Below are 64,841 nucleotides of genomic sequence, written 5' to 3'. Positions count from 1 at the left end.
GCCAACTTGTGCAGATTATAATTACAATTCTTTTTTCTTCTTCCAGTAATTCAGGGGAGCCAATACTAGCCCAGCAGGAAAAAGTACAAGTCTTAGTGATGTTCTGCTACTAGTTGTGTAAGCACTTGCAGAAAAACCAGCCCAGCTAGTGTAAACAAACCTAATACAACAAAGTCAAGAATGCATTGCACAAATTCCGTATATAATGGTTTATGCAACAGATTATGTGACTGGGATCAAAGTATTAGATAGGATACCTGCACATGGTAAAAAGTTTCCACTAAGTATTAGATAGGATACCTGCACATGGTAAAAAGTTTCCACTAAGAAAATATTTGATTACACAGTCTCATCTATATATATAAAAGAGTGATGGCATCACGGCAATTCACAAAACAACAAAAGTACAGGCCCCCCAACCTCAAAATTTGACAACACAACCCATCATCCACGCCTCAAGGTTGATACAACAAAAAGAAAAGAAAAATAAAGTCCTAATTAGAGGGAGAGCAATAAATTTTTTTTATCCAATTGCTGCCAGTTTAGAGGGCTAATCTCTGCCCACTTGGTTGCCTAGCAACCAAGGGACAGCCAGGTTTCAGTTAGGGGACAGGCAGATTTAGGCCTCACTTAGACTTCTTCCACAGATTATCTGATTTGCACTGGATTATATGGCAGTGTAGACTCAAGGCCCTTCAACACAGCTATATAACCCATTTATAATCTTATATTATCTGCTTTGCACTGGATTATCTTGACTCCACACTACCATATAATCCACTTCAGTGTGCATTTTATACAGCTGTGAAGAAGGGGCCTCATATAATCCAGTTCTGAGCAGATAATTTAAGATTATCAATATACAGTAGAGTCTCACTTATCCAACGTAAACAGGCCGGCAGGATAAGTGAATATGTTGGATAATAAGAAGGGATTCAGGAAAAGCCAATTAAACATCAAATTAGGTAATCGTTATATAAATTAAGCACCAAAACATCATATTATACAACAAATTTGACAGAAAAAGTAGTTCCATGCGCAGTAATGCTATGTAGTATTTACAGTAGAGTCTCACTTATCCAACACTCGCTTATCCAACGTTCTGGATTATCCAACGCATTTTTGTAGTCAATGCTTTCAATATATCGTGATATTTTGGTGCTAAATTCATAAATACAGTAATTACTATATAGCATTACTGTGTACTGAACTACTTTTTCTGACAAATTTGTTGTCTAACATGATGTTTTGGTGCTTAATTTGTAAAATCATAACTTAATTTGATGTTTAATAGGGTTATCCTTAATTCCTCATTATCCAACATATTCGCTTATCCAACGTTCTGCCGGCCCGTTTATGTTGGATAAGTGAGACTCTACTGTACTGTATTTACAAATTTACCACTAAAATATCACAATGAATTTAAAACACTGACTACAAAAATATTGATTATGAAAAGGCAAACTGCGTTGGATAATCCAGAACATTGTATAAGCGAATGTTGGATAAGTGAGATTCTTCTTTAATATGAAATAATTACTGGGATAGAATAATGCAGAACAATATAATCCCTAAAACCAGGACAGTAAATAAACAGGGGAATTCCACACAGGAAACAATCAGGGCCAGCTAACACCTCCCAACAAAGTATTCCCATCATCAAAGTCTGGCAAATCCTGTTTTTTCAGGGCCACAGACAGTAGAAGCACATAAAATATCACAAACAACACCACTCTGAAAACAAGGGAATTCCAGACAGGAAACAATCAGGGCCAGCTAACACCTACCAACAAAAAAATCACTCAGAGGAAACAGCCAGGCTTTAAAGCTGCAAGGCCATTACATCCTAATCATTTTTCCTAATTGCAGCATTCATACTTGCCTCCAACAAACAAAAAAAACCAATCAGAAATATTGTATATTCACAACCTTTAGGAAATAATATCCCCTGATGGCGCAGCGTGTTAAAGCGCTGAGCTGCTGAACTTCTGGACCGAAAGGCCACAGGTTTGAATTGGGGGAGCGGAGAGAGCCCCCACTGTTAGCCCCAGCTTCTGCCAACCCAGAAGTTCGCAAACATGCAAATGTGAGTGCATCAATAGGTACTGCTCCGGCGGGAAGGTAACGCCGCTCCATGTAGTCATCCCGCATGACCTTGGAGGAGTCTATGGACAACGCCGGCTCTTCGGCTTAGAAATGGAGATGAGCACCAACCTCCAGAGTCAGACACGACTGGACTTAATGTCTGGGGAAAACCTTTACCCTTGACCTTAACTACCACCAATTCCTCAATACTTTATTTCCCATACCACCATACTTCGCCACAGCAACGCGTGGCCGGGCACAGCTAGTATATTATAAGTGGTAGCCTACCTGTGTCATGTACATCAAAGGGGGAGGGGGTTAGTAAAATAGAAAATAAGAATTGACAGTTAAATTACCATCATAATATACTTATCCATGCAAATCAAAACTTCCAAAGTTGAGAAAAAATAGTCTCTTTTTGGCTGCTAAATGTCTAGATTCTTACCGGGCTGTGGTGCAGGCTGTGGACCGGGCTGTGGCGCAGGCTGGAAAGCAAGCCAACTGCAACATATCAACAAATCACTCTGACCAAGAGGTCATGAGTTCGAGGCCAGCCCGATGCCTGCGTCTTGTCTCTGTCTCTGTTCTGTGTCATGGCATTGAATGTTTGCCTTTATGTGTGCAATGTGATCCGCCCTGAGTCCCCTTTGGGGTGAGAAGAGCGGAATATAAATGCTGTAAATAAATAAATAAATAGATTCGATTTTCAAAATATTTAATCTATAGGAAGGAAATCTGCAAGGGAATACAATTTCTGTCTTCCCTCTGAAAATAGTGTCAAATGAAATGAGCCAATAGGAAGATGCAAGGTATAGAATAGGAAGTGTCAAGGCAACAGTAACAGTTTCTTCATAATATAGTGGGGTGGACAGATTCATAGCCACCAATTGGAGGATGGACTGTGGACCTAATGTGTGTCATGACAGATCTGAACCAAACTTGATATACAGACCCCCTACCCCAATGACATACTACCTTCTGGTGAGGTCTGGGAGAATGGACTACGGATTATGGATTTTGCAGTACCTTCACCCACATCCAAAGACTACTGCTAATCCTACAACCATGGATCTTTCTGCAGTAATTTCTAATGGGTCCATTCATAATGTCCAAAAAACAATGCCTTTTTCAAATAACCAGGGCATCGCTGGATAATAATAATAATAATAATAATAATAATAATAATAATAATAATAACTTTATTCTTATACCCCGCCCCATCTCTCCGAAGGGACTCGGGGCGGCTTACATTGGGCCAAGCCCGGAACAACAATATAAAAGCAAACACAAACAATAAAACAGATCAATCAGCAATAAAACATCAAACAATGATAAAAACAGTCATAAAAAGTCACATACAAAAATAAAATCTTAAAATCCCAAGGATCTGGGTCAAGGTGCAAAATATGTCGAAATCATCAGGGAGGGGAGATTACCCAGCTGTCGTAGTCAAGTAAAGTGCTATTATAATACCTGAGGGTCTAATACTGAGTAGGCAAACAGGTCAATCCTACAAGGATCAATCATCAAAGGCCTTCTGGAAGAGCCAGGTTTTCAGGCTCCTCCGAAAGGAGAGGAGGGTAGGGACCTGCCTGATCTCCCTGGGGAGCGAGTTCCAAGCTAGTATATAATATATATACATTTCTTGGGGCTCCATGATAAACTTTTGCTTCAAAAAAGGGCTCCGCTGTAAGAGCTGTTCAACAGTGGAACTCTGCGCACTGAAGTGTGGTGGAAGTTCCTTCCTTGGAAGCTTTTAAACAGATGCTGGATGGTCATCTGTCAGGGATACTTTGATTGTACTTTTTCTGCATGGCAGGAGCCCATGTGGTCTCTTCCAACTCTATTATTCCAAGATCTGCAGATGAAAAATTTGAGAACCCCTGCTCCAGAGCTTAAAATCAGGTATAATGGTTTTAAGTTACAGGAAGATAGATTTTGATTAAACTTTAGGAATTTATTGACAGTTAAAAGTGATTTGGCAATGCTTAGTGGTGGTGGGGTCTCTTTCTCTGGACAGCTTCAAAAAGACGATGGTCAGCTACCTGCTGATGCTGCTTTAGATGGAGATCTTGCATTGGAGATTTAAGCTGGATATTGGACTTAATAGAATATGGGGCCCCTTCCAACTTTATCAGTGTTGTTTGCACCTAAAGCTAAAAGCTATTCCTTTCTGTGTGACTGTAGGTCTTACCGACTGCAAGGTAACTCCAGGAATATCCTTGGTTATCTTGATAACTGAAATAAGTTTCCCAGCTTTTCCACTTGGAGCACAATCGTTACCAACATACTTTTAGCAGCACATGTTTGCAATATTGGGCAAGATCTGGCTATCTGACACCAAGATCACATTCAGGCATGAAATTGAGAGCACATGGATCCCTATGTGTTTACAAACTCTTTTTACTGAAATTTGTATTACATTCTTTCCGACTGCACTCAGGAATTTTAGTCTTTTATTTCTAAACCCATGCTGTATTAAAATGTGGGGCACTGGCCTAGTGTTACTTCAAGACTAGTGCCAGGCTTCAAGCCATTGGCTGCTGGTCCATGATGATTTTTCCAGTAAATTGTACTTTTTCCAGTAAAAGTATTTTCCAGTCACTGGGATACTGGGAAAAAATGATTGGTATGCCACATCAGACAGCTTGAGAACTATATATGAGGCTAGGGCCCATAGAGGTCTCACATACAGCAGTGCTTCTTGTGTGCTATCTGATGTGGCAGACCAGCAATTTTGCTGCTAAATGAGAAATAGAATCAAGATTAAGGTGATAAATAGTGTGACACACCCATTCATGGGTGTGCCAACAGAGGGGAAAATATTGTTCTTCATTAAAAAATATGGCCCTCAGTGAAATTCTCCATTCCTCCAATTTCTAACACAGGCAGAAACACACTGAAAGTCACTCTCACACATAAGTTTTCTATGTGCTGTACCCTCATTGCCCTGGTAACTTTGCCTGCCGCTTTTCTTGGGTAACCAAACAAGAGTAGGTTGCTGTGAGTTTTCCAGGCTGTAATAAAGTACAACACTCAGAAGACAGAGGAATTCCAGACAAGAAACCATCAGGGGAAAGAGTTCTTTCTCCCACCCTGAACATTCCACAGATATATAAACCTCCCTTGCTTAGTTTCTAACAGACTTCCCAATCTCTGAGGATGCCCGCCATAAATGTGAGCGAAACATCAGGAGAGTATGCTTCTGGACCATGGCCATACAGCCCGGAAAACTCACAGCAACCCAGTGATTCCACCATGAAAGCCTTCGACAACACAGTAGCGTTATTATAATTATCATCAAAGTAGCAGTGTCTCAAGTGTCACTCCTTCCCCAGCGAGGAGTGGGAGCACCTGTACCGTGAGAGTATCTCTACGCCTTCCAGATCCACTCACTCAGTCCCAGCGATTCCCGTCTCCCGCCCTTCAATCCCTCCTCTCCCAGCTCTGAACTACGATTCCCATTATGCCCCGCGGCACGTCACGGACCCAAGCTTCCGGCGCCGCTCCGGCTTCCGGCTGGGATCGGAACCTGGAGCCCGGAATTCGATCCGGGCGCGAGCAAATTTTCCCCCACACAAGCAGGTAACACGCCGACACCCCTCGCCGCCCCGCCCCCTCCCGTCCCTCCGTCCCGCCGCGCGCGCCGCTCCCTCGCGGGCCTGGGAAAAATACCCCCCCCCCCCGTTCGCCTCGCGGCTCCCGCAGTCCTCCTCGCGCGCCTGCTCCGCCCTCCCTCCCCTCCGTCCCGCGCGCCTCCTCCACGCCGCCTGTTCTTTGTCACAGGCGCCGCGCGCGGCGGAGCGAGGGAGGGAAGGAGGGAGGGGGCCGGGCGGCGCGGGTCCGAGGGAAAACCCGGCGGAGCCGCTCCCGGATCGCCCCAACCGAGCGGACCTTCTTCTCCCTCGGACCGCGCCAAGACTGGGAGGGGGAGTGACAGGCCCCGGAGAGAGAGGGAGGGGGAGGGGGCCCACGCGGGGATCGGCCTCTGAGGGCGCAGGGCCTCGGCCTCGTCTGGGATTTGCCCCGTTTCTCGTCTCAGCCCTGCCCCCAAATAACCAAGAGAGGAAAAGCAGGTGCTCTCCTTGGAAAGTGGCGTGGCTTTTTCGGGCTAATGGCAGCCCCAGGGATACAGTCACCTTACCCAGCAGGGAGATCCAGTTCTCTCAGGGCCCTTCCACACAGCCCTATATCCCAGAATATCACGGCGGAAAATCCCACAATATCTTCTTTGAAGTGGGATGTTTGAGTCCACACAGTCATATATACCAGTTCAAAGCAGATACTGTGGGATTTTATTCAGCTGTGTGGAAGGCATCTTCTTTTCATAATAATAATGAAAGGCAGGTGCTTCTCTTGAAAAGTGGCAAGTGGCTTTTCTGGACTCATGGTAGCCCAAAGAATATGGTCACCTTCCCCAGGAAAGACGAGGCAGTTCTCTCAGGAACCTTCTTTTCATAATAATGATAACAAACATTAACAACAATAATTGGAAAGCAGGTGCTTCTCTTTGAAGATGGTATGGCTTTACTGGGCTAGTGGTAGTCAAGGGATTTGGGCACCTTCCCCAGGAAAGAGGATCTGGTTCCCTTCGCACCTTCCTTTTCATTACATTTGTGTCATAATAATAATAATAATAATAATAATAATAATAATAATAATAAATGGGCAGAGGTGCCCCTTAAATAGGGTGCTGAAAGTGGAAAGTGGATCCACTTCCCTTGGGTGCCATCGTTCCTATTTTATCAGTGCCCCCAAGTATGAATTTCAAAAAAGGAAGGGCATGTGGAAAGTGGTGTGACTTTTCTGGGCCAATGGCAGCCCCAGGGATACAGTCACCTGTCCCAGCAGAGAGATCCAGTTCTCTCAGGCAGCTTTTCATGATGATGATGATGATGATAGAAAGGCAAGTGCTCTTCTTGGGAAGTGGTGTGGCTTTTCTGGACTAATGGTGGCCCAAGGAATATGGTCACCTACTCCAGGAAAAAGGAGCCAGTTCTCTCAGGCACCATTTTTTCATGATGACGATAAAATCATAAAGTTGGTAGAGACCTCATGGGCCATCCAGTCCAACCTCCTGCCAAGAAGCAGGGAAATCGCATTCAAAGCCCCCCCCCCCCATAGATCTCTATCCAGCCTCTGCTTAAAAGCCTCCAAGGAAGGAGTCTCCATCACACTCCGCAGCAGAGAGTTCCACTTCTGAACAACTCTCACAGTTAAGTTCTTCCTAATGTTCAGCTGGAATATCAAATCCTGTAGTTTGGAGCCATTGTTCCACATCCTAGTCGCCAGGGCAGCAGAAAACAAGCTTGCTCCCTCCTCTCTATTAATTCCCCTCACATATTTATACATGGCTCTCATCATGTCTCCTCTCAGCCTTCTCTTCTGCAGGCTAAACATGCCCAGCTCTTTAAGCCACACCTCATAGGGCTTGTTCTCCAGACCCTTGATCATTTTAGTCGCCTTCCTCTGGGCACATTCCAACTTGTCAACATCTCCCTTCAAACTGCATCACGCTCATGTTTAACATATTGACCACGAGGACTCCCAAGATCTTTTTCACATGTACTGCTGTCGAGCCAGGCATCCCCTATTCTGTATCTTTGATTTCATTTTTTCTGCCTAAGCAGAGTATCTTGCATTTGTCCTAATGGTAGCCCAAGGGATATAGTCAAGCTTCCCTAGGAATGAGATCCAGTTCTTTCAGGTACATTATTTTCAAAATAATAATGATAATAGTAATAGAAAGGCAGGTGCTTCTCTTTGAAAGTGGTGTGGCTTTTCTGGGCTATTGGTAGCCAAGGGTTTGTCAGGAAAGTTTCCTTGGGTGCCTTCTCATCTCACCCATAGCTCATAACAACAGTAATACTGGGTTGCTGTGAGTTTTCCAGGCTGTAAAGTCATGTTCCAGAAGCATTCTCTCCTGACGTTTCATCTGCATCTATGGCAAGTATCCTCAGAGCTTGTGAGGATACCTGCCATAGATGCAGGCAAAGCGTCAGGAGAGAATGCTTCTGGAACATGGCCATCTTTAAGCCACATGGAGGAGCACAAGGTCAGGCTCTTGGACTTTCATGGCATAATGTGACATAAGTCACACATCTTTTCTTTAAACACAAAATATTCCAATGTGCATTAGAATTGTGACATCACAATTAAGCAAAATATATTAAATTACTTTTTTTAAAAAAATCTGAAACTAAACTTGCCTTTTTACCATTCTGCATGATACTAAAGATGATAAGTGGTGGGATGGTAGCCAGATTCTGGCCTGCCTATGACACTTAAGACATCATATGTTTAGATCGCTGTTTCTTAAACTGTGGGTCATGATCCCAATCGGGGTCTCCTGAGTTCACTGTTGGGGTCATGAAAAATTTGGCAACAGTAAAAGGTTTCTGAATGCCACTCATTTACACAAATATATTAGCAACAACGTGCAGTGTTTACAGCAGACTCTGCAGAAAATGCTTCAGCTGTACATAAGAAAAAGGAAAATCAGCCTGTTCAGCAAAGCTTGAAAATACCGATTTATTATCATTATTTGATTTTTATATTTGTTTTATATAACCATAAAGCTGGGGTTACTTAAATATCTAATGAGTGGAAAGGGGTTGTGAGTGGAAAAAGTTTAAGAAGGTCTGGTTTATATCAGTTTCATTTCTCACCCATCTGTCTATTTACAATTTTTTAGGCTAAAAGCTGTTGGTAATGACTCGTTGGCTAGGCAGATCTATATGACAAAATAAATTTATGTCATATAGATAAAGCTTTACACAATAACCCCTGTGACTGTTTACCAGGAAGTGAATTTCTCTGGATTCAATGGGAATTATTTATAACTAAAAGATTGCAATATTGTGGGTAGTAGTCATGTCTATGAATAAATGCAAGAAGTAACATGAAAGCTATATTTCATAACTGGTTTTGAATAGGCATCCTTCCAAAGTTATGTCTGTATTATCTTTAATCTCAGTCATGTTTCAGTGATTTTGGTGGGAAAAGTAATGATACCTTGACTAATAGATCTAGAATCAAGAGCTTGATCGCTGAAAGTCTGATTTCCATTGTATAAGTATTACCAGTCATGTTTACGTTTACTCAGAAATGGATCCCATTGAGTTCAATAGGTTTTACTACCAAGTAAGTGTTTATAAGGTTGCAGCCATCACACACACACTCCATTGCAATCTGATGAGAATGACAATTTGGCACATTCCACCTGCTCTTGATGTTAGAGATTAAAGTAGCAAGGTCTTTTTCAGATGTCTTTTATTATTATAAGGGCAATAAAAACACTTGCTTCTTGATGCTTTCCACTGGAAGATACATTAATAATATTGCAATTATTACCATCTACAACTATGATGTTGTGCCACCACAGTCATAGAATCATAGAATCATAGAATAGTAGAGTTGGAAGAGACCTCAAGGGCCATCTAGTCCAACCCCCCGCTAAGAAGCAGGAAATCGCATTCAAAGCACCCCCGACAGATGGCCATCCAGCCTCTGCTTAAAAGCCTCCAAAGAAGGAGCCTCCACCACGGCCCGGGGGAGAGAGTTCCACTGCCGAACAGCCCTCACAGTGAGGAAGTTCTTCCTACTTAAGAATACTCCCTTGTGGAATTAAAATTAAGATAACAATGTAAAATGTGAGCAAAACTAATACCTTTATTTTGTTTGGAACAAACTGAAGTCCCACAGGCTCATTTCTTGATTTATACTTTTGGATTAGTCAACCTCTCCCATTACTAATGTAAATAAATCAAATTCACCAGTACTATAAATGTGAATTGCTATCAGTTTCTACTGTTCTACTTGCCCAGTTTTGGAAATGGTGCAGAACTATTTGTTCTGTGTCACATATGCAAGTTTTCTCGGCTATGAATAGATAATGGCCTTCTAACACTCCTTTCTTTGTTTTGTTAGATCCTTTTCCTTTCATAAGAACAATACACTACAGTAATTGGCAAAGTAATACAAGTTACAACCTGTTTTCATTTTACGGGTGACAGTTCTGTTCTCCTGTAGCCTTAATGTCAGTGAAATTATTGAGGTATATTCTTCTAAAGTGTGGACATTGATTGCTATTACTATTGCCAAATTGTATTTTTTGGCCTTGTGTTTCTGGAAAAAACACTACATTGCTAAAAATATAAACAGAAAAGCAAAAACCATATTGATAGCAGTAAAAGTGGAAATGGTAAAAGTGTAGAAGTAGAGGCACTACCTGTATACAGGCAGTCCCCAAGTTATGAACAAGATAGGTTCTGTAGGTTTGTTCTTAAGTTGAATTTGTATGCATGGGAGACCAGGTACATTTTTAAGTGTATGTATAGCCACACACAGATATACACATACATATGTGCATTTCGGATAGCATAGAGAAAGGTTAACACCCCTGTGGTGTTTGTTTTGCTCTCCGTGCCCCTTTTCAGAAGATTTCACCTCATTTTCTGCCCCTGTGATCATTGGATTTTGAAAAATATGGCTTGTTGTATAAACAAGGATTGGTGAGAAAGCTTCAGTGGAGACACCCTTTCCCCATAACAACTTCCAGAAGTGAATTTCCCTTCCAAGGGGTAGATTTCTCTCACTTCCTGTTGTCCCACCCCTGTTCTTAACTGTGAATTGTTTGTAAGTTGGATGTTTTTAACTTGGGGACCGCCTGTAATATATTAGTACTCCCAATTTTGTCATGTCTGCACAAATTATGGATTGGTTGAGTGACACCAGACCAAAACAGGTTGAGGAAAAAAACAAAACGTCCAGAATGTATTGCTTTCCTTCCGTGGCCATGTTTTGTTTCTCCCAGATCTGCTCACAGATTTAGAACTAAGGATCTGGATCAGACCAAGGTGTTGTCTAGTCTAAGTCCCCTTTTCAGATGCATGAGCAGACAGACTCATGCTCTGAGAAGCTTAAAATAAAGCTGTAAAAGGCAGGACTATATCTCCATTGTTGTCAAGGTTCCCTTTTTGCTGTGCTATCTAGTTGCCATTGAAAAATCTATTCCCTCTTAATTTGTATAATCTAGAATTTGAAAAGTTACGTTTTTGGACTCTAGTATAACACAGAGGTCTTCATTCAATGTGGCCTGGGCAAACTAAAAAATAGGAGTTTCAACTGGGTCTCTACTTCACAGTTTGATGGTGATACTTAAAACTGTCTCTTTTAGAAATGAGAAAAATTAATCAGTTGTTATTCAGGAGTTCCTTTATTCCTTTTTTCTTTGTTTTTTTATTAAAAGAGATCCGCAACATTCACAAATGAAGATTAGTGTGATAATGACAGAAGCAGTGTGTGTTTGGAAAAAAATGATTGCGCATCAAACCTTTACAAGATGGTCATGTAATATATAATTATTATGTCAGTAATACCTGGATCTAATGTGTATTATCCTTCGCAGGTAATATTCTGACAGAGAACAAATATATCTTGTTGAAGCAAAAGCAAAAGTGGCATTTTGACATGCGTTTGACAACTAAATGAGAGTTATTTCAGACAGCTTCCCAGAACAATTAAAATTGTGTGCATATGAAATTGTTGGGTAAATCTATTTTTCTTTTTGGTTTATTTTTTTAAATAGTGAATGTTCAACATTGGGAGTAAAATTCACACATCCCCATCGCACTCAGAGGGCAAGGAAACAGAACTCATGCTTTTGAGGTTGGAAGAAAGTAGAGTGGAGAAATTTGGAAAGTAATTGTTTCTATCATAGCAAATTTCCATCTCCTCTCAGGCTTTGGTTCATCCCACTATCAGTCATTCCTGAGTTCATGCTTACATAGCTTTCTTCTTTTATTGATTGCCATTTCAAAGATGGGAATTTCTTATAGCAGTTTTTTCTAATCTTCTTCCTCCATGCTCGGCAACATCTTCTCTCTTGGGTTTCCATCTTCCACACTTCTACGTTTCTGTATTTCTTACTATGGAGGAAGTCTACAATATTATTTCTCCTGTAATCCTGCTTTATATGGTATTTATATAGTACTAGAAGATTCCATCTTCAGCAATTTAAATATGGCTATCTTATCATTCCTCATTATTCTCCAAGCCTCCCAAGGAAGGACTTTCCAAGGGCGAGTGAGCAGCCACTGAGAAGGCTCCCACTCGTCATCACCAAGCAAACCTCTGATGGTGATGGGATTAATAGAAAAACTTCTCCTAAAGGTCTTATTTCAGAATATGAACCTATCAGGATAAAACAGTCTTATATGGCTAATGCTGACAATTCAGCACTCATGTAAAAGGACCATAACCTCCCTTATGAGTAAAGTGTTATTAAGGTTTTGGGAACTTCAGTTTCTCCATTTGTGATATAACTTTGGTTTTTATCCCATTCTGTGCTTCCTGGAAGCTCACAAAGAATGTCTATTGGAGCAAACACTGTCAAATCTGAGGAGAACTGTCTCAATAGAGCAATCAGGTATCAGCAGATTTTTTTTTCATGTCAGTAGCTACTTGAGAAACTGCAAGTCATTTCTGGTGTGAGAGAATTGTCTGTCTGCAAGGACATTGCTCAGAGAACTTCCGGTTGTTTGATGTTTTACCATCCTGTGGGAGGCTTCTCTCATGTTCCCACATGGGGAGCTAGAGCTGAAAGATAAGAACTCACTCCGCTCTGGATTTGAACCACTGACTTTTCGGTCAGCAGTTCAGCTGGCGCAAGGGTTTAACCCATAAAATTATGTCAACTATGTTGACTATAGTGAATGGGAATACATCAAATTAAGTCAGTGATTCTCAACCTGTGGGTCCCCAGATGTTTTAGCCTTCAACTCCCAGAAACCCTAACAGCTGGTAAACTGTCTGGGAGTTGTAGGCCAAAACGCCTGGGGACCCTCAGGTTGAGAACCACTGAATTAAGTGAAGGCAGAGAGTCCCTCTTGTGGACTCTGTAGCTAAAGCAGTACCATGGATAGCTCAAAGTGAACTTTGTTGACCAGCACTCCTTTCTATTAGTCACAGAAATATAGTATCTCATTATCAAACTAAATTATTTAAGCAGTTGCAGTAGAGGAGCTGGCTGGACTACTGAAGGTCCTTGCCTTATTTTGTAGTCTCTGGCTTTTGTGAGGCTGTGGAAATGGATGTTTTCTCATGGGTACATCTGCTGACATACAGAAAAAAAATCTGATTTTCTGCTCAAGAGAAGCCTTGAATCCAGGACTGATGTTCCCTTTCTTGGATAAGCATTTGTGCAAATTTGAGACATCACCAAATGTTATTTATTTCCATCTAGGACAAGGAGGGGTAATTTACAAATGTAAGCAAGTGAACCTATAATTTCAATTTCTATAGACAAGTTTTAAAAAGCTTTGTTTTATTCATATTTTACCACAATCTTCATTTTAATCCAGCAAGAGAAGTATGGGAATCTTTATCAATGGAGATGTAGTTTCCAGTTATGAGCATTTATAAGCATTATTATTTTAGCTGGGGATATGAAACCCCTGGATAGTTTGTTCAAACAGAATGCAAGAAGAAACTTTCTGGTGGTGGCTAGGAATCCGAGTAAATTAATTAGTCCCTCATCTCTTTCTATCGCATCTCACACCAGACAATTTCATTTGGGAAATTGAGCCAAACGAAATTGTCTGGGGTGTATAAATGAAGGCAGTACAACCATATATTTTTAAGTCTGTGCTCCAGAGAAATTGTACCCTCTGGATACATTCAAACATAGAGTACAAAGTGATGAAGTGGAGCGGTATAGCAGCCTCTCTGAAACCTGCATCATAACAGATCTATATGAAGAGGCGATGATCTGCCACTTCTACTCATGCAGGAGGACCAGTCATAACTTATAACTGCCTGAAAATCTGGTGACACTTGGTAAGTCTAGATCAGCTCCATGTAGTTGCTTCTTTTGTTTTTGTAGCCATAAGAAAACGTAAAAGTCTCAGTATCCATTGGAGTGACATTCAATTAAGTCATAACTGCTAGTAAACTTCCTATATTTCAAATAAAGTGAATCCAGTATCCTTGCAGTTTGTCCTAGTCACAGTACTAGGAACATTTCCCACATTTTTCTCCAACTTGAAAGGAAAGTACTTAGCTTCTATATTTATTTTTCAAGTTGGATCCAAAATATTTTTTATTTTTAATAGTTCATGTTTTTACCTGATTTTAATTTTATGATAGTTTAGTGATTTTCTTTCATGTGAATTTTAACCATGTTTTTTACACTTGTAAGCTGCATTGAGTCTCATACTGGGGAAAAGGAGGGGTATAAATAAATATAATAATCAGCTTTATGCACATACGTGGCCTGCTACCACATATGTAAAAGTCAAAATGTACACATGTTCATACAAATATACATGCTTTTTCCTTTGCAGAAATGGGGTTTGTTTTAGAAAACTTACGTTTATTTCAACTATAGTCAAGATAGTCACCTTGAGTCCCCATGAGGAGAAAGACGGGGTATAAATGAAGATAATAATCATAATAATAGCAGTTGATATATTTTTAAAAACCCCATAGAAGATTCCAAATTGGTGTGAAAACTCAGTATGGCCATGCAAGATTTATTGTTATCTCTGTTATATATTCTAGATGTTATGCACAGTAAGGCAAGAACGATAGTGGATAATAAGACTTAGATTTTTTTATGCGCCACATTTTCTGTATAACTTTAACTGTAATCTTTGTATTTTGAAATCTATAGCAACATTCCTTTTGAATGTAACATTCAAAAAAGCGATTGTGCATAATGTCTGCTATTATAGCATTGTCACAAATGTGTAGGACTCCCTATAACTCTTTGAGTAAACATTTTGTTAGGAGGAATGTAACTGCTCAGTGTCTGTATTGTTTATTTTTTGACAGATTTCAGAAATGGCAGAAGATGGCAATGAAGAGACTATGTTCATATGTAAGTATTCAGAAAGAAACAGTTAAATAGTTTATATGACCTATTATTATATGAAAACTGAATCACTTGTTAGTTAATAAATGTCTATGATTTTCTTTAAGTATAGGGAGAACACTATTTTATTATTGATTGGGAATTTCTTTTTCATATACAACTTTAAAGTACATCTCTGTCAAGCTTAAAAGGGGTTACCTCTTTTCAGTTTTTCTTTAGTAATTACAGTCTAGAAAGATTAAAAACTTTATAATAACAGCATAGATCAGTGATTCTCAACCTGTGGGTCTCCAGGTTGACCTACAACTCCCAGAAATCCCTGCCAGTTTACCAGCTGTCAGGATTTCTGGGAGTTGAAGGCCAAAAATATCTGGGGACTGCAGGTTGATAACCACTGGCATAGATTTTATTTATTTATTTATTTCCAACATTTATATCCCGCCCTTCTCACCCGAAGGGACTCAGGGCAGCTTACAATAAACGGCAACAAATTCAATGCCTACACATAGTTAAAAATCGTAACACTACATAGAATCAATTAAAAACTATTAAATACAATATAAAAATGTAAAACATATGGTTAGATCAATTCGTCCAAGAAACATCATGCTGTAGCCATACATGGGTCCATATCGTCTTTGTCATTTATTCATTAAAAGCCTAAGCACATAACCATGTTTTTAGGGCTCTTCTGAAGCCCAGTAGAGTTGGGGCTTGTCGTATATCTGTGAGGCGGGTGTTCCACAGCCGGGGAGCCCCCACCGAGAAGGCCCTGTCCCTTGTTCCCACCAGCCGCGCTTGCGAGGCTGGTGGGATCAAGAGCAGGGCCTCACCAGATGATCTTAGGGATCTTACTGGCTCATAGGAGAAGATATGTTTGGGCAAGTAGATTGAGCCAGAACCGTTTAGGGCTTTATAGGTCAAAACCAGCACTTTGAATTGGGCTCGGTAGCGTATCGGCAGCCAGTAGAGCTGGCTTAGCAGGGGGTGGTACGCTCCCTGTATGCTGCCCCAGTTATTAATCTGGCTGCCGCCCGTTGTACTAATTGGAGCTTCCGGGCCATCTTCAAAGGCAACCCCACATAGATAGTGTTGCAGTAATCCAAATGGGATGTAACCAGAGCATGGACCACCATGGCCAAGTCAGACTTCCCAAGGTACGGGCGCAACTGACGCACAAGTCTGAGTTGTGCAAATGCTTCCCTGGCCACCGCTGAGACCTGGGGCTCCAGGCTCAGTGATGAGTCCAGGATCACACCCAGACTGCGAACCTGTGTCTTCAGGGGGAGTGCGACCCCGTCCAACACAGGCTGTAACCCTATACCCTATTCGGCCGTACGACTGGCCAGGAGGACCTCTGGATTGTCTGGATTCAATTTCAATTTGTTCGCCCTCATCCAGTTCGACACAGCGGCCAAGCACTGGTTCAGTACCTGAACAGCCTCCTTAGTGACAGGTGGGAAGGAGTGACAGAGCTGGACATAATCTGCGTACAGATGACACTGCACTCTGAAATTCCAGGTCATCTCTCTCAGCGGCTTCATGAATATGTTGAACAACATGGGGGACAATACCGACCCCTACGGGACCCCACAAGTCAATGGTTGTGGGGCCGAGCATGTGTCCCCCAGTGACACCATCTGGGAATGACCCTCCAGGAAGGACCGGGGCCACTGCAAAACAGTACCTCCGAGACCCATCCCGGCAAGGCGTCCCAGAAGGATACTGTGATTGACGGTATAGAAGGCCGCTGAGAGGTCCAGCAGAACCAGCAGGGACACACTCCCCCTGTCCAGTTCCTGGCGTAGATCATCGACTAAGGCGACCAAGGCTGTTTCGGTACCATGCCTTGGCTTGAAGCCAAACTGCGCTGGATCTAGAAAATCAGTGGCTACCAAGAATGCCTGGAGTTGTGTGGCCACCACACTTTCCACAACCTTGCCCAAAAAGGGGAGGTTGGAAATAGGTCAATAGCTATCCAATTCAGTGGGATCCAGTGATGGCTTTTTCAACAGCGGTTAGATCACAGCCAATTTAAGGCTCGCTGGAAGTATGCCTTTCCGAAGGGAGGCATTCACCACCACCTTCACCCACTCGGCCAATCCCCCTCTGGCGTGTCTCACCAGCCAGGATGGGCAGGGGTCTAGGATGCATGTGGTAGCCCTCACCTCTCCAAGCACCTTGTTCACGTCTTCAGGCTGAATCAATTGAAAATAATCCATCAAAATGGGACAAGCAGGTGCTCGTGCTACATCTTTGGAGACTGCCGTTAATATGGTGTCAAAGCCAGAACGGATCAAAGTGACTTTGTCTGCAAAGAACCGAGCAAATGCTTCACAGCAGGCTGCCGAGTTGTCAGGGATCCCATCATGAGGGACGGGATATAACAAACCTCTGACAACTCTACTGTGTTAGCAGTTTCTTCAGACATGAGGCTCAACTTTTTTTTTGTTACTTGGAAATTGTAGCATTTTTATTGTTGTTAATTATAATGTTCACATAAAGTTTTACATCTTAAGCAAAATAGATAGGCTCAAAAAGGCTTACATTGTTTAACAGTATGGATATAGGCAAAGGAAGGAAATGAAGAGATAAGGGAGAAATTTACTTAAGGCTTCTTGTTGCTCAGGTATGAAATCTTGGACTTAAGGGAAAGTATTTACAGAAAATGTAGTCTTGGAAGAGCAGCTTGAAGGAAGAGAAAACTCTTGCACTAAAATGCTTTGACATGTCTAAAAGACATACATGTTTAACATGCAGTGTAGACAGGCTCACATTGCATGGTGGATTGGTTCATTTATCTCTAATGGGAACTGCAGTAAATGCAGACATGTACATGTTTACCCCTTTGGACATTACTGATTGATATCTGGTAGTGTCATGGCTTAAATACCATATGGGCTTAAATACCATAAAGACATCTTGGACACTAGGCAGTGTTGTCAGAAGCAAATGTAGAAGGGGAAGGTCTCAACCCCAAAGACCATCATAAAAACATAGATACAACTGGTGTAACAAAGAACATAAATACAACGTAAACAAACTTTTAACAATATATAAATGCACTAGCTTTATATATCTACTAGCTGTGCCCAGCCACGCATTGCTGCGGCGAAGTATGGTGTTATGGGAAATAAAATATTGAGGAATTGGTGGTAGTTAAGGTAAAGGGTAAAGGTTTTCCCCTGACATTAAGTCCAGTCGTGTCTGACTCTGCGGGGTTGGTGCTCATCTTGAGTCTACACTGCCATATAATCCAGTTGAAATCAGATAATCTGTATTTTATAGGCAGTGTGGAAGAGGCCTGATTGAAGTGGCCCTGGGCTGATTGGGTTGCTAGGAGACCAAGTGGGTGGAGCTTAGCCTTCTAACTGACAGCAGACCAAGTGGGTGGAGCGTAGCCTTCTAACTGGCAGCAATTATTCCTCTCCCTCTAATTAGGACTTTATATTTCTTTTCTTTTTGTTGTATGAGCGTAGAGGCATGGATGAGGGGTTGTGCTGCCAAGTTTAGTATTTCTGGGATGTGTAGTTTTGTTGTTTTGTCCTAGGCCGAAATTTCATTACCCTTTTATATATATAGATAGAGCCATACTAGAATCTACTCCTTATGAAATTTATGTTTAGAACTTTATGTTTATAAACAACTTAATTAACTTTGTTTATTTTAACACACCAATTTATAATGTATCTTAAAGTAATTATGTGAATTACTCTAAGATACATTACACTATGTAACAAATTTTGAAAAATGTCCCGTTCCTTGTTTGAAAGTGTTACTTCCTGTTTAATTGTGCAGTACCATATATACTCAAAGATAAGCCGAGTTTTTCAGCCCTTGTTTATGAGCTGAAAAAGCCTCCCCCGGCTTATAATCATGTCAAGGTCAAGGCCAGCAACAGAGCCTGTAGGCTGTTGCTTGCAATATGTGATCTAGTTCTCTCTTCTCCTCCCTTATCAGTGTGTTTTCCTTTTCAAAGCCTCCCTCGTTCTTAATCAAGGGAATGTTTTGAAAAGACACCCTTGCAAGTCAGAAAAAGAAATATATATATTCATTAATCTTATGAAAGCATTTCCCCCTGAAATATTTTTTATATAGGCATTAACCCCTTGCAAGCTTTTGCAATCTCTATGTACCTTTATATATGTATCTATCTATATACATTAATTTTATATATGAATTTTCCCCTCATATGTTTGCAGGTCTTTGCAAATCCTTTATACATATAAATCCATATACCTGTGTATCTGTAGCCATACATATACATTATTTTTATATATGAATTTACCCTCATATGTTTGCAAGTCTCTGCAAATATCTATATAAAGAGAGATGTCTGGATAGATATGAATATATTCTTAACTACCTATCTATAGGGCTTGCAAATATTACAGGGGGGAAATGAACACACAAATATATATAGACATGTCTCCCCCCCCCTCTCTCTCTCTATATATATATATGGCTTGCAGATATTGTAGGGGAAATGTGCACGCACACACACACACACACACACAGAGGGGATTTGCAAACGTTTCAGGGGGAAATGCATATGTGAAATTAGTATCTATAATTATAGATCTATATCTAGCTCTGCATTGTTTATATAATCATTGAATTTTTGCCTGTTAATATGTTGGAAGCCGGCCTGAGTCCCCATGGGGAGATAGGGTGGGATCCAAATGAAGTTTTTATTATTATTATTATTATTATTATTATTATTATTATTATTAGGTTATTGTTGATACCATTTTGTTTTTGTTGCCCCTACCTTTCCACTTATAGAGCTAGTTTATTGTTTTTCTTTGAAATACGGTAAATATTCAAAAATGTTTAACCTACTGATGCCTCGATTAATGAAATTTTATTGGTATCTATTTTTATTTTGAAATTTACCTGTAGCTGTTGCATTTCCCACCCTCGTCTTATACTCGAGTTAATAAGTTATCCCAATTTTTTGTGGTAAAATTAGGTGCCTCGGCTTATATTTGGGTCGGCTTATACTAGAGTATATACGGTACTTACTTTGAAAGTATATGTTTATAGGCTGATAACATTTATCTTTGTTCTTGAGATGAGCTCAGATGTACTATTAATTCAACTGTGTATATAGCCACTGGGAGTGAGAGGGATGTGAATTTTTCCCATGGATGTTCATTGAGAAAAATCTAATACAGAGAGCTTTTTTTCTGCTTGTCTGTTTCCAGGGTGTGAAGATTGTAATCAGTATCACGATTCGGAATGCCCAGAGCTGGGCCCAGTGGTGACAGTCAAAGACTCCTTTGTATTAAGTAGGGCAAGGTAAGTAACTTTTGCTAAGCTGCTTGTTTGCTTTTAAAGTTAGTGGGCTTAGAGTAACAAAGCTGCAAAAGAAGTGCTCTGTTCTATACTTCTTTTTTGTTTTTGATGCTGTATTTCACACTGGATTTTTTTCTGGTACAGGAGAATAATCTTATTATACAGGAGTGTATCTTATTAATAAGTACAGTATGACCCTCATAAGACAGGGGGTATGCTCCAAGACCTTATTGGATACCTAAAACTGTGGGTAATAGTGATAACTATATCTTGACCTGTACTTGGATCAGCAGCATATCATAGAAATGCCTAGACTCAGAGACCATAGGGAGGCCTACAATTACAATGTTTTTTGGAGTGTAAGTGAAACTGTGGATATCAAATTCATGGGGCCATACTGTATCTTGCAAAATAATATAAAACTATTGCTTCAGTGCTTTATTCTAGAATATTGCAGTGGTACAGGGTGAGTGAAGATGGGGTACATAGTAAATCCAATAAACCAGGGGAGTAATTCATGGCTAGAGTATTCCTGTTTGCCTTTTCATTACAGTAAATGCAGGCTCCCTATTAGCGGAAACCAAGGAAATGCATTAATCTGTTTGTAGTGCCATTTGGTTCAATAGCAGAACTTTGTGCACTGAAGGTCCCAAATTCAAGCTCTGGTATCTTCAATTCAAATGATCAGGTAACAAGTGATGTCAAGATCCTCTCCCAGAGACCCTGGAGGTCTCTTATCTGTCAAAGTACCTGGTAGTGAGCTGCATCAAGGATGGTTGGGACAGTCTGTGACTCTCACCATGGTCTCATGCAGCAATTTATCCAAGTTCAAAATGCCTTTGGAGAACCACTCTTTCTTTTCTGTTACTGCCTGTTAGATAGTGCAGAAGAAAAAGAAGAAAAGAGAAATGGGTAGCAGAGAGAGAAGTTGTACTTTTCCCCCTTTTCCTATCTACAAGTTTCGGTCCCTCCCACATCTAACATGTCCTCCTTATTGCCACATACATAAAGATTAACCCTATGAAAACTTGGGATAAACTGGGAAAACTTGTTTCGCAGTGTGGAAACAATTTCACACTATTGGGTTAATGGACCCAAATACATGACCTAGTATGAGGTAGCTCCTGTGTTTAGAACAGAAATAGTTGTGTGTTCTGCATCTGGTACTTCAGCTAATTTGTCATGTGTGTGTATGTGCCTTCAAGTCATCCGTGGTCTTATCATTAACTCATGAATTTTGTAGGGTTTCCTTAGGCAAGGAATATTCAGTGGTGGTTTTATCACTTCCTTCCTCTGAAATATAATCTGCAGCACCTGGGATTCTTGCATGGTCTCTTCCCCCCAAAAAAGTACTAACCTAGGCTTCAAACTCAGATGGAATCCAGTGCCACTAACCTCACAGGAGAATTGTATGGCTTTCCTTAATGTTAATTATATTATAGTATGGGATGTCTATGTACAGTGTAAATCTGTTTCTTGTACATAATATTAGCAAAATTGAAGTCTATCCTGCTTCACTCTGATTTGCTGTATGTATTTACTTCTTAGATCGTCTCTTCCCTCCAACTTGGAGATCAGGCAACTTGAAGATGGAACTGAAGGTGTTTTTGCAATAACTCAACTAGTCAAACGCACTCAGTTTGGCCCCTTTGAATCCAAGAGAGTTGCCAAACTAGAAAAGGAGTCACCATTTATATTGAAGGTACAATGACTCTTGAGTTTAAATGAAAGAAAAAATACAGAAAAAAGGCTTGGATAAGAGTTTTCAGTACGCTTTCTTCTGTATCACTACAGTAATGGATAGAGTTAAAGTTCTATTGGAAAGTGTGGTATGGGTTTGGGGTGGGGGAAGGGGGAGGGGGAGGGGGAGAGAGGGGAAAAAGAGTGAATAGAATGATAATAGATACATGAGTAGATAATATAGAATGGAAGAGGGTGGAGAAATGTGGTAATAGATAAACGATGTGTATGTATGTATTAAATGTGCAAATCTACAAAATATAATATCAATAAACATATATATATTTTAAAAAATGACAGTAATGTTTGAAAGAAATATCCCATGGAAAGAACATGATGTGATTCAAAGGTGGGTAGAGTGTGGCCTCTTAAGGCCTCTTTTGAGGTCCTAAAGATCACACAACATCCTCTAGATATTTTTCAAAAGAGTGATATCTTAAATCCAAAAAGTAAATTGAATTTTAAAGGGGGAACAGGAAAAATGATGGATAAAGACCTTTCAATGTTCTGCAGGGGGCCAGTGACCTCTGGCACTTACCACCCCTGCTATACTAACATAGATGCATTCTTGTGCATAGTGTTGCTCATTGAATAATCCTTACAAATACATTTATGTTCACTCCCTGTCTTGGTGTCACTTAGGTTTTTCAAAAGGATGGCCCTCCAGTATATTTTGACACCTCTAATGAAGATGATTGTAACTGGATGATGATGGTAAGGCCAGCCAATCAATATGATCACCAGAACCTGACCGCTTTCCAGCATGAAAATGACATTTACTTCACTACTTCCCGTGACATCCCTCCAGGAACTGAGTTACGAGTATGGTATGCAGCTTTCTATGCCAAAAAAATGGAAAAGCCAGTTCTAAAGCAAGTTACTAGCATTTCCAATGGTACGTTGGCCTTTTTTTTCTTTAAAGGTTTGTGTGTGGGAGCGGGGAAGCATGCAAGAGAATGGTATAGTGGTCTGAGTTTAGACTTGATAACTCTGGGAGACCAAGGCTCAAATTACTACTCAGCAATGGAAATCCATTGGAAGACCTTGGACAGATTGCAGTCTCTCAGCCTCAGAGAAGGGTATTGCCCAATCTTTGGACAAATCTTTCCAAGGTAACTTTATGATAGATTTGCCTTTGGGTTGCCATGACTCAACTTGAAAGCATGAAACATACAGCAAAACAACAGGATGTCATGGAAATAGCTTCCACACGTAAAAATAATTCAATAAAGTACAAATGAAGCAGAACATTCCTGACTCCCCTCAGCTCAGTAGAGCTTCCTCTTTCCCCCAAAACTCCTACTGAGAGTTGTGGAGTCTTCTGAAACAGTGTATAGCAAGATGGGGAAATTGGGAGAATTTTTCAGGGTTACCTCGCATAACAGAAACCTAGTCCACTACACACAGTGTGACAAATGTTTTCTCTTTTAGCACAGAATGTAGCCCTGTGTCTTCAAGTTTCAGCTGAGCTACCCAGCTGAGATCGGAGCTAAGGCAGATGAGCTTCTTTTTTTCTGTTTAACCTACACACTTACTTCTATGTCCCTCCATGTCGCCAGAAAGGAGAATGATTTCTTTTCTGAAAGACTGAACATACCTGAGAAAGGACATAATCATGGGAGAAGAAGTGTTGAGCCTTCTCTTTGCTATGGAAGAGCAGGAGTGTCTGTGTACAATAATAGTTCATGACATTCATATAGCCTATGTTACTATCAAATAATGTAATATACTTGTTTCACTGTACATAGCCTATACGACTAGTCTGGGAATTCAGCTTGTATAACCTGAAATGAACCTGTAAAACTCTCAGCCTAACCAGAATAAAATGGTTTGAGACATAGAAAAATATATTTCAATGTAGGCCAGTGGATATGCAGTGGTTCTTTGCATTATAACAAAATATAAGTGAAAAAATGAGCTAATAGAGACACTATTTTCTCAATAGATGTATGTTTAGTTGTGATGGAATGTGACCAAGAAGAAAACAACACTGTTTCAAAACCTGGTACCTTTTCTTTCAAGAAAATCAAGACTTCTCAGCCTTCTAAAGCAGATCATTCAGGTGTATTATTATATCTATTTTTATTGCTAATAGATTATCATAACTATTGTTACTGCTGTTATTATTACCTATATTTACTCAAGTACAATGTGCCAATGAATGTAATGCAGACCTCAATTCTGAAGGTGCACATTATAAAAAATGAGTTTGCCCTTGAATGTAATGCACCCAACTGTGCAGAGAGCAGGTGGCATGAATGAGGCCATTTGGGAAACTATTCCATTCCATCAGGTGTACATTTCCCAACTGGCCTTATTCACAAGGCCTTCAAAACTGATGGCTGGGTGGTGTTTGAAGGCCTCGTAAATGAGGCCAGTGGGGAACTGCATGGGACTGAGTCTAGTGGTGGTGGTGGGGAGATCCCAAGGATCCTCAGCTTAGCGGAAAGTATGATTGGGTCATCAGCTGGACGCTGATCCTTCTCTCGCCTCTACAGAGCTCAGAGGCTGTCACCACCACCATCAGGAACAGCCTCTGCACACTCCTCTTCCCTGCCTCCTTTGGGCCTTTTCACACAGGTGGGTTTATGTGCACAATTCTATTGCACCATCAAATCTAGTGTGTGCCTCAATTTTGGCAATAATAATAATAATAAACTTTATTTTTATATCCCGCCCCATCTCCCCAAAGGGACTCGGGGCGGCTCACAACAGGGACAAGCCCGAACAACAACAACATATTTAACATAAACTTAAAACATTCCAACAATACACAAAATAAAATGATGGACAAATACATTAAAATCCAAGCAGATAAAATCAGAGTAATTAAAAGCAACCCAGTGGGGACAGGTTTCATAAAGTGCTGTATCATGGAAATAAGTAGCAGTGATAAAGTGCCATATGCTTTTAAAACAGAAAGAAGTATTCTAATAACAGCTCTATTGGGCCTGTTCATTTAAACGTGCTCTGGAACAACCATGTTTTCAATTCCTGACGGAAAATGGGCAGAGAAGGAGCTAACCTTAATGCTAACCTTAAGGTTAGCATTAAACTCAAGTAAATATGGGATTATTCCATATATAGAAACTCCCAATCTTCATGGCCAACCTGCTGCTAAAATATTTTGCATTTTTTCCTGTAAACTGTCCAGCTAGTAGACTGTCCATCACTGCTGTATTTGCAGATTTTTCACTATGAGCAGAAGTTTCAATACTCCTGTAGTCTTTTTGGATTGAGAATTGTAAACAGATATCTTTGTGCCTGTTACCGTAAGCAACATTTGATCGGCACAATGTAGAACCCAAGTTAAAAGAGTGTGCACCCTAAATAAGTACTGTAGCAATTGGAAAATAAACTAATAAAAACAATCTTTATCATAGATGTGTGTTTAGTTGTGATGGAAAGTGATCAAGAGGGAAATAAATCTAGCAGTGCTTTTTCACTGAAGAAAAGCAAGAATTCCCGATCTGCTAAAGCTGCTCCTTCAGGTATGAAAACTCCTTGGCCTCTCATGTTATGTGTCACTTGTATAGTGGGTCTGAAATCACTTATGTATGACTATGCTGTTTCAGTTGTTAAAATATGACATGCAAATGTGTTGAAGAGAGATGTTTCTCTTGTGATTTTTCATTATTTTTGATTCCTTGTTTAAGAAAACTATGATTCCAATGCCAAAATGTATACACATTTTGACTATGGGTATTTTTGTATTTTCTTCATTTTGTTAACAACAAAGAGTCTTGTGGGACTTTAAAAACTTCCAGAATGTCATTTGGCATAAGCCTTGAGAATACTTGAGCACAGGTAGAAAGCTAGAAGTGTTTTGATATTAAACTATTTTTGGTTTTTTGTAGAACCTTGGCCACTAACTTAAGATCTAATTGCACTTTCTGTTCATAGCCAATTGTGTATTTTTTTCTTTTCATTAAGTTCTGTAGAAAAACAGCATTTTCATCTCTTATTTGTGCCTTGTAAAATGTCTTCCCATTTATATTGAAATCAACAGCCACTATTCTAGCTAGCTATATAGCTATCTCTATGTATTTATTACTGACACTTGCTTCATGGACCATATAAAATATTAAACTTAAGTTTCCAAAGAAATGTTATGCATTTTGTTGCAACTTAGTGGAATATTACTATTTTCGGGTGAGGTTAAAATTTTCGAAAAGACAAGACCCTTGATTTAGATTCTAAGGTGCCATCCATCACACATGCATGCTTTTCCCTAATCATTTCCTTGCAGAACATCTGCTGAGTCACTTGGAGCAAGCCAAAGGAACTCCAACCAGTGATCAACATGATGCTCTTCCAGAGAAGGCTGTGGAGGCTCCCCCTGCTGACGAACATGTAATCTGTGAAAATGCCAATGCCTCTGCCGATGTGAAAAAAAAGTCACGAAGGGGAAGAAAGCCAAAAGTGAACAAAGCTGAAATGCCTCTTGTGATTGTGGATGACAAAGATTCTTCCGGTGAGACTAGGAAGTTACCAAAAGTAGCTATCTGTGATATTTTATTTGTTACTCTAATGTGACATTTCAAACCTGGCAGCCTCCAGAAGGCACTGAACTACAGCTTCCATTAAGTGCAGATGAATTTGTAATCTACTGTACCTGGGAGTTGTGGGAAACTGCTCTGATTAAATGATTATGTTGTTGTTCCAAGTGCATTGATGCAGGAGAGTTGAAGAGACTGCATAACCTGTATTATAATAAAGTTTTATATATATATATATACACACACACACACACACACACACACACAGCATTTATATTCCGCCCTTCTCACCCCGAAGGGGACTCAGGGCGGATCACATTACACATATAGAACAAAGACAAACAAACATAGGCTCCGAGTGGGCCTCAAACTCATGACCTCCTGGTCAGAGTGATTCATTGCAGTTAATTGCAGCTGGCTTGCTCTCCTGCCTGCGCCACAGCTATAGCTGTGCTATATAGATGTGCTATAGCATGTAGGTACATGAAGATTCCTTACAGAGAGTTTATTTATTTATTTATTTATTTACAGTATTTATATTCCGCCCTTCTCACCCCGAAGGGGACTCAAGGCGGATTACAATGAACACATATATGGCAAACATTCAATGCCAACAGACAAACAACATACATTAGACAGACTCAGAGGCATTTTTTAAACATTTTTCCAGCTTCACGATTCCGGCCACAGGGGGAGCTATTGCTTCACCGTCCAGTAGTGGCTGTACTTCCTCATTCCATTCCTCGTGTTTTGCTGGCAGTTTTATGGTGTTGTAAATTAGCCTCCCGCATAAAGCGTCCCCAAATTTCCCTAATTGACAGGTGCAACTGTCTTTCGGGGCTGCATAGGTCAACAGCAAGCCGGGGCTATTAATGGTAGGAGGCTTAACCCGACCCGGGCTTCGAACTCATGACCTCTCGGTCAGTAGTGATTTGTAGCAGCTGGTTACTAGCCAGCTGCGCCACAGCTGGTACATTTAACCCAGTGTTGGATTACAGTTGGATTGAGAAGAGAGCTTAAAATAGATTTGACATGTAAAATCTTGCAATCAGACCTTATTTTTCTTCATTTTGAAATAGCAGGGAATTTGGTTAGGGTCTAACCGAGTGTTTTTACGCTATTTATAATTATATCTATGATTGTACAATATTTACAGTGTTCTGAATGATCAGAGGCTTATTGCATCCCTAGAACAAAGTGCACAACACTTTCCAAATAAAATTGCTCAGATCAGTTCTGATTTGGGTGTTACAGTAGTAGACCCAATTCCGCTCTAAGTCACTTTGGCCCTGTCTTGTTTAGTGTGGTGGTTTTCCATTTGTAAAGCTCTAAGATGTGGTCAGGATCCTAAGAATAGTGAGAGGCATTGTGTGTGATGCACATTTTCCCCTTCTAATTCATAGAAAGAACCAGGAGGGGAATGTCCAAGTGGATAAAGAGATAAAACAATGCCTTTATTCCAGCAAGGCAGAGTTCCAATTTGCCTAAAAGAGGCAATTGTAAGACCTTTGTTTAAAAAACAATCTTTAAAGAGGGCCTTGCTTTCAGATAAACATTGTTATAACTGCAGTGGAATGTGTTTGGCTTTACTATGGTGTGGATGACTCATTCGCTTCAATACCTTGTATGTATGCAGTTAAAGTTCACAACTCAACATCTTTTTTCTTGTTAATAATGTGTTCAATTAATAGTGGAGCAGGTAGCTGAAATCATAACAGAGATTCCACCTGATGATACAGCCCTGCCTTCTCCTGCAGAAGAAAGGATTATGGAGCTGGTGTTAGGGAAGCTGCCCAGTGCTACAAACAGTGTGAATTCTATCACAAAGTAAGTCCCATAAGAAACAAAGGACCTAAATGGTAACATATTGAACTTTCATATTAATTTAAAAAATGGTTTTATCACCTTCTGTATAATGAAATAAGAAAAAGATATCAAAGACATGATCACTTCAAATATAGGTAGACTGACATTCGACTTAGGCACATTGCCATTGCATGCCTTCAAATTGACACTAATTAAACCAATCGTGGAATTTTCTTGACAAGATGTGTTCAGAAGGAATTTGCCTTTACCTTTCTATTCTAGCAGGCTTTGAGAAACTGGCTGCAAGAACTTTAAATGGTTTGTTGTATGTCTTTCGGGCTGTGTGGCCATGTTCCAGAAGTATTCTCTCCTGACGTTTCACCCACATCTATGGCAGGCATCCTCAGAGGTTGTGAGGCAACCTCTGAGGATGCCTGCCATAGATGTGGGCGAAACGTCAGGAGAGAATACTTCTGGAACATGGCCACACAGCCCGAAAGACATACAACAACCCTGTGATCCTGGCCATGAAAGCCTTCGACAACACTTTAAATGGTTTGTTGTTTTGTTGACCTTTTTGTTGTCTTTTTATGACAACAGAGTTTAATTCTGTGGAAGATTTAATTGTATGCTAACAATAAACCTTTGCAACTTTTAACTTATGCCCTTGTGCTTATACAATTGTGTTTATTGTAAATTTGTAACCTGTGCTGAGTGCCAGTGTTGAGGAAAAAGCAGGAGGTGGAGGAGGCAGTAGAATTCCTTCTAAAGCAAGCTGAATTTTTTTTTTTTTACTTTCATTGCAATCTGACAGGTTTTCTCACCATCAGACTTCAATGTCCCTTAAGAGAAGCTTGATCCTCTCTAGCAGACATGGGATACGGCGGAAACTAATTAAACAACTTGGGGAACATAAGCGGGTGTATCAGTGTAACATCTGCAGTAAAATGTTCCAGAACAGCAGCAACCTCAGCAGACACATCCGTTCTCATGGTGGGTGGAAATTTAACCTAGTTATAAACACTTTTAACTTGAAATGAAAGATTGCTTTCTGTTGTCAGAAATACAACTGAAGCAAGATTCAGTGATAAGGACCTAAAGTAGTACCTGAGTAAAGTGGCTGCAGGTCTGCAATCATTCCTGCAGCCCTCACAGTTCCTGGTAATTGCCCACCTGTATGATACATAAACCGTTTGTCTTACTCAATTTTGCCTTTTACATGTCGGTGTCATCAGTTGTTTAGAACTTCATTTCTCTTATAAACCAGTGGCAGCAATTTGAATTTTTTAGAAAGATTATACAGAAATGGGATCAAATTGGGGCAATACAGATGCAATATGGAAATGGTGTGATATCTCCCTGCAAGGTTTACATTTACTGTTTTCTTATAAGCAGGTTTTTCTATCCCTTCGCTTCCAGTTTAATAAAAATATGATCTGACCTTCTCTTGTTGCAATTGATCTTCTAGGTGACAAATTGTTCAAATGTGAGGAATGTGCCAAGCTATTTAGTCGCAAAGAGAGTTTGAAGCAGCATGTTTCGTACAAACACAGCAGGAATGAGGTTGGTATTTCTTTACTTCCACAAGTGTTTTGTGAATTGAAATGTTTGTGTCCATTTGGGACAGGATCTTCTTAGTTGTACAGAGCAATCCAGCAGGAACAAAAGAGAGATAAAAACCTCCACTTCCTGTACTCCACTGGCAGGGCACTAAGTGGTGTGTTTGTGTAAGTCTCCTTCCATCCCTTCTTTCCTTCCTTTCTTTGGCAAAAATGTTTGCTCTTTTCCAACCATTATACTTTCACCTTTTTATTACTGAAATTGCTATAATTTTCCTTCCAACTGGAGTCGTGTCACCAGACCATGCTTTGAATTCTGTGGTTCCTCATACACTCTTAATCTGCCTATGACCCACCATCCGATTACCTCCTTCTTTCCCTTTCATGATAGAAGTTTTAATAGCAGAAGGGTAGCAATGTTTGGGCTTCCAAGTGCTGAATTGATATTTGTTAAGGTGGACTTCTTTCTCCACCTGCAAACTTATCTCTATGCAAGCACAGAAAAAGTTTGAGTTAATTCTTGGTCCCCAGACCCAAATTGTTATCTTAGTTAATTTGTCTCCAGGAAATACGTTGTCTCTATGTTTCCAAACACTTTGAAATCTCAGAAGAAAACCATACAAATCTTCCTGCTTAAAAATAGCATGTTCTGTGTAGGACTGGGGGGAAGCAGTTACTTTCAGGGAGTGGAGATGGAGACACTTTTATTGGAGAACATTTTTAAAGCACAAATATCATACATATGTGCATACTTTCTATGTTTTTTTAAGTTTTCCTACTTTTTCATCCTCAGGTTGATAATGAATACAGGTACAGGTGCCCTACATGTGAAAAGGCTTTTCGGATAGAAAGTGCTTTAGAATTTCACAATTGTCGGACAGGTATGAGAATAAACAAATTATCTCATAAGTTCTAGGAAATGGTCTATAATGTTACTCCAGTAAAGAGGAAATAGAAAAGATCAGGTGTATATTCCTTTCTTATTATATAAACGTATTATAAAAATTGACAGATGCATTCAGCTCAACTTTCCATAAAATGTTCAGATGGAATGAGATATAGACTCATTTCAGATTCCTGAAAATTGGGCAGAGGCATCTTTCTTCAATGCAGCCCTTTCCCTAACTTTCAGCATCTCTAGTGAGTATTTTGGTATCATTGTTTGAAGTATATTCAGATTCAAGTTAAATTTGGTTGTGTTTGCCCATATGAATGCTTAGTGGGATACTTTATCAGGGTGCTTTTGATAGGGTTTTCATTACATACTCTATCCAGGATTCCTTGCCTTGGTATGCATAAAGTATTTTGTGTAATGTATCTGCATAGGATTTCAGTTGCATGCCATGTGGTTTTCTTATACAGTTTTCCCATACTCAGGAAACATATAGATTGCATTAGTATAAGCTATACTGGGCACTGTTGCAATAATGCATTGCTTTGTTAGCATTTAATATGAACCATGCAGCATAACACACAGTTTCTTGTTAATTCTAAGAAACAACTCTTGCTATGATTTGCAGCTTGTTTCCCCCTTTTCTTGCAGATGACAAAACGTTTCAATGTGAGATGTGTTTTAGATTTTTTTCTACAAACAGCAACCTCTCAAAACATAAAAAGAAACACGGAGAAAAGAAATTTGCCTGTGAGATCTGTAATAAGTTGTTTTATCGGAAGGATGTCATGTTGGATCACCAGAGGCGACATTTAGAAGGTAATTATCCTTGTGATGGATCTGATTCTCAGTCTTGTCTTGTCAGTTTATATTGGGATCTTGAGTGAGTGTTTTCATCTGCCTGATGGGTAATCATTTCAAAGGTAGACAGATGGCATACTGAGACACTACCTTTTTGTCTTTCATGGTAATGAGCTACGGGTCTAGATTACAAAAAGGCTTTGCATAACCCATGTGTCATTGTATGCCTAAGGTGCCCAACGTTTCTCATAGACTGAAGTAGATTTAAAGATTTATCATGCCTTTTTGACATTAAAACTTTTTAAGCATCCTTGTTTTTTCTTTCCTTGTGCATGTTAATGCAGAATTCATCCTTATTGTTGGTAATTAACATAAAAAGGAATAAATATTTAATACATGCATGTTGACAGTTTACTGATATATATGCTTCTATAACTACAGTGTTTAGAGCTGTTTAGCAAAAGCATGATATTAAATTTCTGTTTACTTGAGAACCTTGGAAAAAGCCATACAGACTGCTCTGTGCTTGAGTTCAACTATTTGTATTATTTTAGGCAAAATTACCCAACATCAGTCTTTCTACAAAAAGGGGAATCATGCACACACTTTTACTCAATGCAAGGGTCTTAAGTCACTAACATGTTTATTTTGCATGGAAACAAAAATGACTAGAAAAAGAGTTATTTCCATACTTTGCTATAGTCTTCATTATATTATTATATTATTATTCGCATGAAGTAGAAAACATGGTTTATTTTAAATTGGTTCTTTTTTTTTGGTGGGAACTGTTACTTTCAGGAGTGAGGCGTGTAAAAAGAGAGGACTTTGAGCACAATACAGAAAACATGGTCAGATACAAGAAAGAGCCTTCTGGATGTCCTGTATGTGGAAAGGTAGGATTCCTCACTGAATAGTGAAACTATAGTTTTGGATTCTGAAAATCTGCTCACACAGCTTCAGTGAAGCAATCCAGCATTTTTGATTGCCTGACCACCTGCCTTCATTTCTGATAAATAGCAGGACAACAATGTCTATTTGCATTGTTGTGCAAAATGACAAATAACTTCATTAGTATATTTTTGGCTAATTAGGTTTAAGTGGGAATTAGAAACCAAAGTGATATTTCTTTAATGCTCTGTCACTGTGTTAATTAATTGTATGTTTGTGGGGAACATGCATTCTGTGTATACTACTCATATACTTCTATTTATAATCATTATATAATACGATTTAGTTTAGTGGGATTTACTTTCAAGTATGTTTTTCTAGAATTACAATGTTGGATAATGTGCTCAGGTGGTAGTTTCCCTCTGCCTTGGTTCATATTTTCAAATGTGGTAATAGCTATTATTCTGCCATTAAGAGGGATATCAAATAAAGTTAATTCTATCCAGGAATGGATTTTGAAGATAGTCACTTTTATAAATGTAAAGTACTTGAGGATATCTCCCTATTAGATTGTAAGTCTAAATACTACTTCGTTCCTCAACTGTTTTTATCAAGGAAACTAATCCACCGTCTTTTTTTCTTGTCCAGATATTTTCATGCAGAAGTAATATGAACAAGCACCTCCTGACACATGGAGACAAGAAATACACCTGTGAGATTTGTGGTCGTAAATTCTTCAGAGTGGATGTGCTGAGAGATCATATTCATGTTCATTTTAAGGTAGGATGTTTAATGTTTGTCAGTTTCCAGTGTGATCAGAATCGAGCCTGGAGTTGAATAGTGGAAGGAAAAAGCTGACAGGAAGAACTGAAGAAACATTAACAGTTCTTAGGAAAATCATTAACAAGAAATAAAGGAGGAGGGCCAAAGAGAGTGCTATCAGTATTGGTTGCTCGCTTTAAGATGCCTGACACCCATTGCAAAGATAGTCATGTCTATCTGAAAAATGCTATGCTTCAAAGATAGCTGTGAGATTTCAAGTAAAAATGAGTACAGAAACAGTAAAAGAAAGGCTAAGGGTTTTTTTTATTTGTTTTATATTTGTTTTTTCAGCATGAATAAAATGATGAATCAGTGATGAAAAAGTACAAACCAGGATAAATTAACACAACACTTTCATGTTTACATTTTTGAAGAAAATTTCTTGTGTTGGCAGTGAAGTCTTTCCATATATAATGGAAGTTTGATTCATGCAAGTTTGATTGTTTGAAAATAAGTAATGGGGCAAGGAAACCTCTCTTTTGCTATCAGTGAAATTTCAGTTGAGGGACTAGTGGGAATAATTTCTCTCCTGATTTTAGAAAACTTAGCATGTTGTAACTGTTGCAAATATTTTTGGGCCCGTAAGTTTTTCAATTTACATCTCTATTAATCATAGGACATAGCTATCATGGATGACCACCAGAGGGAAGAGTTTATTGGCAAAATTGGAATTTCTTCAGAGGAAAATGATGAAAATTCTGATGGAAGTGTGGATTCTGAGCCTCACAAGTATAGCTGCAAAAGGTGCCAGGTAGCTTTACTCCTTTCAGACATTTTGTGGTGATATGGGAGGGAGGATAGACATGGGAAAACTCAAAAATGGTCAGAAAATATTCAGCCATATAATTTGATCTAGGGACCTAGGTCTGATCAGATGTGCATATTTGTTAATTTATTGCTAGTGAGACATTTTTCACCTGTCTGGAAATTGTCTCAAGTTGTTCATCTTAGTCTCTGTTTCAAGTCCCATCTTCCCTAGAGATGTAGGAGAATTGGTCTGTGTGTGCAGTTCGCTGAATTAATTCCCTTTGTAGTATATTATCATAAGTGTGAAATTCAGAATGTAAAATTCATATCCATCATAGTCACCTCCACTGTTTTCTTGACCCAATTCACAATATTTTGGTGCTTTGGAAGCCACAAATGGTAAAATATTCCTATCAGGGTCACAGTTCTTGACCTAGAGGACCCATGCTCTTGTCTGTGCCCACTTATTTCCTTACAATGCTGCAGTCTTTTCTATTTCCATGACTGATGCTAGTTTTCTTCCATTCTGCTTTCTTATTGTGTCCACAGACCCCTGCTTTTCAGAACACTGACTGTTTCATTCCAGTTCAGCTAGTCTCTGTGTCTCTGATTAGCTTCCATAACATATTTCCCTCACTTTTCCTATAACATACACTAATGCAGTACATTATAAAGCTGGGTTTTCTTCCAAAACACCCTGATTATCCTCTCCTTGCCTCACATTTCCTTTTTTGCATACCTCTCCTCATGTTTCTCAATGCCTTTATAGTTCTTTTAGTATGCAAGCTTTCTTCCTTAGCTTCCATGTTTCCCAGCGTAATCCTATGAGATAGCCAAATGGGAACATCCCCTTCTTTTCCAGAAGCATGACTCCATTTTTCTTCCCTGATCTATCTTATCAACTCCACCCAACTTCACTGCCACCAGCATAATGCGGAACAGATAGCTTATACTTTTGCTTTGTAGCCCAAACTTGCATTAGCCATGTGATAGCTATTTTACAACAGGTGTGTCCTAATTTCCCTGGTGTGGTGCATTCACTCTTGGTTCATTCTTTAGTTGACATTTGGCCGAGGAAAAGAATACCTGAAACACATCATGGAAGTTCACAAGGAGAAAGGCTATGGCTGTAGCATCTGCAACAGGCGCTTTGCTTTGAAGGCAACCTACCATGCACACATGGTCATTCACCGGGAGAACCTGCCTGACCCCAATGTGCAGAAGTAAGCAGATACATCTGTCAAAGCTGAATCAAAATTGTTTTACAGAGCTTGCTTTTGGGTTAATCTCATTTCATTGAGAACCTGTCAATGAGAAACATGGGCAACACTGGAGCCTTAGACATATTTCTTAGAAAGGGCAATGTGGCTTCCACAAAAAAGAGAATGTAGGGACAGGGTCAGTGGAATGACTGTATTGAGCAAGGGGTCTGTGTAAGGCATGGGTGGACAACATGTGCCCCATTTTTGTGATTCCCACTTTTGATACTACACAGCTGAATTTTGGTGAAGTGGCAGCTATAAAAAGATATGTATATTTTCTTTAAAACAAGCCACACGGAGCATTTCCTTTGTTTTAAAACCAAACCATAGCCCTGGAAGCCTAGTTCGGCTAAAAATAGGGCTCAGGCATTATCTCACCTATACTTCTGGTCTTAAAGTGAAAGTTCAGATTTTCCTCAGCCATTGCCACACCAAAATAATTGGCAGCTGTTGGCTTTGGCTGGGTTTTTGCCCACTCCTGATTTAAAGTACTGAGTGTTTCAAAAAGATGTATTCAATTTGAAATGGCTATATCTCTGCAACCACAAATTCCCCTTGAATAAAACCCTCTCCACTTGAAAGGGTGAGGGATAGAGTTTCAAATGATTACTGCTAGATGCCTCTCCCGGTTCACAAACAGTCCCCAGCCTCAGTCATTCACAAGATGAAGACCTCACAACATAGGCCCTAATGAGATATTCCCCATTTGCAGAGTTCTTTTTTAGGTTTCTTTCTGGTGCAAAATGGTTAGTAAAACTTGATGACCCATTAAACTGTTTATAAGTTTTTGTGTAATGGTAACATGTTGTCACCTTGAAATAACACTGCTTTGAAATTGGGTCCATCATTTTGAAATACCCTGTATATTACCTTTAGGGTTCTTCTGCACATAAACTTCAAAAGCAACATTTCTTTTTACCATACAGATAATGTGTTAGTTTAAAGTGTGACATGGTTAATTATAATAATGGCAGCAGAATAAGCTGGTAAATGCCCCTTTACTTTTAATCTGGAAACTTAGTTTTATGCCTCCTGTGATGTTTTTGTGTGAAGCAGGGCAAAATCGAAGGAGAAACAGCACCAACAACTACCTTTTGGCTTTGCCGCAATTTGCCTCTTGTACAAGGGAAAAATCTTACTTTATGAAGATATGCATAAATTCCTTGCATAAAGGAGGCTTTTTCTGAAAAAGATGTAATTTTTTTTTTTATTACCTTCAGATGGATCATGTAAAACCAGTGTGTTCCAACCCGTAGGCAGCCCACCAATTCATTTTTGTGGCCCTTGCCCTTCTTACTGGAATAATATTTTAATTTAACATTTGGAAAAAAATTGTTTACCCTTCTTACAGCTTTAAGTTTTTAAGAAACGTTTCCTTTCTGGAATGTCTCTGGCCCTCACATTCCTATAAAGTTTGATTGGCCCTCGGGTAACTAAAGGTTGAACCACACTGATGTAAAATAATGCTCTTCATATACAGGCAGTCCCCAAGTTACAAACAAGTTACAAACAAGATCAGTTCTGTAGGTTTGTTCTTAAGTTGAATTAAGTTGGAACAGGTACATTATGTAACTCCAGCTGAATATATATACTCTGTGTGTGTGTGAGTGTGTGTAGCATAGGGAAGGGTTAACATCCCTGTGATGTTGGTTTGCTGTTTGTCCAAAAGACTTCACCTCACTCTGTCCCTTTGAAAAATTTGGCTTGTTGTGGAAACAAGGATTGGTGATAAAGCTTCAGTTGAAACACCTTTTCCCCATGATAATAACTCTTTTAGGAGTTAATTTCCCTTCTGTGGAGCAGATTTTTCTCACTTCCAGTTGTCTCATTCCCATTCTTAACTGTGAATCATAGAATCATAGAGTTGGAAGAGACCTCATGGGCCATCCAGTCCAACCCCCTGCCAAGAAGCAGGAAATCGCATTCAAAGCACCCCATCTGTCAGGGGTGCTTTGAATGCGATTTCCTGCTTCTTGGCAGGGGGTTGGACTGGATGGCCCATGAGGTCTCTTCCAACTCTATGATTGTTTGAGGTCTCTTCCAACTCTATGATTATATGATTCTATGACTCACAGTTAAGAACAAGTCGATAGTCAGATATTTGTAACTTGGGGACTGCTTATATAATAACAAAACGTTAAAGTTATACATCCAGACGTGACTTTTGAAAACAAAAGCATCATCTACAAAAAAATCTCAATGCTTATTTGTGATCGGAAGAAATATTAAAAACAATCATGATTCTTTCTGCAAACCTATTCTAGTGGCTTGAAGGACAAATATGTTGAACTGTAGCTTTGTTTTCTGTGTTATGGTACTCTTTTGAACATTGTTTTCATTTTTTTTTTCCGAAGAGAAGTATGCATTTAAAATTATAGATTTTCAGTTCACCAGAAAAAGGTTGTCATTAGCTGATCTTTATTTCCTATTTTAGATATATCCATCCATGTGAAATCTGTGGAAGGATTTTTAACAGCATAGGAAATTTAGAACGGCATAAACTTATACATACAGGTAGATTTGTTTTATTACTGTTCTCTTAATATATATATAAAAAACCGTTTTCTTCTGCTGCTTTTTAAATTGTAACCCTGTAATTGGATTCTGCTTGTTGGGATCATCGCTTATAAATGCTTAAATCTGTGCTAAGGGAATTCTGTCCTTTGCTTTCTTAGGTGTGGGTGGGTTGGGAGGAAGGATTCCTCAGATAAGAGCATGTTCATAATTTATTACTTGTGGCCAATAGAAGTTGTAATGGAAGCACCAGCCCTGGCCTTGTACTTGGGCTGGGTATTCCTACAGTATTGGCCTCTTCTTAGTGTCTCCAGCAGGCATGGGTAAACTTAGCCCCTCAAGGAGTTTTGGATTTCAGCTCCCACAATTCCTAACAGCCTACTGGCTGTTAGGAATTGTGGGAGTTGAAGTCCAAAATACCTGGAGGGCTGAAGTTTGCCCACGCCTAGTCTACAATCATCCTGATGAGACAGTTTGACAGGAATAGAAGTACAATAGAAAGCAAAGGGAAAACAACATATTTTACCTGTAATTGGATGGATTGAGTTAAACAGTCTCTCTCTTCTCTATCCCTGAATTTGATTTTTCAGTTAGATGAGATGCTGGATGAGAAATCTAATCCGTTCTTGTACCCAGCCAAGACAGGATACAACTGAGAGCATTTCCAATTACATCCCCTATTCCTTTCTTCAGGCACCTTGATAATATAATTTCCTTGGTCTCGTCTCTTTCCTTTCCCCTTCCCTCTCAATTAGCTTCTTGTTACAACTTCTATTTGTATCTTGTACTCAGCAACTCTTTTTACAGATGCTTAAAAGTTTTTCCAAAGTAAAGATCTGCATGTGTCTTTCTCTCATTTACATTTTTTTCCTAAGATCCTTTGTTTTCAGGGTTGAGAGTGTTAACAGCTTTATATACATCCTATTAAAATTGTATTATTTTGACTTTTAGTTCCATATTAAATGTACATTTTCCCCAATCTCCTTCCATTTCTCATTTCCTTTATAGGTGTGAAAAGCCATGCCTGTGAACAGTGTGGTAAGTCATTTGCAAGAAAGGACATGTTAAAAGAACACATGAGAGTCCACGACAATATCCGAGAATATCTATGTGCAGAATGTGGTAAAGGTATGAGTCATTCTTTGCATCTATACACATCACTGGTATGCCATGTAGAACATTATTTTGGGTTATGGATCTTCATTGGCAACCAGAAGGATTCTTTGAAAATTACTGGAAATGTACATTTTATGCTTTATATCATTGTGATTTTGGAGTGACTATTTCTCTTTAACTTTATATTAGAGTGACCCCATTGCTCTCTTCAAATTATCAAAATACATAATGCTATATATACGCAGATGGTTAAACCACTAAGCTGCAGAACCTGCTGACCAGAAGGTCGGCAGTTTGAATCCGTAGGACAGGGCAAGCTCCCATTGTTAGCCACAGCTTCTGCCAACGTAGCAGTTCAAAAACATGCAAATGTGAATAGATCCATCGGTACCACTTCGGCAGGAAGGTAACAGCGCTCCATGCAGTCATGCTGGCCACATGACCTAGGAGACGTCTATAAACAATGCCGACTCTTCAGCCTAGAAATGGAGATGAGCACCAACCCCCAGAGTTGGATTCGACTAGACTTAATGTCAAGGGGAAACCACTACCTTTTTATAGTACTATAAGACTTCAAGCTTCATTTCTTCATGGGTTTTATATTGGCTTAGTAAAACTGTACCCGAAATGCAGTAAGAAATGTATCACTACTGATGTTACATTATCCATGTTTTCCCTTACAGGAACCACACAGAATCAGTATAATGTATTTTAGTGAGCTTTCCACGTTTTTGAGAGCAGGGATGCAGGACCCACACGAAAGTGGAAAAACCACAATTTTTAAAATGCCATTTCCCCTTAACAGAACACTTCACTAGGAATCTCTTGTTCATCCAGTGTGATTCTGTGGTCACTTTTTGGGGTGAAACCTGCAAAGGTGAAACCTGTAGATGTGGAAGGCTAATTGTATTCATTTAACACCAGTGATCTGAGAGCAACTTGGAGGAATATTCTTCCACACAACAGCAGTTATAGCTACTGCTATTATGCTGTTGCTTGACTAGGGACTATCTCGTCCCAAATTCAGACTATGACCAGAAATACCTGACATCAAGTCAGTGGGATACCTGCAAAAATCCATAATATCTCAGCACAGCCTACTTCATGGTGGTATTAAGAAAATAAAAGGGAGGAAGGGTATCTTGAACACTCTCTTAGGCTCACTAGGGAGAGGATGGGATTTTTTAAATACTGTATAATAATACTAATATCATTACAATATAGGCAGTCCCCGAGTTACAAACATCCAACTTACAAACAACTCATAATTATGAATGGGGGCGAGACAACAGGAAGTGAGAGAAGAGAATTCCACTCCTGAAAGAGTTATTGTGGGGAAAAGGTGTCTGCACTGAAGCTTTATCACCATTCTTTGTTTCCACAACAAGCCAGTTTTTCAACATTCAGTGTGGTGGCTTCCTGGCTTGCCTTCGCCTGGATATTGAAGTTCCAGTCCTGCAGCTTCACAGCTGCATTAGGCATACTCTTGATACTTGTAACTGTTTTCTGCTTCAGTTGAATTGAATGGGGCAGCATTAAATGTCATGAATTACCTCTAGGCTGAATTTCTAAAGCGAGCAGATGATTGAATAAAATGGTTTAAATAAATTATATTCAAGTGCATGCTGTGCTTCCTGGTTCACTTATGAATGTCCCATTTCAAAGTTGTGCCAAAATCTTTTATTAACCTCCTTCATGTGTCTTCTGAAGCCTTTATGTGGATTGTTTTGAAAAACCTATTGTAATAGCTGAAAAGTGATTCCAGCCAAGTTACACCAAAGAGTAGTCTTTTTTCCCTCAGAGGTCATCATTGGCTTAAAATATTCCAAGTTGTTTTTCTTCTTTGTCAAAAGGGTATTGATAGGGCTTCCTCACTGTGCCATAGAACAGCTAAGCTTTCTTCTTTATAGGCATGAAAACAAAGCATGCACTGCGCCACCACATGAAGCTTCATAAAGGGATAAAGGAGTATGAATGTATGGAGTGCCATCGGAAATTTGCGCAGAAGGTCAACATGCTTAAGCATTACAAAAGGCATACAGGTGAGGACAATTAACAAGCACAATGTGGCCTTTGGACAGAAGACATCAAGTTACTTCACTAACTGCCCAGTGGTTTGTCAAGAAACAGTGAACATCTATCTATATCTATATATAAAAATGTAATGTGTGTTTTTCTCATGGAGTATACAACGAAACCACTGAACCAAATCACACCAGATTTGTCCACAAAAGACATAGTCATCCAATCTATGTCTTTCAATAAAAAAACCTAGAAAAATAAAGTCCAAATTACAGAGGACGAGGAAGAGCCTTCTTCCCCTGGCTGCCAGTCAGAAGGGTAGGCCCCGCCCCTCTAGGCCTCGTTCACTTCATGTCCTAGCAACCGCCTCAACCACAATGGCTGTGGGTTCCCTTAGGCCTCTTCCACACTGCCTATAAAATACAGATTATCTAATATGAACTGGATTATATGGCAGTGTAGCTTCAAGGCCCTTCCACAGAGCTATATAACCCAGAATGCCAAGTCTTTGAACCGCTTTGAACTGGATTATCTTGAGTCCACACTACCATATAATCCAGTTTTAGGGGGTTTTTTTACAGTTGTGTAGAAGGGGCCTCATATAATCCAGTTCAAAGCAGATAAGATTATAAATACAGTAGAGTCCCGCTAATCCGACACTCCGTATTATCCGAGGCAAAGGAGCAAACGAACGAGTGAAGGAGGGCAGCAAAGGCTCTTCTGTGCTCACCTGCTCGCTCGCTCGCTCCTTTGCCACGCCGAAGGAGCCAAGGGACGGAGGCAGGTGAGCGAAGGAGGGCGGCAAAGGCCCCCCCCCCTCTCTCTCTCTCTCTCACACACACACACACACCTGGCCTGGTAAGTGAGCGAGGGAGGGTGGGTGGGCAAACGAGCACCCACCCTGTTATCCGTCAGTTTCATTTATCCGTCATTCTGCCCGCCATTGTATGACAGATAAGCGAGACTCTACTGTACATAAAAATTACTGTGGTATAATAAAACAGAACAATATAATCTCTAAAATCAGGACAGTAAATAAAGAACCACACTCTGAAAACAGGGGCATTCCAGACAGGAAACAATCAGGGCCAGCTAACACCTCCCAACAAAAGATTCCCCCAGGGAGGAAGCTGAGGATGGAGAAAAGTAGTGTGTATTATCAGAGTCATCATTATTATTATTATTATTATTATTATTATTATTATTATTATTATTATGTTGTTGTGAACCATGAAAATGAACACAATCTGACTCCAAGTATTAAAAAACTCTAAAATCAGAACAGTAAATAAAGAACAATACTCTGAAAACAGGGGAATTCCAGACAGGAAACAATCAGGGCCAGCTAACACCTCCCAACAAAAGATTCCCCCAGGGAGGAAGCAGTCAGGTTTGAAGCTGAAAGGCCATTACATGCTAATCATTCTGGCTAATTGCAGCATTCATACTTGCCTCCAACAGACAAAAAAAAGGAACAACCAAAAATATTGTATATTCACAAGCTTTAGGAAATAACATATACCAACTACCACCAATTCCTCAATACTTTATTTCCCATACCACTGCACATTGCCACAGCAAAGTGCGGCTGAGCACAGCTAGTAATTGATAAAAAGGCTTGTTTTCATAGCCATGCTATTAAGTCAGCAGTTCTATACAGCACCAACATTTGCTCCTTTACATAATTTCCAATTTATTGCAGAGGAGACCATTATATAAGCAAAGGCATGTTTTGGCACCAGAAGTGCCATTTTGGGAAGGAAGAAATGTGTGCCACCACTGAAAAGTGTGAGCACACCAGGTAAGACTTGCTATACTGGGCTGCAAATACGGCTATAACTTGGTGTTAATTCAGATTAGGGAGGGCACATGGATAAGAGCCTTCAAGTTTGAGATCGGGGTGAAGGCAACTTTGACCTAGGTTGAGTAAGGCTTTAATCGTGAGCCTCCACATTCTGAATTGTGCTGAGAAACAAGAGGGTTTTTTTTCCATTCCTCCCTCTCATGCACATGCTTCCAGCACTGTCTTCTAGAACCACTCTTCAGTTAGCATTTGCTTTGCTGGATATAACTTGTCATCTGAAGGAATGATTGTAAAATAAAAGTTCACATTTGCTACAAGGCAAGATTCATTTTGGTATTAAACATGGTTTCTTATTAGCAGGGATCAAAGACTTCATGTGTGAACTCTGTGGGAAGACATTTAGCGAGAGGAACACAATGGAGACCCATAAACTAATTCATACAGGTAAATGATGGAACTCTTCTACCTTTAATCCAAAAACTTATTTTTGAAAATGGAAGCAGAGATTTCAGATGGTGCACCTACAGAGCATTCTTGGTCATATTCAGAATGCAGAGTTTTGAGCCTAACCTCCCTAGTTCATAGAAAACTGGAAATGTGCTGTTGGTGGTTCGAGTCTGGGGAGTGAAGTGAACACCCACTGTTAGCCCCTAGCTTCTGCCAACCTAGCAGTTTGAAAACATGCAAATGTGAATAGGTCAATAAGTACTGCTCCGGCGGGAAGGTATCAGCGCTCCATGCAGTTATGCCAGTCACATGACCTTGGAGGTGTCTACAGACAACGCCGGCTCTTCAGCTTAGAAATGGAGATGAGCACCAATTCCCAGATTCAGACACAACTAGACTTAATGTCAGGGGAAAACCTTTACTTTTACCTATCAGTCTCACATTATATATTGAACATAGAGCCATTTAGACATTGTTCTGTTGGAGCAAAAACAGTAGCACCATTTAAAAAACTGGTATGCTTTATGGACAAGAATCCACTTAATCTTGATTCAGGTCACATGCTTCAATGGAATTTCTTGATTTCAGTTGTCATAAAAGTTATCTTTGAAGTTCTCTTCGATAGTCACTGTCATACACATATTTTGTGGAATTTATTTCCATCTGATCTCGTTGCTTCCTTGAGCTGGGAAGATTTTGGAAGTCTCTTGGCCCCTGGCATCATGTCTTTCTTCCTGACAAGAGAGAGATGTAAGCCCAAAAGGTCTTCCACTGCTCTCATCATTATACTCTGGCTTCTGTCTCATAGCCTTGAGAAACAAACCATGGAACATTGGCTCTATAGCAGTGGAACATGGTCTAATTACCACAGTCTGTGGTTTCTCTTTCAAGGAGAATTTAAAAGCTTTATGCGGAGTTGCTACTAGTCCAACTCTTGTATAAGCCATGAGCTGACCATTTTTTGTTATATCATGAACTTGCTATGATAATCGTGAAGGTTCCTCAAGATCTTGTGCTGTTTTGTCTGCAGAAGTTAGTCAAAGTATATGTGTTGTCAAATTGATATAAATCAGAGGTTAGTTTGAGGTAGGTTTCTTGGGATTCTAATGTTATTAAACTTTAATATTATAGCCATGATCTCACATGGCAGGGGATATTCCAGTACTTATATCATTCTTCCATGGAGCTTATCTTCCTTGTAACTGGTCTTTCCTTTGCTTTATTCTAGCTTAGGTTAACCAGTTAATAAGTATCTGTCACTGGTGTTATCTTCACTGCATATAATTTAACGTAACTTTTTTTCAAAATGAAATACTTTGAGTATTAGGATTGTGTACTTGAGGATGACCACTCAAATGTTTGCTTACTTGTTGCATAGTGGGAAAGCAGTGGACGTGTTCAGTGTGTGATAAAAAATACGTCACAGATTACATGCTTCAGAAACACATCCAGTTGACTCATGATAAAGTGGAAGCCCAAAGTTGTCAGCTCTGTGGGACCAAAGTTTCTACAAGAGCTTCCATGAGTCGTCATATGAGGCGAAAACATCCAGAGGTGAGTTTAATGGAAGACTTTAAAAACTCAGGGTTTTTTATATTTTCCTGGTGAGAGTGGTGGGAAGGAGCCATGATGCAAAGAGTGGCTTTATGACACTGCTGCAGTGTTTGCTATGTTGAATACTGCAGATGTGTCTCAAAGGGTTAACAGAAGCATTAGTCCCCTAAAATAGAGGCGTGAAGGCAAGAATGTTCAATAGCCCTGCAATATTTGTAGGTTTGTAGATTGAGCCAATAGAGAAGAAGAATTTGTAATGTTCTTCCTGTTGTACCCCTGGTGCAAATTAAAAAGTTTACTAAAAGAGTTTAGCTTTTAGTAGCGCTATATGATGTTAAGTGTATATGTGACTTTGTGTGTGTTGACTTATGGCAACCTCATTGGGTTTTCTTAGGCAAGGAATACTCAGATAGTTTTGTCACTTCCTTGCTGCGAAATATAGCCTACAATATTAGTAGTTCTCTGTCCATGTTGGGGGCTATAGGTCAGACTGCCAAATGGGTTTCCTGTCAAACGACCCTCCTGTTTTTGGGTTGTAATAAATATGAATCTGTTAAATTGCCCCTCAGACAGACCTTCTGCCACACCAAGCCTTCAGTTGTATTCTGAAGCCTTACCTTATACTGCCTTGACTGCTTTTCACATTTTTTTAAAAAAAATGAAGAAGTTTTGAAGTAAAACTTAAGCCACAACTGTTGTATGATGTAGAGCTTTTAAGCCAAGAGCTTAAACCCACACTGCAGCATTTTGTTGCAGGGTCATGTTTTTCTAAAGCCAAAATTGAATGGAAATAGATCAGAGAGAGGTTTCAGAAAGCAGCTAGTCTCTCATTAGGTTCGTGGAAGGGACCTTTCTATCATTCATTCTCTTTCTTAGTTATAGTGGTGGTGTGAGGCCCTGCAATCACATTTTTTCCTCTGAGGCGAGTGGCAATATAAACATAACATAAAGTCATCCCACATGTTGTTACATCTTAGGTAACCATTCCTTGTGTACAATTGCAGAGGAATGCTGCTTTGGAGATCTTCTCTTGTAATGTAATCCTGTATTTCCAGGTGCTTTCAGTTAGGATTGATGACCTGGAGGAGCTGTCAGAGACTACTACAGTAGATGCTTCTTCTATAGGCATTGTGCAGGTAAGGCTGCAGACATAACCAAATAGGAAATCATGATGCCACCTCATGTTTCCTACTATATTTTACAGGAATGCCAGAAACAGATTACAGCCTTGGTTCTTTTGTGCAGTGTGCTTCTTCTTGATTTAGGATTTGTGCTCAACCAAATGCCTTCTGCTGGTGCTTCCTTCCACTAATCAACAGCTACTGAATAATGCTTCTTCATGATTCAATTTTAAATGTAGGGAGCTGTTGCCACAGTTGGTGTATGTCAGCCATGATTGTGAAGTGTAGAATGTGTTCATATCACTTCAGAGATCTTTGCAGTCACTCCTTGAATTCCAGATGGAGCTCAATCATGTAGAAGCCAAAGCATGTAAGGCCCAAATATATACAAGATAATCACAGTGATAATTCACAATAGCTATAAGTAGCAATAACACAATCTTCCTAGCTTTGCTGCGCTTAACACCTGTAATATGTGAGAAAGCCATTATCTTCACTAAATCTTAAACATATAGAATCAAATCTACTTAATTCCTTTTAAATCCAGCATTTTCAAATTAGAGTTTACCTTGAAATTCTTGTGGTGAAGAAGGGTAAATGTTGAAAGAGATTGGTGACGCTGTATTTCATTGAAAATTGTGTCCATGCAGCCAGATTTAGCCTTGGAACAGGGTGAATTGTCAGAAGTCAAGCACATGAAGGCTCATAAACGAGGCCATAAACGGAAACATAAGCCTGGCGAAGAGGAGGAAACCCAAGTGCCTGAAGATTCTGCTTTCAGTGAATATACAGAAAAAGAAGTGGAGTTTACAGGAAGTGTGGGGGATGAGACCAATTCAGCTGTGCAAAGCATTCAGCAGGTGAGTGCCATTTGCAAAGGAATTGAGGAAGGAGATGATTCCTGAAGGGCCTGGGAGCTGGAGGTATTTAAAGGTATTTTAATGACTGAAAGGAGTTTGCAGTAGGATATAGGCTGCTAATTGCTCAAGTCCTTTAGAAACAAAGTCTGCCTATCAATTCAAGCACCTTGTGATAGATCAAAGAAATGTCTCCACGAAAATAATTTTGGAACTGGAAAAGGGATTAGAGAAAGTGTTATCTGCACTGCACTTGAAATATAGACATACTGTAATCCAGACCTGGTCCAGACCTGACAGGAATTTTTGCCTTTAATGTTGATGAAAGCTGAATTGTACCCATTACCTGGATCACCAAACAATGGTAAACACCTCTTTTGGGAATTCACCTTAGATCAACAATGAATTAATCGGTTAAATACACTGATTGATCTACAGATACTTTCAACTCTATAGAACAAAAAGTGTTCTATAAAAATCAAGGAGAAAAACTATAGTCTTCCTAAACCAAATTGTTCATATAGATTCCTTTTGTAAAGTTTTGAGTTCCTCGCACCCATTTTACACATTGGTTCCCCCATACAAAGACTGTAAAACTGACTGTCACTTACAGGTAGCACTTACCTCTGGTACTTTTACAAGGCTGGGCAAGATGTTGTTGGGCTGTGACTTAGCCAACAATGAAGGCTGACAAGAGTCGCAATCCAACAGCATCTGGAGGGCCACAGGTTGCTCACCCCCTTACTGACAGTTACTTTGGTAATTACAGCTGCATATCAATACTAATTTTCAGTTCTCTTTCCTTAGGTGGTGGTGACCCTTGGAGACCCAAATGTCACAGCCCCTTCCAGCTCAGTGGGCTTGACCAACATTAGTGTTACTCCGATCACTACAGCTGCTGGGACCCAGTTTACAAATCTACAACCTGTGGCTGTAGGCCATCTTGCCACTCCTGAACGCCAGTTGCAACTAGACAATTCCATTCTCACAGTGACTTTCGACACAGTCACTGGTTCCGCCATGTTACACGGTAACCGCCAAAATGATATCCAGATACAGTCGCAGTCTGAAGCTACAAACCCTCAGTCAGTAGCCCATTTTATAAACCTAACAACTCTGGTGAACTCCATTGCTCCATTAGGGAGCCAGATATCAGAACAGCAGCCCTTAACCTGGAGGGCAGTGCCACAGACTGATGTCCTGCAGACTCAGACCCAGCCAACTCAACAGCAGGCTGGGCAGCCACAGGTTCAAAGTGAACAGCAGCAGCAACAGATGTACAGCTATTAACTTCTACTTGATAGAAGACACCAAACTGTGGAGAAGCTTGTAGAAGCCTATAAGATACGTAAACAGAATCAATTGCTGGAAAACCAGAGTTGGAGGAAAGAGCTAACATGGTGCAATGTTCTGATACTGGCCCAGCAGTTTGAAATACAGAGAAGCTCTTGTGAAACTTGTACTCTATAGAAGCCTAATCAAACAAAGTATGGGCAGCAACAGTTCATAGCAAGTGCTCTGTGTCAAGAAAAAATGTGTTATGTTTGACAAGGAAGTAACATTCCTATAGAATGTTTTAGCCGGGCACTGAGACATAAGAGCATAATTAAGCAAAAATATTTTGCTTTTAATTTCTTAGATCAGTCCTGTATCTAACTGAACATAAATGGGTGGCAGTAGGGTGGGAATAGTCTGTGATGTGAAATGTACCTCGTTTCATGAGTTGTTTCCATTATCGTGAGGGCAAATCCACTCTACCAGTAAGATGACTTGGGTTGTCACCTGAAATAGCCGGTTTGGTATTAGAGCAATGGAATGGTTTTCTACCTAGAAATTTAAATTTGAATCAAGCTCCTTGTGAACCAAACCCCTACTGTTATAATGCGGTTCTTGCAAAACTGCTTATTGATTCCATATTATGTTTAGCAAATAGTTCTGGAGAGCAGTCCTTTCCACTGATGCAAGTTTTGCCAGCTGGCTTTTAATTCACCAAGGCGTCGTCTTCTATCGTGTCATAAATATTGGGGGACAGAGGGAGGGCATCAAAAGTCATTTTTTCATAATACCCTTTGTATTTCACTCTTGGTGTTCTTGGTGGGATATTCACAAATCAATGGACCTTTTTGAAAAATAATTACATGCATCCTTTCTTTGTTCTCTTTGTAATAACTGATACGTGGAGTCTGTTCAGAAGGTGGGAAATCTGAAGCACCCAACAACATACTGCCTAAGTGAATCCCAGCCTGGAGGAAAGGCAGAGTATAAATCCAAAATGCTATCAAAATGATAATATCCATTCTATATTATGTTGCCCACAAGGAGGCAGCAAAAGACTTGAGCACAAAAGGCAGGCAGTTGTGAAACTTGCGTCTGGATGGAAAGGGCCTTTTGTTTCTGCACTTTTTTATATAGTATCTGCCATATCTTGTGTTGAATCCCATTTCAGTCTATACTATGAAATGCCTCTGGTTGTACCCTCGTCAGAAAATAAATGAAAGTAGTCCAGCAGTTGACAAAGAAGAAAGAAAGAATTATTCTCTTCACTTTGTATTTTTGACCAGCAGGTCTTCCTAGTCAAGCTATGAAAAAGAAATGTTTGAACAATTGTGTACATGCTTTTTGATTACCTCATCATTGATTCAAACAATTACTCTTTAACCAAATATGCCAATAAACATTTAAATTACTGATAAATGGGGGAAATGCATCAGCGGAACAAATAAAATTTAAGATAGTATCCTGCTACTAAATATTGCTCCAGATTGGGTCCATTTGCTCAGGGTTCCCCGATGCAAAGTGGCCATATCTCAAAGTGCTCATTAGATCCTTTACACATGCACACTCACACATGTACACACTATATCACATCTATCTTTTGTCTATATACATAATAAAAGTGAAAATCTGTATGTGTATATGTGGCACATGTTTCTGCTCACACAGACAGCCTCTGGCCTCCACAAACAAGCTATAGTTCCCAGTGCTGAGGTGCCACCAAGTCACTCCTTCCTAGAATACTGCAGGTTACAGCGAGCACATCCCAGTGTTCCTTTCTCTTTCCATTTGCATGACCCTGCCCACTGTCTCTCCCTTAACCCTTTCTTATGGCACACAGAAAACAGAGGAATTGATCAGCAACTGTACATACTGGAGAGGTTTGAGGAGAATTCACCATGATTGATAGGAGTTGTAGGGACTGGGATATATAGTTCACCTACAATCTAAGCACTCTGAACCTCACCAATGATGGACCTGCAACTAATTTGGCACACAGACCCAACATGGCCAAATTTGCATACTGACGGGGCTTGGGGGTGATTGACCTTGACATCCAGGAGTTATAGTTCACTCAAATTCAGAGAACACTGAACCCATCTGATGATGGATCTGGACACACAAATTCAATATGGCCAACTGGGAATACTGGTGGATTTTGGGGGTGATTGACCTTTGACTCTGAGAGTTATAGTTCACCTGTATTCCGTGAGCTCTCTGAACCCCACCCATGATGGATCTGGACCAAAATTGGCACACAGACCCAATGCTGTCAGCTTGGGGTGATTGACCTTGGCATCAATAAGAGTTATAGTTCACCTTATTCAGAGAGCACTGAACCCAGCAAGTGAGGGATCTGGACCAAACTTGGCAAACAGACCCAACATGGCCAACTGTGAATACTGGCAGGCTTTGCAAGTGATTGACTGCAAAAACAAACAAGGACCTTTTCAAATAACCCGGACATCTCTGGATACCCAAACTAGTAGAAACATATTTTAAAATGCAATTTATAAAATATCTGATTATACAATTATAGTTAGCTTAATTTCATATGATTAATAATACTTCAAACACATTATTTCAGTTCCTCTAACGGGGGCCGCAGTAGTGCGATGGGTTAAACCCATGTGCTGGCTGAACTGTTGACCTGAAGGTTGAAGGTTTGAATCTGTGAGACGGGGTGAGCTCCCATCTGTCAGCCCTAACTTCCCATGTGGGGACATGAGAGAAGCCTCCCAGCAGAATAGTAACACATCCGGGTGTCCCCTGGGCAACATCTTTGTAGATGGCCGATCCTCTCACACCAGAAGCGACTTGCAGTATGACCTCAATTCACTTCTGACACAATTTAAAAAAGGTTCCTCTAACGATTCTTCTAAAGTAGGGCAGTGTTATCATTCATGGGATAGTGACCTACAGCCATCTGAGAAATAACGTGTCTGGTTAGAGATTAAAACTAAATAATACCCTAACTTGTACCTCAGGTTTCTAACTACTATCTGTGGTTGGAACACAATTGTATAACACAGGACTGCTAGAGGTTCAAAAGAAACAGGCTTATTTTAGAAAAGGAAAAGGAGCTTATTAGCTCTAAATGATAACAGACGATTTGTAAACACTTGGTTATTTACTGGGTTGTTGTGCATTTTTCTGGGCTGTATGGCTATGTTCCAGAAACATTATCTCCTGACATTTCACCCACATTTATGGCAGGCATCCTCAGATTTTGGCCATGAAAGTCTTCAACAACACACTTGGTAATTTAATCAGCTAGCTATGAAGTTCTTATTACTTGTCCTCATTATTTGCTACACAACAGGTGTGACTGACTTATCAAAATAGTTGCATGTTCTGTAGAAAGCTACCAAATGGTAAACAAGTAGACCTCAAATATCCATATTTCATACTGTCCATTGTAATAGATCTGTATAGCAAAGAAATGACTGGTGGAAATTACTGTTTGGATGACACAAAAGGCACAATTTGGAATAAACTGAAATGGGTAGATACTACAAGCAGATTAAAAATGGTAATTGGCCATCCTACTATAGCATCGGCCCCAGCACTCATGGCACCTGTATCTAAGGAGGCTTTCTGCATGAAATTATTTCCACATGAAAATTAGATGACATTGACATCTATCATCAAATGGAGGATCTTCACAGATATAGCACACAGGTTATCCTCCATATAAGAGGAGTATACTCCTTGCATGTTTATAGTGCCCTGCAGAAATCATTGCATCTCGCGTTTACTTTTCCACATTTTGTTGTCTTTCAAGCGTCAACTGAAATGGGTTTAATTGGCATTATCAATACAGTAGTATCTGTTGGGGTTTGGTTCTAGGAATATCCGTGGATATCCAAATCCATGGATGCTCAGATCCCATTATATATAATGACGTAGTAAAATGGTGTCCCTTATAATATTGCAAAATAAAGACTCCATTTCTGAAATTTGGGAGGATATTTTCAAGTCATGGGTGGCTGAATCTGTGGATGCAAAATCAGTGGATTTGTAGGACTAACTGTTCTCAATATGTGCAAGATATCTGACACTAGAAGTGGGTTTTTTTCAATGTGACACAAAAACTAAGTATGGTAGGTTACATAGGCAGATCATATCTGAAGAAGGCTAGTTTGAAATGATAAAAATAGATTCCAGCAAGTACCATCAGTTTTGAAATTACGTCATATATATTGCCTTTCACTTTTCAAATCTATATGTATTCATTACAGTTCGAAGCAGGTTGCTGTTGGAATTGCCATGCCAATTACCCATCAAATGGTTATTTCTTACACCTACAGACAATGGCAATTCATTACCAGAAAGTAGTTTCTTCTTCGTGGTGCTTCTGTGGAAATCGCACTAATGGGTTTTCCTGTGCCTGCACAGCAATTGTCGGAACCTTCTAGAACTTAGAATAAACAAAATGGCAGAAGCCCCGCCCACTCTCCCCAGTATGATATATAAGGCCCTGTGGGCGGGGCTAGCCAGTTCCTTTTTTCCGCCGCAGAGGCAGCAACATTAGGAACCTCTCTAGAGCTTTCTAGCATCGTGTAGAATCCTTTTGACTCGGACCGGCTGCGAAACTCCCATCCTTCTTTGATTAACGGACTGGACTTGGTAAACCCCTTTAGCTTAACGGACTGGACTTGGCGTTTCATCTTACCCTCCATTTTTGTAACGTGGCTAGAGTGAGCATGGCCTCCTTCTTCAAGAAATGTTCCAATTGTGGGAGCAATCTCCCTGAGGCGGATGGACATTCTAAGTGCCTCCTATGTCTGGGTGAGGGGCACATCACTCAATCCTGCCATGTGTGCCAAGGGTTTACGCCCCAGGCACGTAAAAATCGGGAATCCAGACTAAAGGCCTTGCTCTATGAACAGGCCTTGGCGCCCAACCTCCCTGGGCCTTCCCCCCCTCAGAATAGGCCCAATCCATCGGCCTCAAGTAACGCTAGATCGCCAAGCCCCGATCCGCCATCGGAGGCCGTCCAGACTGGGCCCCTGAGCGTGGAGGAGCCCGCGGCGGCCATAGGCCCCCGCAATGCCTGGAAAAAGACTAAGAAAGTAAAGCACTTGAAGGCATCACGCCCTCGACCCGCTCGGCAGCAACCCGACCTTACCATGGGGCGCTCCCCGGTACGGAATGATCCTCCGCCGCTCACTCCAATCGAACCGCAGGGCTCACAGGCACTCAGCCCGACCGGGCTTACCCCTACTCAGCCGGCCCCACTGTTGCCGAGCGTACAGCAGGAGGCGCGGGGTCGGGGAAGGAGCCCGGCAGCGCGAAGCTTATCATCGAGCTCTCTGACTTCCTCTCCATCGCCCAAAAGGTCCAGGAGGAGCCAACGGGACCGCCCATCCCGACGCCGGCGCTCCCCCTCGTCGAGTTCAGGGCGCTCCGTTGCTGGTTCAGACACCAGGAGCCGCTCAAGAGACTCCCGCTTCCCTCCTTATCCGTATGGGTTCCCTCCTTACCCGTTCTTTCCACCCGGGTTTGAGGGTTTTCACTTCTGGAACCCGTATGGGCCCTATTCAGTTCCGTCGGGTTCGGGGCGTAGCCACGCCCCCCGCTCACTGTGGAGTCACGCCTCTCCGGCTTCGCCTTCGTGTGCTGCGTCTCAAGACCGCACTCTACTGGCGGGCCGGGGCAATGCAGCTACAACCGACTTTCCTTTGGAACAGACCTCAGGCCCAGCACCAGAAGCAGCACCGATCGCCGTCCCCTTCAACACTGCAGGCGCCGCCGGCCCCAGTGACCCCACAGACGCGGGCATCGCTGGGTCCCTCTCAGGAGACGGAGGCTGATCGCCCTGAGGACGTGGAGGGCCTCCCGTCCATATCGGTTCCGCTTGCAGACCCGCATGACGATCTTGATCCTCCCTCAGCGGAGGATATTAAAACCTTCTCATCTCTGTTGATTCGCCTCTCTAAGGCTCTTAACTTACCAGCTCAGAAGCCTACAAAAGTGGTCAATGACCCTGTGTATCCTTCTTCCAAACAACAGGGGCCCCTTACCACGGCGCTACCGTCCCTTCCCTACTTAATAGAGATTATTAAGAATGAGGGGGTATCCCCAGCGGCTCTTCCTGCGACCCCGAGGAGAGCTGAATATCTCTATAAAATCGACTTCACTGGAGCCCAATGGCTAGCCAAACAGCCAAAGTTGAACTCTCGTGTCGTGGATGTAACCCAACCCAAGCAAATTCAGCGTTCTCAGCCAGCGCCCACAGACAAAGAGGGCAAAAAACTGGAGAGCATGGGGAAAAAGTTCTATTCTGCGTCGTGCCTTTTTGCTAGGATGGCTCACTATGGCGCGTATACAGGAGCATACCAGACGTACCTCTGGGAGAAGATGACCCAGTATTTAGATCTCCTCCCAGCACAACATCAAGCCATGGCTAGGGCTTTCCAGCAGGAGGCTTGCCTGCTCTCGGAGTTGCAGAAAGACCTAGCTAAGAATATAGCGGATGCCTCGGGAAAACTCCTGGCAGGGGCAATTTCACTTCGACGTCACGCTTGGCTGCGAGCAGCCAATCTCTCCCCCTCGGCTAAATCAGTCATAGAAGACCTTCCCTTGGATGAGGCGGGCATATTCAATCCGGACACTGACGCTCAGATCAAGGACACACATGAGGTGACCCAAGCCACCAATAAGTACGCGACGCAACAGGCCTACCAATACCAGCGAAGACGGTGGAATCCATACTATCGATCTAGGAGGTCGAATTCACCATCGTATAAGGGAAAACAACGGTCCTTTTTTCGTCCCTTCGGACCGAGGCGCTCCGCCTTTCAATATAAAGGTCAGCAACGGAATGGGGGAAAACAAAATGAGAAACAAAGACGTCGTTTTTAACCCTATGGCGTCGGCCCCCTCCCCTAAGTTTGCTCCAAGTTCGCAACCCCTGGACTCCTGTTCGGGTTTGTTGAGTCCACCTGCTTCCCCTCCCATTAGTTTGAAAGAGCACTTAATCTCCTCGTTTGTGACCCCTCAGAGGGAACATTTAGCCTTTTTTGAAAGGCTTGCCCCGCGCCTTAAAGCGTGGGAGTCGATAACATCGGACTCTTGGGTCCTAGAAGTTATTAAAAAGGGTTATGCCATTGAGTTTATATCTCACCCCCGAACGGGGATTCTCCGCACCACCACCCCCTCCGCTTGCCTCTTAGACGAAGTCTCGACCCTCCTGCAGAAGGGTGCGATCTCTAGAATACCTCCGCGTAAAGCCCATTCTTGTTTTTTCTCCAGATACTTCCTTATTAGGAAGAGGTCGGGTGGACTGCGTCCAATACTAGACTTACGTGCCCTTAATAGGCACATTCGGGCCCGTAAATTTCGTATGGTTACGTTGACCTCCATATTGCCTCTATTGCGTAGGGGAGTCTGGTTTGCGACCATTGACTTACGTGACGCGTATTTCCATATCTCCATACGGCGCTCCCATCGTAGGTACCTTAGCTTCCTAGTAGGACGCTCCATCTATTCCTTCAATGTGCTCCCGTTCGGACTAGCTACGGCGCCAAGGGTGTTCACAAAATGTATGGCCACTGTAGCCGCGTACTTAAGACAAAAAGGAATAATTCTTTTTCCATATATTGATGACTGGCTGGTCGTCAGTGACTCAGAAGCAGACCTAAGGGATGATGTGTCCTCTACGCTCCTTCTTTTGCAGGACCTTGGCCTGGTGGTCAACAAAGAAAAGTCTCATTTAACCCCTTCGCAAAACATCGAGTTCATTGGGGCTGTCCTAGATTCTCGGTCAGGAAGGGCCTGTCTTCCAGAGTCCCGCTTCCGGGCTATCCGGGCCTCCATATTGCAACTCCAGTCCCGACGACGAGCTTCGGCGTGGCATATCCAGTCCATCCTAGGCCATATGGCCTCCACCACTGCAGTGGTAGAGCTGGCAAGACTAAGAATGAAACCCCTTCAGAGGTGGTTCCTGGACTCGTTCAATCCGCTCTGCGACAGCCAATGGATGGTGTTGACACCCCCGCCTCCTGTCCTGCAGTCGTTACGATGGTGGACAAGCAGACGCAACCTGCGGACAGGTCTACCTTTCCGCCCCCCGATACCAACTTACGAGGTTACAACGGACGCGTCCCAGGACGGATGGGGCGCTCATCTCAACAACTTAGTAATCAACGGTCGTTGGACAAGCCGCGTGCGAAACTACCATATCAATGTCCTGGAATTCCTGGCAGTGGAGAAAGCCCTCCACGCCTTCGAAAGGATCCTGCGAGGAACCACCGTACGGATTGTGACGGACAATACAACGGTAAAGTGCTACCTCAACCGGCAGGGAGGTACCCATTCGAGGCGTCTGCTGCTCTCCTCCCTCCGACTTTGGGACTGGTGCGTCAAGAAGCGAGTGACACCACAAGCAATACATCTACCGGGAAAAGACAACGTGCTAGCAGACTCTCTCAGCCGTTCAAAAACGGCATGTCACGAATGGCAGCTGAAACACACAGAGTTCCGCCTTCTGGCGCGCCGATGGGGCTGGCCGATAATCGACCTCTTCGCATCCCCAGAAAACACCCAATGCACCACGTTTTGCGCACGTCTTCGCCCAGGAGCGGCTCCAGGGTGCTTAGGGGATGCATTCCGGTTCCAATGGACCGGGGGACTACTGTATGCCTTCCCTCCCCTACCATTGATAGGGAGGACCATCTCGAAGATCATGTCGGACAACACAGACTGCATAGTAATAACACCATGGTGGCCACGCCAACCGTGGTTTGCCCCACTCTGGAAGGCAGCGAAGGGCGAATACGTCAGGTTGGGAAAGTCTCCAGACCTCCTATCCCTCCACAAAGGGCGGGTCCGCCACCCAGATGTATCATCGCTGAATCTCACCGGCTGGAGGATCAGACCAACCTCTCAGCCCCAGTGAAGGCCATTCTCGAGGCAGCGCAGAAAAGCTCAACCGAGCGCTCATATCAATACAAGTGGAAGAAGTTTCAAGGCTTTGCGCAATCCAGGGGTGTGGATCCAGCTACAGCCCCCACACCCATAATACTGGATTTTCTGGTGCATCTGTCCAACAATGGGCTATGTTTGGCCTCTCTTAAATGCTACGTGGCGGCTATCTCCTGGTACCGGAAGGGCTCCTCCGGCCAATCCTGTTTCCAGGACCCTTTGATTGGCCTCTTTCTTAAGGGATTTAAGAATTTACACCCACCAGTGACACCACCGCCACCGGCGTGGAGTTTAGAGCTGGTGTTGTCTCAAATGTCTAAAGCACCGTTTGAACCAATGGCCTCGTGTGACGTCTCTTATTTATCATGGAAGACGGCCTTTTTGGTGGCGGTCACGTCCGCACGAAGGGCTAGTGAATTGTGTGCTCTCAGAGTAGACCCCCCGTATCTAAGATTCCATCAAGATAAGGTTGTCCTTAGGACGGACGTAACTTTCCTACCAAAAGTGGTGTCCAGGTTCCACATGTGCCAGGATATCACTTTACCGGCCTTTTTCCAAAATCCCTCCACACCTCTGGAAACAGCGCTACACTCTCTGGACGTTAAGAGAGCACTGGCTTACTATGTCGAAAGGACCAAGACTTATAGGAAATCTACCAGGCTTTTTCTGAAGTATAGACCGGATGCATTGGGACTCCCAGTTTCTTCTCAACGTCTAGCCGCGTGGATCGTCGCAGCGATTCGTACAGCCTATACTCTAGCGGGGAGGGACCTCCCTCAAAAGGTGGTGGCCCATTCCACGAGGGCTTTGTCTACCTCCCAGGCCTTTCTGAAGGGGGTGCCGCTCGATGACATCTGCAAAGCAGCCACGTGGTCCTCCTCCTTCACCTTTGCTTCCCACTACAAGTTGGATGTCTTGGCGAAGAGGGACGCAGCCTTTGGGAGAGCCGTGCTGTTCTCATGCGTGGCATGACCCTCCTCCTTTGGTGAGTAGCTTGCTAATCTCCCATTAGTGCGATTTCCACAGAAGCACCACGAAAAAGAAGATGTAGTTGCTTACCTGTAACTATGTTTCTTCGAGTGGTGTTCTGTGGAATTCGCACGGCCCGCCCATCCTCCCCTCTGAAATCATGCCACTAGGCTCAATTGCTACCTGGCGGCGGGGAACTGGCTAGCCCCGCCCACAGGGCCTTATATATCATACTGGGGAGAGTGGGCGGGGCTTCCGCCATTTTGTTTATTCTAAGTTCTAGAAGGTTCCGACAATTGCTGTGCAGGCACAGGAAAACCCATTAGTGCGAATTCCACAGAACACCACTCGAAGAAACATAGTTACAGGTAAGCAACTACATCTTACTTTGCCTCGGATATTATATTAAAGGTATAGAATGACAGAGTTTGTGTTGACTCCAAAGAAGGCAGGCTTCAGTGTGGATGTCTGGCACCTATTTCACATGCCAGTATATCAGAAATGAATTTTGATTTATCAGGAATATTCCATGCTTTGTCACAAAGCTGACTTATTATGGGTGTATTGTTATACTTAACTATCTTGGTATTTTGTCACAGCTCAAAACAATTCTTTTTGCAGTATTTGTAAGCAAATATAGTACTGCTGATGATGTTGTGGATACGATATTTTCTGGCATCAGCATCACTGAATCAGCAAGGAATAGTAAACAATAGTAGGTCCATATAATGCTGATCCTAGATGAACTGAGACAATATATGAAATAAGTTGTTGAAAGCTTTCATGGCCAGAATCACTGGGTTGCTGTGAGTTTTCCAGGATGTACGGCCATGTTCCAGAAGCATTCTTTCCTGATGTTTCACCTGCCTCTATGGCAGCAATCCTTAGAGGTTGTGAGGTATATGAAATATATTGGTTTTATATAACATATAACAGGAAATATTTGGCTATTCGTCATGCAAGTAACATGTGCGAATCAAAGAAAGCCACTCCACACAATGCCTTTCTAAAATCAGTGAACTAAAACAGGATTTCTAAGAGCTTTTGCCAGAATGAAGCTTAATCTTATTAAATACTATGGAAAATCTTACCCTTTTGCTCTGGGAAATAACCAGGAAGTTCACCTTTAGACAATTAAAAATATTCCTTTAGTCTTTCATAATATGACAGCCAGGGCCGGCCGGAGATATTTTTAAATGTTAAGCGGGGGTGCTAAAAAGCGCCCCCGCCACCGGCCCCGCCTCCCACGCCCTGGCCCCGCCCAGCATGCCCTGGCCCCGCCTCCCACGCTGCGTGGGAGGCGGGGCCAGGGCGAATAGTGCTGGGGGCGGGGCCAGAGTTGGCCCCGCCCCCTGTCCAGCGTGCCCTGGCCGCGACCAGGAGGTAAGGCCCGAATGGCCTAGCTGTGCTGTGCGCGTGCGCACAGCACAGCTAGGCCATTTTGCCCTTAGTCAACAAACTAAGGGCAAAAATGGCTTCTCTGGCTGTGCGCATGCGCACAGCCAGATAAGCCATTTTTGCCCTTAGTTTGTTGACTAAGGGCAAAATGGCCTAGCTGTGCTGTGCGCACGCGCACAGCACAGCTAGGCCATTCGGGCCTTACTTCCTGGTCGCGGCCGGCGATGGCCCGGGCGATCGCCGGCCGCGACCAGGAAGTAAGGCCCGAATGGCCTAGCTGTGCTGTGCGCGTGCGCACAGCACAGCTAGGCCATTTTGCCCTTAGTCAACAAACTGGCATGCGCACAGCCAGAGAAGCCATTTTTGCCCTTAGTTTGTTGACGGGCACAGCGCAGATAGCCCATTCGGGCCTTACTTCCTGGTCGCGGCCGGCGATCGCCCGGGCGATCGCCGGCCGCGACCAGGAAGTAAGGCCCGAATGGCCTAGCTGTGCTGTGCGCGTGCGCACAGCACAGCTAGGCCATTTTGCCCTTAGTCAACAAACTGGCATGCGCACAGCCAGAGAAGCCATTTTTGCCCTTAGTTTGTTGACTAAGGGCAAAATGGCCTAGCTGTGCTGTGCGCACGCGCACAGCACAGCTAGGCCATTCGGGCCTTACTTCCTGGTCGCGGCCGGCGATGGCCCGGGCGATCGCCGGCCGCGACCAGGAAGTAAGGCCCGAATGGCCTAGCTGTGCTGTGCGCGTGCGCACAGCACAGCTAGGCCATTTTGCCCTTAGTCAACAAACTGGCATGCGCACAGCCAGAGAAGCCATTTTTGCCCTTAGTTTGTTGACGGGCACAGCGCAGATAGCCCATTCGGGCCTTACTTCCTGGTCGCGGCCGGCGATCGCCCGGGCGATCGCCGGCCGCGACCAGGAAGTAAGGCCCGAATGGCCTAGCTGTGCTGTGCGCGTGCGCACAGCACAGCTAGGCCATTTTGCCCTTAGTCAACAAACTGGCATGCGCACAGCCAGAGAAGCCATTTTTGCCCTTAGTTTGTTGACTAAGGGCAAAATGGCCTAGGTGCCCGTGCGCACAGCGCAGATAGCCCATTCGGGCCTTACTTCCTGGTCGCGGCCGGCGATCGCCCGGGCGATCGCCGGCCGCGACCAGGAAGTAAGGCCCGAATGGCCTAGCTGTGCTGTGCGCGTGCGCACAGCACACCTAGGCCATTTTGCCCTTAGTCAACAAACTAAGGGCAAAAATGGCTTATCTGGCTGTGCGCATGCGCACAGCACAGATAGGCCATTTTTGCCCTTAGTTTGCTGACTAAGGGCAAAATGGCCTAGCTGCTTGTCGCGGTTTGGCGTGGGCGCGGGGATTGAAGCCCCGCGGGCCCGCGCCAACACCGGAGGCGTCGGTGGCGCTACGGGTCGCTGTCGACGCCTCGACAGCGCCCCTAGCAGCCAGCGCCCGAGGCGGCCGCGTCAGCGGCCGCCTAGTAACAACCGGCCCTGATGACAGCTTTATTTATTTATGATAAGTACTATGACATCTTAAGGAACTGTGGAAAATTGCTAAAATTGGTCACCCAGATAATTATGAACATTTTAAAACAGGCTATATTGTGTTAAAACATAAAGACTTTTGAATGCATTTAGACTTGGATTGAAGATTACAGAAATGAACCAGAGAACCAAAGAAGTGTTAAGCCAATTTTCTGCCATGTGAGCATGTAGGGAAAGTGGGGGTTGGAAGGAGAAATCTAGCAGCATCTTTAAGACTCATTTATTTTAGTACGTATTTGAATTTGCTTCTTCAGATGCACTAAGGGAGTTAATATCAAGCTATAGGTATATCATCAGTTACATAGTTGTGATCAGAGCTTAGTAGAATGCAAAAAGATGCAATTTGTGACACTGGTAATAAACCTTCAAACAGTTGTGTAGTGTCATTCTGGTCCATTAAGCTGTTGTCGGGTTAGGAACATTTTGAAGGGGAAAGTATAATAGGGGATATAACTGCAAAAAAGATTTGTAGCACTTTAACGATTAACTGGGGCCCCTGGTGGTGGCGCAGTGTGTTAAAGCGCTGAGCTGCTGAACTTGCAGACCGAAAGGTCCCAGGTTCAAATCCGGGGAGCGGAATGAGCACCCGCTGTTAGCCCCAGCTCCTCCCAATCTAGCAGTTCGAAAACATGCCAATGTGAGTAGATCAATAGGTATCGCTCCGGTGGGAAGGTAACGGCGCTCCATGCAGTCATGCCAGCCACATGACCTTGGAGGAGTCTACGGACAACGCCAGCTCTTCAGCTTAGAAATGGAAATGAGCACCAACCCCCAGAGTTGGTCACAACTGGACTTAACGTCAGGGGAAAACCTTTACCTTTACCTAACGATTAACTGAAGATGGTAGCACAAGTTTTCATAGATACAATCTACTTCTTCATATGCCATTCCAAGAGGTCTGCACGTGAACAGCCCACTACAGACTACATACTGCACAGATTACAGTGACAAACTTTGTAGCATTCTCTCCAGAAAGGTACTAAAACATAGAATTAGCATTCTGTACAGCAAACAAGAAAATATCAGGACATTCTTGGAACTTGCATTCCATAGAAGCCCAAGTAAAGAAACAGACCTTGCTACAAACCCAGATGCCAATTCTGCCCACATCTACTTGGGAAATTGTCATCACAGGACATAATCACATCACTCACAATATCAGAGGCGCTTTCACTTGCTCATCCTAGTGTGATGTATGCCGACAATGCTCTGTCAACATTGTTGCCAAGAACGCTTTTTAGCACTCTACAGTAAGCAAACAGGACAGTCAGTGTGCCAGAGGATAAACTGAAATAAGGAATGGGAATACTACTACTACAACAACAAAACAGTTGCAGAAGACTTCAATCATTCTGGGTATTCCTTCTCTGACCTTAGAACAGCTGTCGTTGAATAACAACAAAACTATAAAGAAAAATTATAAAGAGAAACTATGGAGTTGGAACGTATCCACAGCTCCTTTACAGTGGGTTGAACAGAGATAATAGTTTCCCGACACATTATCCATATTGTCACTTTATAGCAGTGGTTCTCAAAGTGTGCTCTGCGGAGTCCTTGGGGCTCCAAGAAGCATACTGAGGGGCTCAGCACTTCCCTCCCCCACCAAGCTTTTCCTCTTCTTTCCTGCGCCTCTCCCTCCCGTCACCCGCAGAAGCCTTTTTCCTCGCCTTTCACACCCCAAAGGCCTTTCTCCCCACCTTCCTTGCCACCCAGATCCTTTCCCCCTCACCTTCTTTGCTTCCAAAACCTTATTTCACTCCCACCAGTCAGGGAGTGCTTTGATTGTGCTTTTCCTGAATGGCAGAACAGAGTTGAACTGGATGGCTCCAGTTCAACTCCGTTCTGATTATTAGATTATTATTATTATTATTATTATTATTATTATTATTATTATTATTATTACTACTACTACTTCTACTACTACTACTACAAAAGCTGGATGGCCATCTGTTGTGGGTGCTTTATGCTTTTCCTGCATGGCAGAAGGGGGTTGGACTGGATGGCCCCTGGGTTGCTCCTATTATTATTATTATTATTATTATTATTATTATTGACACAACGACGTTGTATGACACAGCAAACAAGATAGACATGCTGGATTTCGTTTCACAAAACCACAAGTCGAACACTTCCCAAGTGTCTAGGACTGTGTGATGTATTTTCGGATGATGCGTGCAGATCCCAGCAGGGTGGCCTTTTGCAGTTGGCAGATCGTAATTTTGTCAATGTCTATTGTTTCCAAATACCGGCTGAAATCTTTTGGCACGGCACCCAGTGTGCCCATCACCACCGGGACCACCTGCACTGGTTTATTATTATTATTATTATTATTATTATTATTATTATTATTATTATTATTTGTTACAAAGGCTGGGTGGTCATCTGTTGGGGGTGCTACTGTTGGGGCTTGGACTGGATGGCCCCTGGGGTTTATGTTGGCTAAAATTGTTCTTCATTTTAAATATTACATTGTTCTTTCTTTCTGCAAAATATGTGCAATGTGCATAGGATTTTGTTCATTTTTTTTTCAATTACAGTAGTTCACACAAACACTTTTCATCCATCTGCTGCCACTGGCCCAGCTCATCTGGCAAATTTTAAAATTCAATGCGGCCCGTGTACAAATTTGCCCATACACACGCACACACACACACACAATACACACACACATATATATGAGACAAACATTTCTTGGGACTCCAAGAGAAACTTTTGTTTCAAAAAGGGCTCCCTGTCTGAGAAAGTTCGAGAACCCCTACTTTAGAGAACTCCCCAGCCTCATGAGGGATCTCTTGTCCTTTCTGGTTCTCAGCCAAGATAAAACTATCTAAAAGTACACCCTCCACCATTTATATGATTATCTACTCATTTTGACTTGAAGCAACATTTTCGCTCATGTCTTCGTCCCCAATGACCATTGTTAAAACTGAACTTGTCACCTCATCACCACACCCAAAACATTTACATTGCTATGGGTATCCATTCTCACACAGAATCTGCATAGAAAGATCTTTTCTAGGCACTATATTCCATGCAATTGAGGATTAGACGTAATCTACAACAGTTTATGCTACCAATTTCATGCTCCTAATATTTTCTGGGGTACTACAAGATCAAGTTGCATTACAACAGTCATTATCTTTCTCAGAGGTTATGCAACCAAAGCATCTTATTTTATTGAGGGTTGGTGCTCATCTCCATTTCTAAGCCGAAGAGCCGGCGTTGTCCGTAGACACTTCCAAGGTCATGTGGCCAGCATGACTACATGAAGCGCCGTTACCTTCCCGCCGGAGCCGTACCTATTTATCTACTCACATTTGCATGTTTTCAAACTGCTAGTTTGGCAGGAGCTGGGACTAACAGCGGGCACTCATTCCGCTCCCGGGATTTGAACCTGGGACCTTTCGGTCTGCAAGTTCAGCAGCTCAGCGCTTTAACACACTGTGCCACCACCAGGGGCCCATATCTATATATATATTTCAAAAAATAGTTGTCAACAGAAGAAAGCGTTTACAATTGAATAAGGCATAAAAAGAAAGATAAATGCATAACATGGCAATTGATGTCTACATTTCAGATGCAGAACAAAAGCTTGACTATTTCATTTATTGCCTTTTTTTAATTCTTGATGAGCCCAGGGCTGGGTTATTCTGAGGGCAAGAATACTGCCAGAGAAGTGCGGATTACCTTTATTCCCTCTGGCAATATATCCAGCGATTGAATTAGGATGACAGCTTCTTCCATTCACAAATCACTTGGGGGTGAGGTGTGTATATATGTGACTTCATTTCTTAAAGTTTTCCAGTTTCTCAGGACCCTTCCTTGCTTCAGGCATCTTAATAGTATGGTATGGATTGTTTCAGAGAAATTCCCACTGTGATTTTTCTTCTGCTATTTTACTTAAAGGGATTTGTGGGAGTCCTTGTCTTTTTCTCTTCACTGAAGGATCTTTGTTAAAATATTAATCCTGACTAAGTGACTAAGAGAAATTTAGCATTCTGTTATCATTACCA

The 64,841-nt window shown here is 41.7% G+C and overlaps 1 protein-coding gene and 1 long non-coding RNA gene across 7 annotated transcripts; one reads left to right on the top strand and one right to left on the bottom strand.

Moving 5' to 3' along the window:
- The first annotated feature begins 5,566 nt into the window (after positions 1-5,566).
- prdm15 (PR/SET domain 15) lies at positions 5,567-49,402 on the top strand. 6 transcript variants are annotated; one of them, XM_062975131.1, is made up of 25 exons: positions 5,567-5,670; positions 14,920-14,965; positions 20,167-20,260; positions 21,806-21,959; positions 22,640-22,892; positions 23,943-24,059; positions 25,381-25,488; positions 26,247-26,471; positions 28,188-28,323; positions 29,117-29,295; positions 29,771-29,865; positions 30,655-30,742; positions 31,405-31,572; positions 32,353-32,447; positions 33,091-33,222; positions 33,881-34,015; positions 35,071-35,234; positions 37,708-37,787; positions 38,796-38,915; positions 40,814-40,945; positions 43,087-43,173; positions 44,555-44,730; positions 45,786-45,866; positions 46,502-46,711; positions 47,516-49,402. In XM_062975131.1, exons 2-25 carry the CDS (start codon positions 14,929-14,931, stop codon positions 47,996-47,998), a joined length of 3,549 nt encoding a protein of 1,182 aa, XP_062831201.1. In that variant the 5' UTR covers positions 5,567-5,670; positions 14,920-14,928; the 3' UTR covers positions 47,999-49,402. The 6 variants fall into 6 exon arrangements, with proteins under 6 accessions (XP_062831201.1, XP_062831200.1, XP_062831199.1 ...); XM_062975130.1 differs by having other exon boundaries at positions 5,581-5,670; positions 43,090-43,173; XM_062975129.1 differs by lacking the exon at positions 5,567-5,670 and adding an exon at positions 11,293-11,635.
- LOC107982651 (uncharacterized) lies at positions 20,681-46,510 on the bottom strand. The gene is made up of 2 exons (XR_001730116.2): positions 46,420-46,510; positions 20,681-21,128 (listed from the first exon to the last, which is right to left on the bottom strand). It is a non-coding gene; the product is annotated as an uncharacterized LOC107982651 (long non-coding RNA).
- Positions 49,403-64,841: the final 15,439 nt, after the last annotated feature.

The sequence above is a fragment of the Anolis carolinensis genome, chromosome 3 (genome assembly GCF_035594765.1).
Source record: "Anolis carolinensis isolate JA03-04 chromosome 3, rAnoCar3.1.pri, whole genome shotgun sequence".
Lineage (NCBI taxonomy): Eukaryota > Metazoa > Chordata > Lepidosauria > Squamata > Dactyloidae > Anolis > Anolis carolinensis.
The sequence above is the reverse complement of the archived record's forward strand: the minus strand, read 5'-3'. Positions and strand labels throughout refer to the sequence as shown.

What these genes read in the sequence shown, in the direction of transcription:
- prdm15 (XM_062975131.1), top strand. Translation starts at nt 14,929, where the DNA reads ATGGCAGAAGATGGCAATGAAGAGACTATGTTCATAT. An exon ending in TTTGTATTAAGTAGGGCAAG is followed by an intron (nt 20,261 to 21,805) that starts GTAAGTAACTTT and finishes TTTACTTCTTAG; the next exon opens with ATCGTCTCTTCCCTCCAACT. An exon ending in CCAGAGGCGACATTTAGAAG is followed by an intron (nt 31,573 to 32,352) that starts GTAATTATCCTT and finishes TGTTACTTTCAG; the next exon opens with GAGTGAGGCGTGTAAAAAGA.